Source organism: Symsagittifera roscoffensis, unplaced genomic scaffold (assembly GCF_963678635.1).
Source record: "Symsagittifera roscoffensis unplaced genomic scaffold, txSymRosc1.1 SCAFFOLD_347, whole genome shotgun sequence".
Lineage (NCBI taxonomy): Eukaryota > Metazoa > Xenacoelomorpha > Acoela > Convolutidae > Symsagittifera > Symsagittifera roscoffensis.
This window is the reverse complement of record NW_026970703.1, coordinates 1-60,591: the sequence shown is the minus strand read 5'-3', so window position 1 is coordinate 60,591 and position 60,591 is coordinate 1. Positions and strand designations below refer to the sequence as shown.

At 36.3% G+C, this 60,591-nt stretch overlaps 1 protein-coding gene across 1 annotated transcript; it reads left to right on the top strand.

Moving 5' to 3' along the window:
• Positions 1 to 34,107: 34,107 nt before the first annotated feature.
• LOC134855919 (uncharacterized) lies at positions 34,108 to 42,811 on the top strand. The gene is made up of 4 exons (XM_063872297.1): positions 34,108 to 34,319; positions 35,105 to 35,291; positions 37,866 to 38,116; positions 42,311 to 42,811. Exons 1-4 carry the CDS (start codon positions 34,151 to 34,153, stop codon positions 42,682 to 42,684), a joined length of 981 nt encoding a protein of 326 aa, XP_063728367.1. The 5' UTR covers positions 34,108 to 34,150; the 3' UTR covers positions 42,685 to 42,811.
• The last annotated feature ends 17,780 nt before the right edge of the window (positions 42,812 to 60,591 follow it).

The window sequence follows — 60,591 nt, the reverse complement described above, 5'->3', positions numbered from 1 at the left end:
CTACTCGTTACATTTGAAACTGCGTTCACTCAAAAAATTGGTCCATCTTATTTACCTGATGGTCCTATGCTCGAATTTGAAGTTTTAGGAGATAGAAACAACTTTATCGATCTTAAACAAACTTGCTTGGAGGTTGTAGCACGCGTTGTTCAAAATAATGGTAATGTACTGCGAACTCATGCTACAGAGGCAGCACAACGAGACACCCCATATTTGGTTAATAATCCACTTTCATCTTTATTTTCCGAATGCACAATGTCTTTGAATGGAGAAAAAATTTCAACAACCAATGCCAATTTTGCCCATAAGAGTTTCAATGAGACCGAAATTTCACATGGTAATGATACAAAGAAAACATGGCTTGCTTGTCAAGGTTATTATTATTAAGATAATCCATCAGGTATTGATGGTGCTAATGGGCGAGCTGAAGATGTCGCTGAACGTAAACGAATCGTAGCTGCATCAACCGAATTCCGTTTATTTGGTAAAGTTGCTTGTGATTTTTTATCATGTGACAAACATCTTATCAGCGGTGTTACAATAACACTTTCTCTGAGACGATCTCCTAATGACTTTGTTATCATGTCTGAGCATAGAGATAAACATTGCCGTGTTGAAATCACTGAGGCTAACCTATATGTGCGCAAAATGATAGTAACCGATTTTGCGCTATCGTCGATAGAAAAAACTCTGTTGAAAACATCCGCAAAATACAATTATATTGAAGTTTTACCGAGAACTTTTTTGGCCACAACGGGTGTGCAAAGCTGGCGACAAGAAGAAGTTTTTGCCAAAGAGCCAGTTCGTCGAATGATTTTAACAATGAGCTCGAATACAGCATACCTGGGAACTAACCGAACAAACCCGTTTCATTATCAAAACTTTCAGCTGAATAAAATCATTGTTTACCGAAACGATCTACCCATTGCAGGAACTCCTGTGTCAACGACTGATAACAAAAGAATATACTATAACACATTGGAAGCTCTAGACTTTGTTTTCAACACTAGTCATGGAATCAGTTTGGCTAATTATCACAATCATTATATTATGGCATTTGATCTCACATCTACTCAGGAGGCTTCACATGACTTCATTCATCCTGAATTGACCAATTGCACCATTTCAGTAGAACTGAAGTTTGATGCACCGCTGGGGGAAAATGTAGAGTTACTTTTCATGGGAGAGCGTGCATCAACAATTTACGTGCGTTCCGATAGAAAAATAGCTAAAAACACTCTAATGATGTGACTCGGTGAAAAAAATGGACAATTTACAGATTACTGAGCTTATTCACCGATGCAAGCATTTGAAACATCGATTTTGCGGCATTTTTCCCGCTAACTTAGCATTTAATACAATATTGAAACGTGACAATACTTTCATGATAGTGAACGCATCAAACTCAGACCAGCCAGGAACTCATTGGTTAATGTTTGCTCAAGCTGGTGGTCAAATCTTTTTTGCAGATCCTCTTGGACGAAGCCTACACAACTATCCACATGTTTACAAAAATATGAGACGTTCTATCCATGAGGGAAACCAAATACTGATGAATAAGCCAATCCAATCAGCTAAACTCGGTCTTAAGCGGACTTTATTGTATTTATGTTGCTCATGTTATAATTTGATCTAAATTTCCTATAGGTTTCAAGGTTAACGACCATGACATGATGCGTTTTGCTATAACTTTGTGATACTGATGCATTTCTTTAATGATTTATAATTTATTTTAAAAAAAAAACATGTTTTATGGTTGCTAGAACACTTGCCTCTGTCGTTATCGCAGGCTCTAAAAACCGTTTTCAGAATTTAAATTTCTTTTCCATTATAAATTTAACAAACAAAGTATTTGAATCAATCTCTAAACGACCATACCCACTCAAAATGATATCAATAATTTTAGAAAACTCGGCGGCATTATCACCATTCAAAATATTAATGAAGCGTCCAATTGTTACATTAGTGATTAAATCAGTTTGAGTTTGAATGGATCGAGTTTTTGAAGCAAAGCAAACGTGTGGCAATCTTCTTTGTAGAGAAGCGCCACCAATGTCAGTTGAATTGTTAATAGAATTGTTGTAGTTGACAGCAATTTTTAATTTTTCCATCAGGGGTCCTGATAGGTGAAGTTTACTGCAACCCAATATTAGATGCTTGAAAGATGAGAGTAGACAAGGTACAACGAAAGTGGTTGAGGTCATCTTGTTCACTACGTCGACACAATCCTTGGTTACTTCGATGAGAACATGGACGTGGGGATGGTCATTGTCGAGCAATTGGGCGCAAGACTCGTTCTGAATTGAGTGGGTTGCAAATGCAAAATTTGAGTTTAGAGGGAGCTGTGCGGCGTCGGGTTCGTTGTTCAGAATAAAAAATTTAAAATTCTTCGAAATTTTTTTAAAAATTCAGGCGACTGCTCATACATTGCTTCAACCATTCTGCTGGTTAAATCAAATTATTCAAACGTTTTTTTTTTTCTGTTTCAGGCAACTCTACACTTTTTATTATTCGAGTATTCATCATCCGCATCGTTTTCATCGTCACTTTCAGCACATTCTTTTTCGGGATGGACTGATCGTTTTGACGTGTATCGTCTTTTATGATGTTTATCATTTACAGCTGAGGAGGATGAGGAGGAGGAGGAAGAAGATGAAGTCTTTTCACTAGTTTGTTTTTTAACCAATTTTTTAATCTTTGAATAATTATCTGCCAAACAATCAAATTCTCTTGTCGTTAAGGTCACTGCTTGATAACATTTAAATACACCATCTTCATTCTTTTTATATAACTTAACTGTGATATATGTACCCGTTTTGTCGAAAGTTTTCGTTCCAACCCGTACAATGCGTTCTTCTCCCGAAGATATATCTTGAAAATCATCGTAAAAGTCTGTATCATTTTCTAGCGACGAGTACATAGTGGTGGTGGTAACGGTAGTGACTTATTGGTTCAACTGTTTTATGATAGAGTGAAATGAATAATGAATTGGATAGAAGATAAACAAATATCTGTGGATTTACTTTTATGGCGCCCCTTCAGCCTATAGCGGGAGAACTTAATTAGTTTTTGCAATTGGATTTGTATAAGATAAAAGTGTGTTTATTGCATCTGTCATTTCTGTCCGGAAAGCACTTGAATGGGTCATAAATCTCAGTTAATGTTACATGTCGGCATGTACTCACTTTGAAGTGGAGACCTTTAAAGCCCCTCGTCCGGGGGACATAAAAAAAGGCGTCATGCACTCTATTTGAAGTAGAGATAGCAATAGCTTGCATCTGTCTGGCAAATTCCCGTTTTAGCTCATAAATCTCAACGTTTTTACCCTGGCGGCATGCATGTTATCTCTTCGAAGTGTAAAATTTATGTCATTTTGTGCTTAGGGTATCATAAAAAGGCGCCAGGCTGTTTCTTTGAAGTATAGATTTTCAAAGCGTTCACATTTCTACTTTAATTGCAAAAGCCCTGAAAACATATTAAAATTTCACAAAACCAGATTTATGGTAACTGTCTAAATCTTAAACCACCAGCAATAAAAAACTAAAAGTGGTAGGTCAAACTAAATCTACTCACTATTTTTATTCAATCTCTCAAAATCAGTCAATACAAAATTTTCAACGATGGCAACTCCACTGCAAATCATTTCAATTAATTCTCTTGAAAGAGCTATATTATACCAAACTTATACCAGAGATTCTATCGTAGTGGTTCAACAGGAATGGAAAATGCGTCATAGAAAAGCCATCCTTTCAACGATCTTGATTCAGGAAGCAGAGAATTCGATGAATGGGTCACTAAAAACCATATGATGTTACCCAATTATTTGCTACATCAAATTGGTATCCTCATACAAAGCATAAAACAGGTCTACGAGAGTTGTTGTGTGACTGAATCGTATCCTGCGCTGAAGCGCAAGGATATTCAAGACCCTACTTAATTGTTCACCGAGAAAAATACTGTTTAACTACGATTGCCAATCGATCCCCTTTTACGAAAATCAGGAAGGATCCATTAGAGATTTAGCAGAGCCAGAAAGCTACTGGAACCTTGAGTCGATTGAATCACCAGATTCAACAGAGAAAAAAGATGAGGACCAGCAGACACCCAAAACCCCAATAAAACCGGATATTTTTTCAATCACTCAACAATAGCAGCAGCATACTTCTTCTACGTCTTCTTCCGGCAGTCAAAGTCCCGCTGCACCAAACTTATTAGCTGAGACGCCGCCTATCAATGCTTGCTTTGCGCCGAAAAAACGTAAACTGCAATTTAGAGATCTCTGAAAACTCAAAAAAACTTTGTTTCTACCGAGAGTGCACCACTTTGGGTGTTTATTATTTAGTTTGATAAGTTTTTTTTTATTATTGTGGCTGACTTTTTGTTTACGTTTTGTTTATGATTTTTTCTAATTTAAAGTTTGCTTTGTGATTTTCAATCAATAGAAAGGAAATAAAAACAAAAGAAAAAATTAATAGAAAAAAAATCGAAATAACTTTAAAAAGTCGGCATAAAAGTCTAAAAGTATAAATTTTGATAAATTTCTCGTCAAATCCAACTTAATTATATCAGTTTGTTTTAATGGTCATTTCGAAAAATCATAAAAAATAAACTGAATACTCTTCCTAAGATTTTATCTAATGATAATGAAACAAAAAACATAAAAATGTTTTTGTTATGTTTTTTCATAATAGTTTTCAAAATATAAATATTAACACAGAAAAAGATAAAGAGAGAGAGAGAGAGAGAGAGAGAGAGAGAAAGAGAGAACTGACGATCCATAAACCCCATTATTATCCCTTTTGGGATATAGCTTTTTCAAAAGAAAGCTTTTCATGGATGGGTCCAGCAATTCTGCCGGTTAATCAACCATAGTTACTTTTGGCTCTTTACACTCTCTATTTTTTTCTCTCTCTCTCTCTAATATGTCTACAGCCTGGTGGGGTTAGCCAGGATTCTTAGGAGTAGACTTTAGAGAGTGTATGAGCCAGTAAAAAGCATTATATATAATAAAATTACATCTCTATAACAGATTTCACGTTTAATAATACTCATTTTTAGGTTAAAATGGTTAAAAAGTTCAAAATATGTTTTTTTTCTCGATTTTTCAACATGGGTTACAACCCTGTTCAATATATCACGATAAATTGATTGGACCAGGTTTAATTGGATTTGGAGACAAAAAGTTTTTTTGTAATTTTTTGTTTTTTTTTTCATTACAAGAATATGTACTAAAAATGAAACATCTCAAATTTTGACCCGTCATTACAGTGGGGCAAGCGTTTCAGAGGTTCCTAATGAATAGCAATGCCGGGTAGTTATTGCCTACTGCACCAAACGGCCCTGCATCAATCTTTTGATGAACTATATGTGAAATTTGTCATAGAATATTAATTTATTTGAGAAATGAACAAAATTCTCAACTACCCTTTATCATTTTTGTCAGGTATATTTTACTTGACTTGATTGGTGGGTCTTCCTTGCTTGACTTGATTGGTGGGTTACCATTTTGGTTGAAACAAAAAAAACTTGGCAAAAAAATTCAAATATATTTTCAATATTTAGTCAAGTTGACTAAACAGGGAAGTTGATAATAGCAGTGGGTGTTAACATTCACACACTTTAGGTAAAAGAAATAACATTCCCGGATTGATCCCTTCATGAAATTGTCAGCTACTGTAACCACAAGTATTTATACTGTTTAATACAGTTGAGTCATTTACCCAAAATCGAATTGACAGTCATTTCATAAAACCATATAAAGCCCCAAAACTACAACCACTTCAAAGCCACTGTTGATTTTATGCTTCACCCACGTAATTGAGTTTAATTAATTGAGTCTTGATCCAAATTTTGTTTTTGATCAGCTTTGGTAAAACTTGAAAAATTTCTTGAAATGAATTCTTCTTTCCTGAACACTCAATCTTGAACCAACAATGCCTAACTCAAGTGGAAAACAGACACCAGTCATTTGTTCGACCTGCTCGAAAGTCTTTAGTTCACCAAGGAACTTGAGACGACATGAACAAATTATCCATAAGATATTCGCAGCCCCACCGCCACCAACTAAATGTGACGAATGTCGAGAATCCTTCAGCTCGCTGGCGGAAGCTAGGGAGCATGTAAAGCTAGCTCACAACGTCTCAACTGATAGTCTTTGTATCTACTGTCATACAATCTTCCTCTCGGTTGAGAAGTTCCGGCAACATATGTCGAAAAACCATCAACTACCCATTTGGCTTCCCGGAAATGAGGTGGGAACATCAACTGCTCTAACTGAATCTGCGTTTAGGGGAAAGTTAAGACAATACGAGTTGAGCGTTAGGGAGGATGAATTGGATCTGATGAATGTAATCATGCGAAACAAAGAAGAAAATGATGCGTTGATAGACGAAAGAGTGCAGGAAGGACCCTGTAAATTTCAACTGCATGTGGACGTGAGTATGATAAAGTTCTCGAGCGATACAAACGAAACTGGTGACGGGGAGTTACGCCACGAGAAGACAATGTTATATCTTAATTCTAAGATGATCAATGTTTTCTTCAATGGAATCGAGAAAGAGACATATTTGGAATTGATTGAGCATATGGTCAATGCCCTCAACACGTTCGCTTCTCACGGTAGCGGTTGGATTGTGGAGCGCATTGAAAAGCTGGCTGTAAGTTTTGCAGCATTTTCTCCTATCCGTGCTGGCTCATACAATGACCTTCCCGATTCATTGAAACCGGTGAAACAGAGTTTCACCAACATTAAAACGAGAAACAATCAGAAGTGCTTTCTATACTGCTTTGTGGCCGCGTACCATGATCGATATTCAGAGACCACAACTGCTCTTTATCCTTCTGCCCAAAGCTACCAACATCGAAACAAACTGAAAAATTACAAGCTCTCCAAGAACATGTTGTGAAAATTGAAGGCTGGTACGAGATGCCAATGGGACTATATGATATTGACCGATTTGAACAACTTAACAACTGTCAAGTCAATGTATTCCGGTGAGCATTGATTTTTTTTTGACAAAACATTTGTTTAATCATTTTTAACACATTACGTTCATCCAGAAACCCGAGAACTCAATTGTTTGTTTTCATTAGGTACAAAGAAGGTGAATTGCTACCTTTGAGAGTGTCCAGCAAAAACTCAAGTGATCTATGTGTTGACCTACTACTACTCAGCAACGGACAAACTCATCACTATGTGCTGATTACTGATTTGATGACGGTTGTGGAATATGTGCGTGGAAAACTACACCGAGACCGAAACCAAATTTGCCGCAAATGCTTCCATACATGTTCATGCATCGATACACTACAAAGGCACCAGGAAATGTGCTACCAAGACGAGGGAGTGGTAATCACTCTGCCAAAACCGGGAAAGGACACTCAGCGTTTCAAAAATTTAACTGCCCGCTGGTATGCACCGAGAGTTATTTACTTTGACCTCGAATTGCTACTACTACCCGTATACGGACCGCAACCCGACCCCGAAAAAACTAGCACCCAAACACTAGAGATTCATCAACCATGCGGTTACGCTCTGGCCGTTGTTGAATTTGGGAAGCGCGAAGTTTTAAAGTTTGAACTGAAGAGAGGAGAAAATTTTATGAAGGAATTGATCGCCTCGCTCAAATCTTTGGCGAAAAAAATATACCTCGAAAAACGAAAGTATTACACGTTCACTGGCACACCAAGTTGCACGCGTGAAGAAGCGCACGTTTGTTGGATATGTGAAACAGAAATTGCTGACAATGACCAAGTTGTACTTGATCACTGTCACTATACCAACAAGTTCTTGGGATGGGCGCATAACGAATGCAATATCAATCGAAAAACGGCGAACTATATACCCGTAATAGCGCATAACTTGTCAAACTATGATCTGCATTTCATTATAAAAGCGCTCTCAAACAGTAACCCTGAAAACACTTACTCAGTGATCCCTTCCACTGAGGAGAAGTATATATCACTCACTATGTCGGTCTATATCAAATCATACACCGATAAAAACGGAAAACTCAAAAAAGTGTATGAAAATCTACGTTTCATAGACTCCTAAAAATTCATGCTGTCCCCCTTTGAAAACTCGTCGAATACTTGCCGGCAGAAAAATTTTTCCTTCTGGAAAATTACTTTGAAGAACTTGGTTACTCAGCAGAACAGTTAGCATTGCTAAAACAAAAAGGTTTCTACCCGTATTCATACTTTAGTAGTTTTGAAAAATTTCGAGAAACCCGACTGCCACCTAGAAAAATGTGGAGCAACACTTTACAGGGAGGGGAAATAAGTGTTTCGAAAAATCAGTTCAAGCATGCCATTAAAGTTTTCGCCGAAATGAAATGCTCATCACTAGGCGAGTACCATGATGTATACCTAGCAACGGACGTACTACTACTCGCTTCAGTATTCGAAGCCTTTCGTGAAGTTTGTTACGAAACGTACGGATTAGATTGTGCATACTACTTCACGGCTAGTAACCTCTCGGGCGATGCATTCATAAAAGTCTGCAATGCAGACCTCAAGTTACTTACTGAAAAAGAACATTTGAACATGGTTCAAAAAATGATACGGGGAGGGATGTCATCGATATATGCACGCCGTTTTTTTAAAGCCAACAACAAATACCTCGAAGACTACAATCATGAAGAGCCCTCTAGCTATCTATTGAATATAGACGCTTACAATTTATACGGGGGTGTTATGAAACACTGTCCCCTTCCCATCAAAGATTTCTCAATAGTTGAGGAAAGTCTCGAATATATTTTGCAAACCGACGATAAATCTGAGTGGGGATACATTTTGGAAGTGGATCTCAGTATACCTGAAGAACTTCAAGATTACTTTGCAGACTACCCGGTAGCCCCCTCACGTGAAGTTATCGGCACGGATAAACTAAGTAACGAGCAAACACAGATGTTAGGGGAGATGGGGTCACGTCGCTACCAAAGGTACCAAAACTGGTTTAAACATTAGATCCAAAGGAAGGCTACGTTCTGCACTACCTTACATTAAAACTCTACATAGAACTAGGCTTAAGAGTTACCAAATTGATTAAGGTCTTAAAATTTTGTCAAGTTAGATGGATGGAGCCCTTTGTCGATTTAAACACTCAATTGAGAATGTCAGCGCGCAACAAATTTGAAGAGAACTTTTACAAGCTCATTGTAAATTAAGCATTCGGTAAAACTATGGAATCAAAACTAGGACGCAAAAAACTAGAAATTATTAGAAACGAAAGAGAATTGCTTCAAAAAACAGCTTTGAGCACAATGAAAAGCTTCCAGATAATCGACGAGAAAGTTGCTACTGTTTGTTTTGCTGTAACGAGTATTTTGTGGGACAAACCCATGATAATTGGTGCAAGTATTTTGGATTTGTCGAAAAGATTCATGTTTTACTTTCATTATCGGCAAATGAAAGCAAGCAAGCATGAACCTTAAACTGCTATACAGTGACACAGATTCGTTTATTTATGCGATAAAAACCGAAGACGTATACGCAGATCTGCAAAAACTGACCGATAGTTTCAATTTTTCCAACTACCCAAGCGATCACTTTTTATTCAGCAATGTGAATAAGAAGGTTGTATCGAAATTTAAGGACGAGGCGGCGGGAAAAATCATTGCAGAATTCATCGCGATGAAACCAAAGCTCTACTCGTTGAAATATGCAGGTTAGTATTGAAAAAAAAGCAACTCTCCAAGTCCCCTCCATTTCTTTACATTAAGGGTTCCCTCCATTGGGGTTTTGGATCTTGTTGGGACCAAATTAATAATTTTTGTTGATCCCTGTCAATTTAATTAGACATAACTAGCCCTGAAAGGCTCTGATTCTTCATTTAAAAACTTAAAACGAAGGACCATTCATCATTTAAAATGTTTTCAGCAAATACTCACCACAAACGCACTTTTGTAAGTTTTGACGTGAACAAATTTAAAATTTTGACATGGAATGATTTTTTGATAATGACACGATTTGGAATTTTTATGATTTGGAATGAATTAAGATATTTAAACTTTTTGGATTTGAAAAAATTGGAATGTTATTAGATATTGAGTCTTCAAAATATTCAGATTTGGGAACCGTTTTTGTTATTAATACTAGAACTGGGCTTGCGAATTTTTATGGGCTTACAAAGCTAAAATATGTTTATGGGCTAATCTTTGTTCTTCATTTAGATTCAACTAGCAAGAGGAGTGCAAAAGGAGTAGTGCAACACTCCCAGCAGCAACTTACACACCAGAGGTTCAGGGAAACATTACTGAGTGGAAAAACCCTTCGTAAATACAACTACTCAATAAAATCGAAAGCCCATACCAACATAACCATAGCGCAGAACCGAATTGCCCTTTCACCCTTCGATAGTAAGCGGTTCTTACTATTCGACGGGATAGCTACATTGCCCTTTGGACACAGGTCTACAGAAGAAAATGTGTTCTTCGAGGCCATTGCGGAAGAAAGCGAGTGTGCAAACTCACAGTTGACAAATACCCCGACTTATAGCAGCGAAAACAGCGAAAGCTGGCAATCGCCGGAATTCCGGGTCCCAGATTGGGGCTTTCTTCAAGAAAGCTATACGTAGGAAGAGCTTCAAGAAGAAAGCGCAGCTAGCAGTTCAAGAGACCCTCAGCCTATCAATAATCCATTTATTCTAACAGAAGCGTCTGTTCGTTCTAGTCAGAAAAAAGTAGAAAACTTGATAAAATTGATCAATAAAATTTTTCACTTGAAAATGTCGGCTAAATTGCCTTGTTACTTGGAACTACGGCTGTGCATTTGTAAATATAAAACATTCAACAAACATTGTTTTAAGTTAAATAGACCGGCGCAAAAGAGACTGGTAATTGCAACTTACCCTTGAAGCAGGAGCGAAGGATTGCGTTTTTAGTTTCCCAAAGTAAGCTAATAGTAAGGCTAAAAGAATCAAAAAGGTGCAAATCGAAAATAAGGGAGACTTGGAAATAAGTTTGAAAAAAATAATAAGAAAGAGAAACGAACAACAATTACCAAAAAATTATAAAAGGAAATATGAATGGTACTTTATGTAAACTCATATTTATATGAACGAAAAGGATTAGCTTTTAGATAAAAATAGGCGAAAAAACCGCAGCCGGATATACCCATACTTATTTAGTGGTGGCAAAGTTTGGAAGGGATTAAATTTAACCACCGCGCGAAAATAAATACCAAAGTATTTTGTCTGTCGGGTGTCCTAAGAGAGGGGTCTTTTTTATTTCGGGCAGGGTACTTTGGGGCTTTAAAAAAGATGGGTCCTTTTGGACCCTACTTTTGGTAGGACCCCAAAGACCCCTACCGTCGAAAAGACCCCCCCCCCTAAGGACACACGGCGGATTACAATACTACTAGTGTGGTAAGTACCAGTCAGTAAAAACCGGCACTGAATACCTTGACTGTGGATGTCTAGCATATGAAAGTATTTTGTAACTCAAGTAGAAATCGGCCCGCACTGACAGAAAAATGGTTTCTGATCGTATTATACTGATTTTAAGTTGTGTTTGATTTGATGCAGATCAATTAAACAAAGTGCGTTTTAGCAAGTGAAATGGATTGTTAAGCAATTTAAATCGATCTTTCTTGAAATCTGTAAGGGTCGAAAAAATAGATTGATCTGGATGGGTTTTCCGATTCGATATAATCCATCCGAGTCTCACTTAAAACCCCCTCAATCTTACTAAAATTCATTTAAATACATTTTAAAAGACTAAAGAGCAGAACGCTTTAAGTGTCTAAGAAATCTACTTCAAATAAATATATGAAGATTTTTTTTGTTAACACGTAGAACAAAAAACATGCAATTTTAAATAAATGATGGAAAAATTTTATTCTCGAATTTTGAACTAAAAATAAACATGCTAGATGTTATAGAATTTGAAAAATTCAATCTGAAAAGTCAGATTTTGAACTGAAATTTTCGCACTGAAACAATCGAAAATTATCGTTGTTATTTAGATACTGGGCAAAAACCCATATAACAAATCAAGAAAAAAGTCGATATAAATCAACCGTTACTTTGGCTCAATGGCAACAAAGTTATAGAAAATCATTATTGTTAATTTTATTTTGTTAAAAATTGAAGTAGGACATCGAGAAAATAGTCACATTGTTCAAAATTTGGGCTCAAAATTTTGCAGTAAAATCATCAAACAATTTTAAATCAAATATTGGGCATAAAACATTCAATTAATTAGAAACAAGGTCAATAAAGGTTAAAAGTTGAGCTGAACGTATGCAAGGAAATCCTAAATCATGAAAAAATGCAAAATAACACTGACGCCTTATATGCGTTTTAATCCCCCTAATAACAAAAAAAAGAGAGTTGAGATTAAAATTAGCTGAGATTTAAGATAAATTTAAGTCAATTTAAAATTGATCTAAATCAGTTAACCTCTTGTTTTTAATCTTCGTGCTTTTTTATACAAAATCAATCTCAGTTAAATCTACATAATTTTTTCGATATCAAAATTGGTGCGAGTTCATTTTTCTCAGTTCGATGGGCTTTAAAATGTCTGTTATAATTCAAGTGGATATCGCTAAGTGGGTAATTAAAGGGCTTTATAAATGAAAGATCAAACAATCAGCTCATCGAGGAACCAAATTTTTTTTGAAAATCTTTGAATGGCTGAGTAATTGATCAAAAAAGAGAGTGCAGATTTCCCTTTGCATGGCCCAATTTCTTGTTGGGGCGTCGTGAGGAAAAAAATTCCATGTATAAAAATATCAGCCTTCTAAGACGACGGGAAGATTATAGTCTTTTTTTGATTAAAACTTGTTTTTTTCCGATGAGTAAAACTTGTTTTTCAAAAGTATGTAATTTTCACAAATAAGACAAGAGAGCAGGGGCGGATTTAGGGGGCAGCGGGGGGATTGGCGGACGCCCCCCCCCCCCCCTCTCAGGGATTCGACCCCCTGCCGACCCAAAGGGTCCCCCCTTTGATAGTTTTTCAGAAATCCATTTTTGGCCGACCGACCCTAAAATTTTTCTAAAGGCGCCTTTGGCGCCAATATATACTAACTTTGAGGGGGAGCGCGCGCCAAAAAAAAACGCGAGTAGTATGCATATAGTGCACTAGGATCGGGGGGGGTTGTCATACATGGATGACCATTAGGTATAAATCATAATGGTCACCATGTATTAAATGATCAGCAATGGTCACCATGTAATAATCCTAATTGTCACCATGTATAATTTTATACCTAATTGTCACTATGTAATAATCCTAATTGTCACCATGTATAATTTTATACCTAATAGTCCTCATGTAAAACTTCGGTATATTATTGAGTATTCCCACTGAACGTTGTGGAAACGGGAATGGAATTAGGTTTTGGTCGGTGCATGTTTTCCCTTCTAAAGTTTGGGGGTATTGGTTTGTTTACATGTAAAATGACGTTATATACCTATTAGATGTGACCAAACTATATGGTATATAGGAAAGCACAAGATTTTGGCAGCGTAGCTTAACTGTTGGCTGCGGTGACCGATTTCCTTCAAAAATGCATGTTTTATTGCTGAGTCTCGAAGAAAGGAAAATTCGTCAAGTGCGGCGGCCGCCACCTCTATTTAGGCAAAATTCAATTTGACCAAAATAAGAATGAAAAATTACTTTAAGCCAAATGAAGCTAAAAAATAAGGAAAAATTACGAAACACTGAAAACTCTAAAATAATGAAATTGGCTTGAAAATTTCGACATTTCCATTTTCCGTGTCTACAGGAGACTAAAAAAAACGTCCGAAATCTATGACAAAAGCTTTGATTTTATAGAAAGATTGAAAGAGCTAAAAGGTTGAAGTGTCTAAAGATCTTGAAAAACGAGAACACTGATGAAAGCCAAAAGTGCCCATTAATTTTGCTGCAATCATTTCTAAGACTTGTACCTAACTTGTTACTATAAAATTGAAGTGGAACAAAATTTCTTGGGGTCCGAGTAGAGGAAAACGCATGGCGCTTGACTCTCAGCCGAAAGGCGGCGTTTCGAAACCCGTCCGGAAATTGTACTGAAAGGAGGCAACAGTTGCTGGTATGGTGATATCCCCCCATAGATCGATTTTGCACTTTTTTTCTCACTTTGATAAAAAGCTTAACTTCTCGAATTACTGCTATTCAGTTAAAAATTGGGTAAAATTTCAATTACTAAAAGATTGTATTGTTCAAAATTAAATTGTAAAATGTATATATCAACAATATTAAATGGTTAGTTAATGGGTAAGCATGTGAGTTAGGAAACGTTTCAAAACATGATCAGTTATGTAAACAGTATCAGAAGCATCACCATTAAAGTTTTTATCAAAAATCAAATGTGCAATATAAATACAAAAAGAACCGCACATGGTAGAGTTTGAGTCTTGCATGGGAAAGTTTGTCATCAATTCAGTCACTTGATGAAAATTCTCGTTCAATCGTTTATACAGATTGGTGTACTGCCAGAGAGGAAGACCGAGAGGATCAGCGAAGTATAAAACATTTCTTCTGTTGCATATCACAATCCAATGTGTCCCCGGAGAATCTGATTTTGAAGTGTTCACAATCATAAAGATGTTGTTTGGGATGTGAGGTGGAAAATTGTCGGCTGCAAATACTCCAAAAAACTTATATTTCAGATGTTTACAATTCTGAATGAGGTCCTGCAACTGGATTTCATCCATTTTCAGACTGTCGAAATGGGAAGGACGTTCTTTGTAACTTTGCGGTCGGAGGTAATAAATACATTGGATGAGCGTATACCCCAAACAAAAATTTCCAGGTTTGCTGTCAAAGCGTTTGAGAATTGAAGATCGAGTGAAACTGAGCAGTTAGTAAGTTCTGGATGCAAGAAGTCATGAGCTGCCTGCTGTGTGCTAGTGAGATCAAAACACATAATAAAGTGCTGTTGGTAGTTATCCAGAGTGATTCCCAGCCCGCAGTGCAACAAACCCAGCGCTGATAGTGTGTTGAAGAAGAGACGTTTATGATCTTGTGTACTGATTGGTGTACTTGCTATTGGTAAACCATTTCGTCTCAAAGTAACTTGCTCCAATCCAAATTTTTGATAATGAAAAGGATTCGTTCGGTTTGTTCCTAGAAATGCATTATTTGTGTTCAATGCTATGATAATTTGTCTCACCGGTTCACGAGCAAAAATATCTTCCTGTTGCCAGCTGCGCTGACCAGCTGTTGCAAGAAATGTTTTTGTAATTTCTTCTTGATATGGGTAGTTCGCAGGAGTTTTGAGCAAAGTTGATTCAATGGCAGAGAGCACATGGTCAGTCACAGTCATTTTTCTAACATATAGGTTCGCTTCGAGTATTTGCAGCTTGTAATGCTTGGCAGCATCTTCCGATATAATGAGAAAGTCTTCATGAGAACGTCTGTAGGAAAGTCTGAGGGTAACACCGCTCAACAAATGCTTGTCACATGTGAAAAAATCAACTCCAGCGGGTCCATAGAACCAAATTTCCCTCGATTCACGGACCAGTTCTCGTTGAGATGTGAAATCAGCTGCATCGATTGCAGCGGGATTGTTTTCAAAACGATATCCCTGACACTTAAGCCATGAGTCCTTGGCTCCTTTGCTGTTAGAAAATTCTGTTCCAATAAAGCTTTTATGCGCAAAATTACTATTGGCATTTGAGATTTTGAGTCCATTAGCAGAGAGGGTACAGTCAGAGAAAAGGGAATACAGGGAGTTGTTTACGAGGAACGGTGAATCAGACACAGTAGCATCAGTGTTGTCGTATCGCAGATCAGCTCCATTTGATTGCGTTACTTTGCATCGTATTTCCAAATAATCTTTTTGCAGGTCAACAAAATTATTACGGTCACCGGTGATTTCAAATTCAAGCATTGGTCCATTGGGTGAATAGACAGGTCCAATTTTTTGATCAAAAGCGTTTTCAAAAGTAATCAAAAGAGGTTGTTTTTCAAACAAATCCAGAGAGCTATGGGTAGCTTCATTGGGTAACAAATTAGCGATCATTTTTTATGTTTGAGAAAAAATCTGCTCGACTTCTCACTGGTCTGGTTTTTCTTCGAATGGTTATTTTTCTTTTTCGAGCCCCTACTGACCTTCTTCTTCGTAATCCATTCATTGGTGTCTTTCGACGACGTCGTCTACCACCACCGAGTTGTTTTCTTGCAGTTTTTGTGACAGTGTTTTTCAATGCTTGTTTAGGAGACTTCTTTTTCATAGCGACATCAATTAGTTCTGGCGCTGCACTCATCAAAAGTTCTCTGCCCAGTTTTTTCGCAGCCGGTAGAATAACCCGTCGTGCAAACGGTATAGCAACACGACCAATACCAGCAGTCAAAGCGCCAAATCCACTGCCGCGTTGTCGGTAGTGTCCAGAGAAATGAGGAAGTGAAGCTTGCTTTGCATAATATTGTTCCATTGGTTTTCAATCAAAGCGCTTGAATTTTAGAGTCAACACAACTTTACCAGTTCCTGCAAAAGGCACTAGTCTTCCAGTTTCTGTGCGCAACTGTACCGATATTGATTGTACAGATGAAGTGAATAATTTTTTGTAGTCTAAATTAGTGAAGTTTTTTCGATGATTAGGTTCAATGCTGCAGGCACTACCGTTTTTGATGCGTCTATTTGAATCAATGACGCGTAACAATAGAGCCTTTGCATCACCAACAGTTTGGTATTGAATAATGTCAATATAGACAAAAATTAGACTTGTCCCACTTGATAAGTCATATGGGAAATGAGATTCGTACAGTTCGTTTCCCTCATAAGATGCATCGAAGGAGGGTATCATTTTGTAACCAATGGGATATTCACCGTTCTCATCAAGTTTTGCATTGTAGCCTAACAGACTGGGTATTTGGGGACTTGGGAATGAGATTCCTTCATTTGCGTTCATCCAAATGCTCATGCTATTCTGATTTCTTGAGGACTCGCATCAAAATGAATTTTGTCTTTGAGTTTTGTTTTTATCTCATTAATCAAATGTTCTATAAAAGTGTACTCTCCTGATTTGATAAAAAATTTTTCGCCATAGTAGGGTCTGGAAATTGTATTCCGATTGCCAGCGTTGGATTTACTGGCTACTACTTCGGATGCTCTGAAGTACGTAAATTCCTCATCAGTAACATTGTTTAATTTTGTGGGGAAAATTATTTCTGAGAGAGCAACTCTCCAATCTCCGTCTAAAGCTATTTCTTCTTTACAAAAATTTCTAAAACTGGCCAAAGTGTTGTCTGGGAAATAATCCATTGATGCTGTTGAAATCAAATGTACAGTAAACTCATCACTGCCCATTTTCGTTATAATCAGCTTTGTTTCCAATTAAACTAAGTTCTTTTTCATAAAATTTTCCGCTGATTTCTTCCTTTTCCGCATCAATGAGACTGTATGTTGGAGGGTTTACAGTAGGAATGGCAACTATTTCAAAAACTTCGTCTGTAAAAATCTGCTTGTAACCTTTTCTAAAAGGCAAGTCAGTCTTCGCTATTCGCACATAGTCACCAACATAAAATTTTGGTTTCTGTACCAACTTCGATGAACTGTTTGCAATTAATGAAACTAAAGCAGGTACATGTTTTCTTGTGACCTTGTTTGGAGCCAATTTTGTTACTCTATTAACGCGTGAGTTAATCGTTTGAACAAAACTTTGTAATTTTTCAATATAACTGTAAGCCCATTCAAACTCCAAGTATTTGTAGATAATACTTTTCAGCGATCGAATGTTTCTTTCGGCAAACGCTGATTTTTTTTCACTGTGAGTATTGTATTTGATGATTTCTCGTTTAGTACATAACTTTTCGAACTCTCCTTTAAACTCGGTGCCTTTGTCAACCCAAACTTTTTTTGGTTGTTTTGTTTTGATCATTTTTTTGAAAGCTTCGGTTGTTTCCTTAGCATATTTGGTCTTCAGGGGTTCCACTCGTAAGTAGCGAGAGAGACAATTGACAGCAACTAACAAATATCGTACCCCTCGGTTATATTTAGCCAATTTATCAACATAAGCCAAGTCAAGAGACCAAATTTTGTTGATATCGTTAACAATCACTTTTAGCCGAGGATATGTTTTACGAAACAATCCATACTTTGTATGTGATGATTGAGATCTCAGAAATTTTTAAACTTTTTTTGGTGAGAGTTGACTAGCATTTGTTAAATTTTTAACGCTACCAAATGCAGCTGGACCTTTCGTGTAGAGTAATTTGAGTTTCTTTTCTTCACTGATAGTAGGATTTCCATTCTTTTGTTGACGTCGTCGCAAACGATTCTTTACTGCTTTCATAGTTTTTATCATCGTCGTCATCGTCGTCGTTGGTGATGGGGAAAAATTCTTTTTTCTGGGTTTTTCTTTTGTCGGATTGCTTGGTTTTGGGTTTGAGAGTTGTCGATCGAGTCTTCGAAGAGGAGGGTTTAGATCTCTTCGAGTACTCAGTTGTCGGGTTGTCGTCGGAGACGAAGGAGGAAGAAGTTGAGAAGGGCTTGGCTGCTTCGCTCTTAAGCGAGCGGAGAATCTGTTTGGCATAAGTGTTGGACACTAAGCTAGGACCAAGATTCAGTTCTTTCAAAATTTGTGGATAAAAAACACCCTCAAGTTTTTTTGTGTTTTGCTGTGTATCGTACAAAAAAGATTCAATTTTAACGAGTGTTGGTTTTCCTTGAATTAAAACATATCCGTCAACGTCTAAAGTCAAGGATTCAACTTTGAACAACTGCTTTAGCACGATGTTTGCCCTTTCCAATTTATTAGCTTCCAATAGCTCTTGAATGGATTCCATAACCTTTCGAAACACTTCAGCGGTTTTTCCATTACTTTTTTCATCGTTTTTTTCTGTTCTCTTTGAGCTTGTCTGCTGCAGTGAATTGTATGATTCAAAATTTTTTTCTGCTTCATCATCACCATCACTAGTGAAATTAGTAAGTGCAGATAAATTTCTTTTTCGAAGATTTGGTACTACATTATTAGGGGTTAAAGGAATAGGAGATGTTGGGTTTAATGATGGTGGAGAGTCACGGCTGATATTTCGTTCTCGAAATCGTTGTATGTAATTGAGTTGAGATGATTTGTCGTTAATTAACGGATTATGAAGGATTTGAGATTGTGGTGCAGTTTTTTCATCTGGAGCATATGTTTTTCGAGGAATGAGGATGAATTCTTCAGCATACATGCCTGAGGTTCTAGTTTTTCAGGTAAATGTAACACGATTCTCCGATTGATTTAACCAGTGAATTATTGTTTGCCAAAACTTTTCGTTTTTCTCGGATACTAAACTTAGGGTCAACAATTTTTCCAAATGGTATTTTCTTACTCTCGATGAAACTTTTGTTAGCTGGAACATGTCCCAGAAAAACATTCACAAAACAATCGCAAAGAAATCTAATAAAATTTGAATCAGCTCCTGTCAAAATTGATCTACAATGGCGACTATTGAGCATTTGCTTCAATATACATAATTCTTTCTCTTTCATTTTCAAGAGATGTGATAACTGCTTTTGAGGATGGTAAATAGAAAATGGTTGGTGATGGTGGAACTATGTTTGACGAATAACGAAGACATTCTGAAGTTTTGGGATCCAAGTCTATCAACAGATGACCGAAATCTTCTTTCGTTGCCAACTGATACGCATGACGGAGGAATTTTGCATTATTCAACTGTCTGCCTAAATAATCAATTTGTTGAATGTCTCGAGGTGATTTGAACAAAATTAAGTGAGTTGTATTCAAATCTATTGTACGTGATTGCTTACTTTGCTGAAATAAATTGTGCTTGACATAAATAACATGAACATTTTTATGTCGGCCTGCTGTAGCTAATTTAACAAAATCTTTTTCATTAAAAATTTCTTCACATGTATCATCAAAGACAATCATACAATCCCGTAAGTTATTAACAATTTCAAAGCTGGACAATTTTATAAATTCAATATCAAATTTGTTGTGAGAAACAAAGGAACGGTATTTGGGTTGATCGTGAAGATAAAAATAAAATATCTTGTTATATGATGGATAGAATGTACCTTTGAGAAACATTTGAAAAATTAAATCAGTTTTGCCAGATCCCGAGGGACCTGAAACGGACATAAACAGACGATCTTTTGTTGAAATGATCTTATTCATTATTATAACTTGGGATTGGGTAACATGTAACCAACTGTACTGGATAGTATTGAAAGCCAAATGGCAGTCTCGTCACAACTAAGATTGTAAAAAGACAATTTTGAAATAGATAAAGAGAGCAAAATGAAAATGAAACAGACTTGCGTGAAAAAGACAACTTCTGCAGACGGAAGAGAAACAGAATTACAAAATTTCCAAGAACTGTTTTCGTGAGATAAAGACTTTTCGGCAACACCAATGTCAACAAAGTCGCAATCATTGTTCTCGACAGTGGTGGTTTCTTCAATTTCCATGTTTACTGGAAGACCTTTTTTGCTTATTTGTATCAAGGTTGATAGTTACAACTGCATACCAATCGCCTTTTTTTCTCTCTGATCTATTGCCGTTTGGTTTGTATTTTATTATATATCTTGCTATGTTTTTGTCTGTCAGAAGTATCCGAACAATTTTTTCTACGTTTCCGGTACTGATTTCGTCTAATAACTCTTTTGGTAAATTCTCACCTGTTAAACTCACATTTTGTGTGTTTTCTTTTGGCAAAAATATTTTTTTGAAATTTTGAATTTTCAAACACGACATGTTAGCAACTAGTAATCACACAAGATCAAAAGAAAATGAAGACAATCAATAAATATATTTATTATGATTCACAAAACTTGGTATATGTATGTGATTCGTCATTTCGGTTCAACAGGCAAATCAACTCCTCGTTCAATGAAGAAAAACTCATATTTTGTGAATTTGTCATGGTTACAATTAGATTTGAACTTTACAACAAAATGAGCAGCAACTCTGATAGTGGCTTGAACTAAATGTATTTCCTCAACGTTATCAGTTTTGACTAATTCTTTCAGTTCAGCTGGAAGCTGATGGTCATGCAAATGGATTTGTCTTCTCTCTCCCAGCTGAGGTTGCAGCCCTTCCAGGTTGAGATTGAACAACGGAATTGACTGGCGAAATTCCTGGAGTCTGGACATTGTACAGGTGAAAGTAGTCAAGAACTGTAAAAAATTTCCGTAAATTGTCGATTTCGATATCGTTCAGTGTAATTTGTTCGAGTTTTTGCAGGAGAGGTTTTCCTCGACAATCTAATATGCCTGTCCGCGTAAGAGTAACTTTAATTCTTGGTGTTGAATTGTTTTCAGGACTCTGATTAGTCATTGAAGCGTAAACCAACAAATTTGGAGATAAGGTTGTTTGCATCATTGGACAGTTCATTTTGTAACCAATCGAAAAAAAACTTTGGATTGTCTACGGGTACAATGATTTAATAATTGATGTGAGGGAAGTAAATGAGAATGTCGTTTGCAAATATGTTTTTCTTGACCCAATAACTGTTCAATCTTTGGGCAGCCAAAATCTTCCAAATTTGTCACGGGTAATTTCAAGTATTCAGCTAGTAAAACAGATTTTTGTGTACCTTTAGCAAAAAAATGGGAATTTGGGTTCCTCAAACGAATGCTGTCAAAAATTTGATCCAAGTATGAGTAAGGGTGTTCACCTTCGTCCCAACGAAGCCCGTGTAGAAATTTAGATACCCAATTGTACGCTTTTTTCTCTTCTTTTGATAAATTGTTGAATTGGACTGGTGGCAGAAAATGAATTGTATCAATTGTATTAGCAGAGCAAACGGAAAGTTCCTTTATGATCAAAGGTTTCTTGCCACATTTAAATCCCTCAATATCTAAAATAATGAGATGATTGAAAAACAATTTTTTAGTTTTCTTTCTTTGGGTTAACATGACTTTCACTCAACATTCCAACAAACGAAATAACTTTGGTTTGAATGCTTTAAGAAATAAGCAAAACGCAATACCTGTCACGTGACCCAGGTAACAGTTTTTTATTGGACAAGGCAAAACATATGTGTACCCAGGACCTGCATGATTTTTTTCTTGCAAATATCCCGCTGCGTCATGCAATATAGCATGTATTCTAAGAAATTTGAAATGTTTCAAGTGTTTGTCGAGCGACGAATTGTCTATTCCAATTAAACCACCATATGGTCTGTTTTTCAAAACAAAATCCAAATTAATATCAGCATCCAAATACAAACAAGTGGCTAAAAAATACTGAAATCTGACTGATTTGTCTGGATATTGTGATTTTAAGTCTATAAAAATTTCATGAATGAGTTTTAAATCGAAAGTCGAAATCATGTTTACTGAACTCAATATAATAAAAAGGGAATAATGAAAAGTATCAATTAAAACTTAACTTTCTCTTCAACAATAAATTTCACAAATAGCACATCAGTATCTACATCAAGTTTTCCATATCCACTTGTCAAAATATCCATTATTTTGCAAAAAGCGGCAGAATGGGGTCCATTAATTAAACTTTCAAATCTTTTCAAAGTTTCTGTATTCATCTCATCTGTTTGAACATGTCTGCTTTCTGTATGTTTCTTTGAAAACTGAAGTCGAAATTCTTACGGATTTGTTTGACGTCGACGATGCAGCAGGCGTAACTGTATTATCAATTCGTTTCTGTCCCCCAACGGCCGGAGATTTCTTGCAAACGTTTTGATTTGGTGAAGTTTGTTTGTTAGATGATGTTGCAGAAAGCAATAAATTGGGTAAACGTTTTTTGATTGCAGTGAAATCTAACAATTCGAGATTGGCTGCAACAGAGTGTGCTGAATAAGTGAGAGCTAGTTTAAGCTTGTCAAATAACTCACCGTTTCCTTTGACATCTTTAGCAGGAGAAATTAAGTATTTGAAGCAAGTGAAAATACAAGGAACACTGAAACATTTTTGGGAAGGAAAAAATTGGTTTTATTGTTCCTCTGAATCTACTTGAATCAATATATGGTAATGAATTTTTTTTTCATTCTCGACTGAAAAAGGGCAATATTCAGATTTGAAGTGGCTTCCAAAAGCATAATTTTTAAAAGTAGATAAATTAGGAATTTTTTCAGTGATAACAAATTTGAAATTTGGTTGAAATTTTTTGAAATAATCAGGTAACACAACTTCGAACATAGCTTCTGCCATTTTGTAAAGGAAAATTAATTTGAGTCGTGCTTGAAATCGTTTGTGTTTGAGGAAAGTTGAGATTTCCTGGCTCGTTTACAGTTAGATTGTGGTTTGTCTTTGTTTTCAACAGTATCAGAAATTTCACTTGTTTGCGCTCGGATTGATTTTCCCGACTTTAGTAATTTTGATAATTCTTCGCTGCTTAAGGAAAGTCTTTGTACACATTCAAATTCAGCGCCTTCAGTTGCATTTTTTGAAAACTTTCAGGAATACATAAGTTCCAGTTTGGTCATATGTTTTCAATGTAGCACGCACTAGTCTTTTACTGTTTTCCGAAATATCGAAATAGCAATCGCCAAAATCTTTATCTGCATTTGCTGTGGTGCTTGTTTTGTTTTTATTCATTGTAACGAGTAAATTTTCAAAGTAACTTGATTCAAAACTGAATAGAAAGAAATGAATGGTTCCGATTGATTGTATATGTCTGCAAAAGAAAGCGTTGTATCTATTTTAATTTATATACACATGTACTTTATATCGCAAAGATATTGGATTGCAATTTAATTCAAATGGATAAGTATTTTGTGCATGTACAACTGATAAGAATTTTTAATGGGTGTTAAAGGTCACAATGTTTAAACGTTATTTTTGATACAAGCTATTTGTTTGAATGCAATTTAGATAAACATAGAATACCACGCAAGGTAACATAAATATTTTACACGCCCTCCCTTATTAAACTGATTAAGAACTACATAGGAGGTCTTGAAATTTCTAATTTTAGAAGAACCAATCCCTATTTTAATCTCTTGAGGCGTTTTCACAATTCATTTCAGTTTCATTTCTCTCCGCGTTACGTTTGTCATTTTCTTCCAAATTTTCTTCAAAAATGCCTTGTTATATTATTGCCGGATATTCCAATCACGAAAGAACCATTTTTTATGAAACCGTTCACGGTAATTTTGTAGCAATAATTAACGAAGAAAAAAGTTTCAATTCTGATGAGTGGACTTGTACTCATCACGTTATGATTCCCAAAAATTTTTTACATTTATTCAGTAAACTTTCCTTAAAAATTTCAAAGAAAGACGAAGAACTGAATATAAAGTATTTGAGTTACCTTACAAATTCTGGTAAATATACGGATCCTGACGAGCCTCTTGCTCTTCAGGTTGATATTTCAACTTTATCAAAACCAGTAAAAAATTTTTTTGTATAAATACGATTGTGATGTTACTCCGATGTGTGAAAACCAGTTAGAATACTTTGAAGAAATTGAATTTTTTGATCGTTTATGGGGAATGGAACAGATTGAATCACCATCAGTAGTTACCCCGAAAGCTGATCCTTCCCCTGTAGTATCACCATGGCTTGACGAACCGGGTTGCTCAACTCCAAAGCGTACCCCTGAGGCTACTGTGAGCAACCACATGGAAAACTTAACCCCTTCTCTCTGTCTAGCGCCAAAGAAAAAAAGGAAGTTAACAACACTAGAGAAAGCGCAGGAGTATTTGGACCTTATATAACTTTGAAACTGAGGTTGAGTTTTATTGATTTTTGTTTGTATTTATTGTGTATAATAATTTAACTTTAAAATTGAGTTTGAGTTTGTATCTTGTATTTGTTCATTAATTATCACACGATTGGGTTCTGATTAAAAATTTATTTCAAAAGCCTTTAAAAATTGAAGTTTAAAAAATCATTTATTTTTAATAAATTGACTATTTTTTTTTTCAATTAAAAACAAAAAAAAAATCCGTAAAATTTTCATTTTTTCCACAATTAGGATTTAAAATATTAACATTGAAGTTCTTATTTACATTAGTGATCTTGAGAAAAAACTGAAAAGCATCCATATATATGCTAATTTTTAGAAAACAAGATTAAAAAAATCAATTTCGTCTTTTGAAAAAAGATAATTAACGTCAAAAAAAAACTGGAAAAAAATAATTTTGGATGAAAACTTATGTTGTCATATGTTTATTCAAATAGTTATCATACAAATTAAACATAATGAAAAATAGTATAAAAGATGTTTTAAACCAACTTTTTGATAAAAATACTTATTTTTTTAATGTTTTTTAGTTAAAAATTTGATTTTTTAATTACAAAAAGGGAAAAAAAGCATTAATTTTTTTCTTTTTCTACAAATTGGAGTTACCATTTGATCATTGATACTGTTGTCTCCAAAAATGATCATATTGAAAAAAATACAAGTATTCATCATCATGCTAAATATTTGAGAAAAATAATAAAAATCAAACTTTTTAATTGATGACTCATCGTTTTTTCATTTTTCCGAAAAAATGCGACTTTCAACCAGAAGACGCAATTTTTTATTATGAGCAAGTGGTGTTATTATGAAAGTGCATTGAGGGGCACGACTAATGAGATTGTGGGAGTAGATGTTTTTTCAATAGTCTTCGAGAAAAACGCTAATCCCCTTAATCCCCCCTAAAACAACAAACTCATTTCTCTTTACAGAAAAGTATTTTTTCGGACTTTTTTTTCAAATCGAAAGACAATTGAGACAAATTCATGATGACATGGACCGTGCAACCACTCCGTGATTGACATCATTGATAGCAATGCGCCTGGAAAGTTAAAAACCTGTCATTTTTCAGTTTTTGCTTTACTTATTCATCATTTCAACTGTTTTTGATACTAATTTTGACATTTTTATAGGATATTCTGTCCCCATGACAACTGGGATATTTAGGATCTATCATGTGTTGTGACATGCTCAACTTTTATTCGCAATTTCGAAATTTTCATCAATTTTTATTTTGAATTGATAAAATATAAAATTAAAACTTTTCTCTCTTGGCTCTAAAATCATTTTGGATTAAAATTTAGCCCAAACTTGGTTGGCTTAGATTAATTTCTATCGTTTGTAATAATTATTAACGTTTCAAACAACAATTTATCTGTTTCGTCCAATCGAATTTCAGTTTGCCAGTTATGGCGGGAAATTCAAATCTAATTCAAATTTTGGCGGGAACTTTAATTCAAATTCAAAATTACGCGCGCAAAACACAAACCGTTTTCTCTGCAATTGGTAGACGAACAGTTATGCTTCCCATTTACTGTTGTTTCTGAATGTAATTTGAGATCACTTGATTCTTTTTCTTTCTTAAAATCAATAGCTTAACTTATTTCAAAAAATGTTCAAATGCAATTTTTGTCCACTGAAATATGCAAATAAGAGCAATAAAAGTCGCCATGAGCGTGACAAACATTTTGTTGAAAAAGGACTTATTGTTTATCGATGCAATGAGTGTTCATTCACGGCTCAAATGCTTTCAAATTTACAAAAACATATTCTTCACACTCATGGTCAACTTGGAGGTGTTTGTGATTATTGTCATTTGGGTTTTCATTCGCCCAAAAACTTATCAGCTCATTTACTAGCAACCCATGGTCTTCCTGTTATGAGAGCTGCCTCTGCTGATTTAGCCAATACAAGTGCCGCTGCTAATGCTGCTCTCGGTGATGTGCATGCTGCCGATGAAGACGAAATCAACGGCACCAATCTTCAAAAAAGTGAGTCTGCTTTTTTCGGTGTTCTTGAAACGTATGTGATCGGCGGAAACCAACCCATGGATGAAAATCAGCCGATTGACCTTTTGCAATTTATGCAAGAGAAAAAAGATGAAATTCAAAATCTCATAATCGATCGAGTTGCAGAAGGACCTAGAAAAGTTCAGTTCAGCGCTAATTTAGGTTTGGTAAAACCTAAAGTAATAAATGATTCTAGTAAAACTGAGCACGACGAGCGGATTGACATTTATGCAAACTCTGATATGAAACCTGTGATGAGCTTAGGATTAGAAGATGATGAGTTTTTTGAAATGGTCGAAAAAATGCAAGCAGTTTTGGAGACTTTTGCATCTTATGGAAGCGGTTGGGTTTTGCAACACGTAATTCAAGTTTTTGTTAAACTTGCAAAGTTTTCACCAATCCGTGGGTCATCTTATATTGACTTGCCTTTTCGAATTCGAATGTCCCAGAATTTGATAAACATTAGAAATCACGAAAATAATAATTGCTTCGAACTTTGCTTTACCGCTGCTTATAGTCTGAAGCATGGTGTTGACCTACTTCTAACTGATCAACAAAAAGCGAACCCAGCAGCTGCGCGGACACAGCCTGATACATACACTGCAGAAAGTGCACACAAAGCCCAAGGTAATTTTGATTCACCCATGAGTTTCGCTTCAATTGGAAAATTTGAACAACTTAACGACGTGCGGGTAAATGTGTTCCAGTACCACAAGGGAGATTTGTTGCCTATGTATATATCAAAACGACCAAACCAAGATAACAGCACCCAAACTGAAATATTTGACATGGACCTGCTTCTCTTGTATGAGCCTGCAAAGCATCACTATGTACTTATAATCGATTTGTTAAAGTTCATCTGCGAAATCAAAGGGTGTAAGTATCGCACAATTGCACGTTTATGTAGAAACTGCTTTCACATTAGTTGGAGTGATGAAACTCACGAGCAACACATCCAGTGTTGTAAGGATCATGAACCTGCTCTAGTAGTCATGCCTTCAGCAGAAAAAGGTACCAACAGATACGAGTTCAAAAACCTCCAGGCCTTGTGGTTTGTACCACTTGTGATTTATTTTGATTTTGAATCATTTCTGAAACCTGTAGATTCTTGTCCTGATAATCCATCGCGATCATCTACCCGAGTTGTACAAAAACACGAAGCTTGTGGGTATTCATTGGCTGTAATTGAACACGGAAATTCACAGCCCTACTTCTTTGACTATGACAGCTCTGATCAATGCATGAAAAAGTTTCTCAATCAGTTGCATCAATTAGCGAGAGAGATATATGATCAAAAGCGACAGTTTCCTCAATTTCTAGAAAGCCAAGAATCGTTGAACAAAGAAAACACATCAACATGTTGGATTGGCTGTATACATTTTACCAATGAGCACGAAAAATGTCTTGACCATTGCCATTTTTCTGGAAAATTTTTGGGATGGACACATGAAAAATGCAACCTCGCAAGACGAACTGTAAATTTCACCCCAGTCATTGGACATAACATCCAGAACTATGACCTTCACCACATTTGTCTCGCATTGCATGAATGCGAGCCAACAAGTACATTGAGTGTTATACCTAGCACCGACGAAAAATATATATCGTTAAGCATTGGAGTCCTAATTAAAACTATAAAAAGGAAAAACGGATCTGAGCAAAAAGTTTTTGAATACCTCAGATTTATTGACTCATGCAAGTTTTTGAATTCTTCCCTGCAAAAATTGGTTGATAATCTACCAGCGGAAAAAATGTCAATTTTGAACAAGTATTTTGCAAACGAGACGGAGGAGCAACGGTGTCTGATACGACAAAAAGGTTTCTACCCTTATTCGTACATGACCGGAAGAGAAAAATTTGCAGAAAAAGAATTGCCTCCTTTGCAAAATTGGTCCGATGTTTTGAATGGAGGAAAAGTTGCAGTTTCACAAGCGGATCTGGAACATGCAAAGAAAGTTTTTAGAGTGTTCAAATGTCAAAACTTGGAGGATTATCACAACTTGTATCTCAAGTGTGATACACTCCTTCTTGCTTGCGTCTTTGAAGAATTTCGACAAATTAGTCACCAAACTTATGGTCTGGACTGCGCGCACCATTTTAGTGCTTCAAACTTAGCTGGAGACGCCTTCAAACGTATCTGCAAAGACTCGAATGTTCAGCTTTTATCAGACCGCAGGCATCTCGAAATGGTCGAGAATATGATGCGAGGTGGTACTGCATCCGTGTTCCATAGTCGGTTTTTCAAAGCCAACAACAAAGAATGCCCCGACTTCAACCCAGATCAACCTAGCACATACGGGTTTATGATCGATGCAAATAACCTCTATGGCGGCGTCATGCAAACGGAGAAATTACCGGTGCGTAACTTTGAGCTAATAGAGCATATAGAAGACGAGGTGATTGTGAACCAAATCCTCAACATGACTGAAGACTCTTTGATTGGATTTATATTGGAAGTTGATCTCGAGTATCCAGAAGAACTGCATGAGGATCATCAAGATTACCCTTTAGCTCCTACTAAAGAAAGTGTACCCCAGGATTGGTTGAGTCCCTACCAAACAAATTTACTCGAATAGATGAAAAATCAAGACATTGCAAGACGTTCAATTGGAAAGACCAAAAAGTTACTGCAGACGCTGCATGACAAGTCAAATTATACAATTCATTACAAACTATTGCAATTGTTTGTTAGGTTGGGACTTAAAGTTAAAAAAGTGCACCGTGTGCTGAAGTTTGAACAAGAAGCATGGTTAGAACCATACATCACATTGAACACGACTAAACGACAACAAGCTAAAAATAAATTTGAGGAGGATTTGTACAAACTACTGAACAATTGTGCTTATGGGAAAACATGCGAGTCGAAGCGCAAACGGATGCTTGTTCGGATAGTTAGAGATTATCATGCCGCTTTGCGAGAAATTAGTGCATTCGAATTTAAATCCTACAAAATTTTTGGAGAAAACTTGGCAGCGTTCACTTCGAATCCAACAAAAATCTATTGGGATGTCCCAACAATTGTGGGAGCTAGTGTTCTTGAGTTAGCAAAGTTTCACATGTATAAATTTCATTACGATATAATGAAACCAAATTTTGAATGTCAACTATTGTATTCTGATACAGACAGTCTCCTGTACCAAGTCAAAAGTGAAGATTTATACCGAGAAATTTCCGAAAAAAGGAATATTTTGAATGAACTTGTCTTGTCAAATTACCCGAAGAACCACCCTCTCTACGACCCGAAAAACAAAATGGTTGTTTTAAAATTCAAGGATGAGTTTCCAGGAGACATTATAACCGAGTTTATATCCCTCAAACCCAAGCTTTATTCCATTTTGTCCAGAGGTAATTAATTTCTATTTGCCTTATTTGTGAGCACGAATTTCAAAAAATTTTGATTTTTTGTGATTTTTTTTTTCGGAAGGCAATTTTTATTTGTGGCCGAAAAAATGTAATTTTATCAAAAAAAAAAAGAAATTTGGAAAAAACTTTTTAGGCGAAAAAGTATAATTTTTTTTGAAATTTTTTTTTTGTGGGCGGTTTTTTTTTTGTGGGCGAAATTTTTTTCTTTTTTTTGGAAAAAAAAATTTTTTTTGTTCGAAAAAAAATTTCGGGCGAAAAAGTGTTTTTTGTTTTTAAAAAAAATTGGAAAAAACTTTTTAGGCGAAAAAAAATAATTTTTTTGAAAATTTTTGGTTTTTTTTTTTTGTGGGCGAAAAATTTTTTTTAAAAAAATTTTTTTGTCGGCAAAAAATTTTTTTTAAAAAATTTTTTTGTCGGGGATTTTTTTTTGTGTTGGTTGATTGTTGTTTTTTTTTAATGATGACTAATTTTTAAGGTCACACCTGGCCTTCATGTATTTTTTTTTTGTTGCACCTGGCCTTCAAGTTAACATGATGTAGCTCTTAAAAAAACATCGTATTTGGTTATTTTACCACCACACATTAGTGATCATCAAAAAATTGATTAGTAATCATATAAATAAAATTTTAGACTGCAGAAAATTATCGGCGAAAGGTGTATCCAAAGCTGCTCAGAAGATGTTGAGTCATCAGCGATATCGAGACACCTTGACCTCTGGCTCGTTATTCAAAACTGAAAACAGTCGAATCGCATCCGAGTCACACAATCTGCAAACAGTGACTTCGACGAAAACATCGTTATCAGCTTTTGATGACAAACGCTACATCCTCGATGATGGTCAGCAGACTCTTCCCTACGGTCACAAAAACATCGTGGGTCAAACTGTGATTGGCATTGATGATAGTGATGATAACACAGCCGCTGTTAATTCTGACCCAACTGACGATGACGATTTGGAAAAATGGATGCCATTTTTTGAAGATCGTCAACAACCAGTGTCGTGGGTTTGTGACGATTTCCTAGATGGGGTGTCTGAAGAATTCGCTAACACTCAAAACGTTGATTGGGACCATCCGGAAATTGATGATGAATACTCTGAGGATAGTTTTGCTGTTGAGAACACACAACCACATCGCTCGCTTCGACAACTGATGGACCAGGTCAATAGCAGTTGGCAAACTCCAGACCCCGGTCTGATTCGGGCAGCAGAAACCAACGACAGTGATATTGATAGCGGGGATATCGCGGATCTGGAGGCCAATACTTCCGATGAGGTCGAGTCGTCATTCTTCAACGATTCTTTTTTCGATTATGAAGCAGTTGAAGTAGAAGAACCACGGTCAAAAAATCGACGAATAGATTAAAACACAAAAAAACACCACATTAACTTTTGTATAGTAAATAAAATTCAGTTATTTAATATGAGAATTGTCTGTACATAAAATTTGACCTACCGCTATTCCGTGTTTAGTGTGTATTTAAGTGCGAGTTTTTGTTCAGCTTTGGAACTCAATTAATCTGGGATATAAACAATTTCATTTAAGCGATAGTGTCTTTAGCATACTTTTGTATGTATTTGTATGTAATTTGAGTTTGAATCAAAGTTTTAAGAAGAATTGAGCAAACAGTCTATAGCGCAGTTAAACACTCCAGCTGGTTTCAGAACGAAGATTTGGCAAATCCTTTCCCGCACCAAACATGTAACCACAACGTTCAGTGGGAATACTCAATAATATACCGAAGTTTTACATGAGGACTATTAGGTATAAAATTATACATGGTGACAATTAGGATTATTACATGGTGACCATTGCTGATCATTTAATACATGGTGACCATTATGATTTATACCTAATGGTCATCCATGTATGACAACCCCCCCCCCCCCCGATCCTAGTGCACTATATGCATACTACTAACGCGATTTTTTGTCAACATTTTTCAAAAATTGACCAAAAACGGCTTTTTTGACTGTTTTTTCAAAAATTTGCCTGCGGCGCAGAAAATTTTGCCAAAGTAGGGGCAAAACAGGGCTTTGGGAGTGCTCGAAAAATCAATTTGGTCGACCTAAAAATAAAAAAAGGTCGTCAAAATTTTGGAAAAATTTTTGAAAATCCGCCCCCCCCCCCCTCGAGAAAATCCTAGATCCGCCCCTGCAAGAGAGCATAAATAAATTACAGCTATGCTTCTACTGAATCTGCTTACAATGGTTGTGATTATTTCCTGTAGCTCGCAGTTTTTTTACCCACGGTTTTGAGGATTTTTTTCAATGGGCAACAAGAAAGTTCACTTGATGGAAGAACCTACATAACGAAAGAAAGCGGCTTTAAATTTTAATAGCAGTACCAAATTGCCATCCTTTTGCTTTTTTGTTGTTCGGATGATGTCAGAATGTATTTCAAAAGGTTTTGAAGATTTAAAAGGCTTTGAGAAAGGTTTTTGAAGAATTATAGGGTAGCGGTTAATCAATTCTGTCTATTCACTCTTAATATATCTTCTTCGTTAATAGAAAGTGTATCCAAGATTTCTTTTTCTTTCAGATTGTCCGAATCAAAATGGTGTGCTACTTTGAACGGCGTTTTTTGCCACGATGAGTCATAGTGCCATGTACATCTCGTGGTTTCTTTTGGATTCACTAATGTTACGTTTGGTTTCTTGTGTTAAGGAAAGTAGCAACGTTTCAGCTGGCATGCGGAAAATTTGTTGAGTGTTGATTGTTCAATTCGTTGAGGGGTCCGAGAATGCTCTCTGACTGTCGTTTTGCGATGATAGAAGATTATCCCTGAGTGATTGCAGTTGCCTTACATTTGCAAGAGTTCCACTGCGAGAGTTTCCTATTTTCAAGAGTTTTACAAGAGTTTCCTATTTTCATCGCTTTTTTTCTTGTTGTTGCTTAGCGTTCCGAATATTGGGCTTAATAATCTTTCTTTTTTCTTATTTTCAGAATACATTGTTAAATATGCTGTGATACTTTACATTTTATACCATGTAATATCGTCGTTTTGTGTTGTACAGAAGAAGGAGGAAGGAGTGGAATTATTTGGATGAATGGGCAGTTCAAGACTACCACAGGTGCCTTTTTGCCAGCGTAGCAAATAGCGTCATCGAGTTACATTTAATTTGCTGGAATCATTAATGTCTAACCTTATTTTTGGCGTATAAGTTATTTTTTTAGCTCTAATGAAGAAAAGATAATGAACCCTAGCATTTTTTTCTGGAGACAGTTTTTGAACTATCAATCAGAAGATTAATTGCACCACAAACACACTAACTAACCGAAGTTACAACAGTTGTTTATCTTATTCTCTTACAATAAAAAAGGTTTAAGTTAATACAAAATTTTTATTTTACAGCCGTATGTTGAGACCGGGGAGTCTTTTCATAAATCTAGAGTCTATGGGGTACGAGGATAGGTAGGATCTTTTATCAAGTTTCCAGTTGGAGATTTCTGCAACGTCACTCCCAAATCAGCGATTGAGTGCATGTTTGCGTGGAATTAAAAAGTCGAAACTTTAAAAGACATTTTTAGTGTCAAGTATGATGGACGGGACCCCAAAGTATACATGGGTTTCATTAAATTAATGTGCTTTAAATCTTCGGATTCAAGTTGTTTATTTGTTTTTTATTGCGTTTTTTGAGGTTCTAGTGAAAAAAGGAAGCCTATGTTTTTTTTTCGAGAGAGATCAAACTATCACACTAATGCCCACTTTTATTTCACACTCTCTGTTTCATATTTTGTCTTTGGAATTTGGTTTCTGAACTTATAGTTTGAACTCAATATTACTCTAATTTTAATCACAAATGAAAAAGATTATTGGAGTAATTTAGAAAGAGAGATAGAGAGAGAGAGAGAGAGAGAGAAAGAGAGAATGAGAGATAGAGAGAAAAAAAAAAGAGAGAGAGAGAGAGAGAGAGAGAGAGAGAGAGAGAACCTTCGAAAAGTTAATAGCAGTATATTTGAAGCTTTCACGACATTTCGTTTTCTCTAGCAATAAATCTTTTTTTGCGGTATTTAAGATAGTTACCATTTAAATAAGCATTTCAGCAAAAGTTGCCTTACTAATTCAGCATAAAAACTGACCATGATTTGCTAAATAAACAAATAACGTCAAATTTAACCTTTCTTTTATAGATAAACAAACTGAGTTTGGAACAAGTTAAGTCCTAAATTGCAATGAATTGTATTTTAACCGTTGTTGCTGTGTTCTCCTTCCACTTAATCTACTCATCAGGCTTCAACGACACAGTCGTAAATCCGGAAGTTGAAGATGTTCTTTGGACTTCCCAAACTTTTTTAATTCCGACTGGGCTCTCATTTTCTTCTCTGGACACGACAGCACTAGGTACAGCTGGAAGCACTTAAATTTTCTCAAAAAAGTTGACTTTTATGGACCATTTTAAAAAGAACTTAAAGAAAGCAAGGAATGTTTTTGTCTGCTTTGCTCAAACGACATTTTTTCCCTAACCTGATGTCATTTGACAAAAACTTAAGGAAAAATCCTTTGTTGACTGGATTAATTTTGTAATTGAATAAACTTATCATTGTTGCTTACGCGGATCCCCAGTCCTTTTGCAGTCATGCCCTCATAGAAGCTGTATCTGTTGTAACCATCCAGTGAACAGGGATAAAGACTAAATTATGAGTTTTTTGATTTCGCTCGTGGTGGCGAATATTTTAGATTTCAAGGTGCTCTGGTCCGGACAAATTCGAGTCAGATGGCACGAAAAGACAAAAACACCTTAGATAATAAAATATTCGACTATGAAGAATACAAGGGAATTATCAAAATGGCTAACCATTTTTTCTTAAAAGGAGGGATTTTAGAGGCAATTTACGATCATTAAATCCAGCGTGCGTCAGTTTCGAGGCAACCTTTAAACTTGTTGAAGAAAACTGGAAAACTTGGGAAAAATTTGGGGGAAAACCCTGTTCGTAATAATCTTATCAAGCATATTTTCATTTCATTATGACAAGAATAAACTTTTTTTTTTCGAAAAAGAATAAAAAATTTATTTTTGGGGAGGGAGAGGCCCCAAAAATGCGAAATATAAAAATGATATTTGGATATCACTTTTCGCGAAAAGCAATTGGTTATAACATAATAGCTTCCATCTGTACGATGAGTAGAATCAATCGATAATCCTCGTTGGAGGCCTCCTAGAATGCAGGGAAGCAACCGAATGAACTACCAGCTGCGTTCTCAGTGGCGGCATCGCAACGAATCCTACGAGGCTTGTGGGAGGTACAGTCGCTTTTACTGCCTGCACGCGTACGAGACAGATGCAGAAGCTGTAGCGTTCGAATATACAAGCAGGCAAAAAGAGAAACGTTATAAATCAACATGAAGCATATCAACAAAGTCTTTGAAGTTACTAAGTATCTCATTTGCTTTAAGCACAAGCCCCACGGCCATTTGCTAGGATATAAAGATCAAATGGGTTATTCAACTCAACAATATTTTCATGAAGTGACTGCCCTAAGCGAACATGGGACCTTATCATGCAAAATCTTGTAAGTATTTTTGAAAAATCACGCATCCCTTATAAAAATATTTTGCAAGATCTTGCTAGATCTTCTCCAAAAAGTTTATTTCAATTTTTCCATGTAAAAGGCTCTATATTTAGTTTTTAATCAAAAACTCATAGCTGAATCTCTCAGAAGACAAAAATCAAGTTGGGCCAAATAACAACATAAATCGAATGACTTGCTGCCAGCAACTATAAATACTAAAAGCAAGAAGCAGAGAATTCACAGTAGTTTTTTTCAATTAATTGTTCAATTTCGTTTTTTTTAACAGAATTTTTGCGCAATTATAGTTTTTCTGTTGATTTTCCGACTTTTCTGGTATTTCTAGTCATTGCTGAACGGGATGCTTGCTTTCTCTTTGTTTCATTCACGATTGTGGTGGTGACTCATTTTTCAAAAAAGACAATTAGATTTTGATAAAGTTTTTGCGTTGCAAGAACCTAAAAAAACAACCTACAGACGCCGTTTTGGCTTCTTTAGTAGACTTTTAAAAAAGAACTCTTTAGCACTGAGCACGGACCATGGTGGGCCACTAACATCCGAGTTTCCGATTGAGAAGCGGATACGTAACAGTTCCTGCACGGTCAATAAACACATTTTCAACGAAATGTGTTGCTGACGGATTTTTTTTTTGTTTTTTTTTTGACGTGGAGAATAACGTGGAGGTTTTTTTCTTGCTTTTTGTTTACACATATAAAACTTCGGAAAAAAGAGCAGTTTTTTTACCAGATGAACACTTGCCATTTTTTTTTTCATTTTTTGTTGCTCTTAATTTTCTACTTTCCTGTTAGCTTCCATTTCATGTACTATCCTCTGTATCGATTTCGATAGAGTATCATCCGCGTTTATTGCATTATTTGCTGAATGGTACTCATTTTTCCATCAAATGTGAAAAAAGAAGTAAATAGCAACCATCACTGCCTCAAAGTCTTAGGAAAACAAACTTTGGATGGGACCTAAATGGTTTGGATTTTCTGTCTCATTAGTTTCTGTTTTTTTGAAATTATTTTTCTTTTTAGGCTTAGGGTCTCATTTTGAATGATTTTTTTGACATTGTTCATTACCGTTTTGCGAAGTGCAGCTTTGAATTTGTACAACTCTCTTATAAATTGTTGATTGGAATTGGTCAATACAGAGTTTAGCAGTAATCGTAATTTATCTCTTCATATTTGTAGTTCAATTTAAGTTTCAAGCTGTTATTAAAACATTTTTTTTCTTTCATTCTAATTTCTATTTTATCTGTGAGCCTTTGCTCTCAAAAAGCTAGATATTACAACAATAGTTTGTTTTATCCAATCTATTTACCCATGTGTGGAGAATTGTATCTTTTTGAAATTGTTTTCTTCAATTTTCGTTCCGACTATAGAAATTGGGAAGTTTTGGCATTTGGGGTGTTTTTGGCATTCGGGTGTGCTTTAGTTTTTTCTTTTTTTTCCTTTTTTGTTTGTTTTTCAAGCAAAATCAAGTACCACAAACAACCATCGGAATGGTTCGAGTGATATATCATATTAAATCCCCTTTACTTGCGAGTCAAGCATTTTAACAAATATTACAAAAACATCTCCAGTGTCGAGAAAAACCGGTACGAACTTTTTAATTTTTCGAGCGTTCAGGCGAATAAAATTCAAGCGAATAAAGAGACCGATCAGTCCTACAATAGTTAGTTATAAAGTTTTAAAACTAACCATTACTTATTTTTACTCAAGTGAAAATAGTTACCGAAAATTTCTAGCGCCTTCTGGGGAACAATAGTCTGAGAACGAATCCAAAAGAATCTACGAAAAATTTTAAAAAAATCAATTTGGTTATAGTTTCCATCCTTGTGATTAAATTGTACCACTGAAATTAGGGAGGAAAATTGTTTTCGGTTGTTTTTAATTGAAATTTTTGAGAGTTTTTGTTTCAACATTCAAGTCTAATTTCAGGTTTACTATAGGAAGATGAGTTTTTGTTCGTTCAGATCTTATCACGCTCAAAAACACACAGTTTGAAGTATAAACTGTTTTACTTTTCGATCATTTTGGTTCAAAAATTCTGTGCTACTTACATAGACAGCAACCAATTTTTTCTTGTTCTTGATATAATTTTTTTCGGGTCTTTGTTTTTGACTGAGATTTGACCAAGAAGGATAACTTGATCTTTTTCTAAGAACCTGAATGAGTTTTCAAATATCCATGAATGAAATGACTTATATGAAAAAAATTTCAGTTCTTTGTGGACAACTGTTCCATATGCCCATGAATAAAATAAATTGCATATACATTTCTACTTTTCGGCTGGAAAAGGTTGAAAAAGTCAAAAATGGTGAATGACTGGCAAATAAGTCACTACTTTCAGCTTTATAACTTTTCTCATTCTGACGACAACATAATGCAATGGTCATATTACAAGATCCAAGCTTCATGGGATTGGAATTAGAAAATAACCTTGAAGTAAATATAGAAAGCGAGTGTACTGAAGCATTGCGACCTATCTTCAGAAGACATAACTTGTTTTACGGACGCAGAACTTGCTGTGCGGGCCAATGTGAGAGATACCGAGAGCATGGTTTTTCTAGAATGATGATGACACTTCGCGAATACATTTCGAAGCTAACTGACTACTCTGAAACAGGTAAAGAGTTTTTCGAGCCAAGCTCATTATAACTAAAATAGAAATTTTTTGAAATGACAAGCTTGTCAGTGTAAACCTTGCTCTTGTTCTCACCCAAAAAACCTACATAACTTTGCATACGTTATTGAGAAAGAGTTATGATCAGTTTTTTTTAAAAAACAAAGCACTTAAACAAACTATTTTTTGCCTGGGCAATATCAGTGTGTACCTAAAGCTTTCAATGGCAAGACTCCATATGGTTAAAGTATTGGATCAATTGAGCAATCTCCCCCCCCCCCCCCCCGTAATGACCAATTGAGCTATCTCCCCCCAAGCAAAGACAGAAAAACGCTACAAAAAACGTCAACAAACGTTGATGTGTTCGTAGCACGCAATCAATTGACCGACTAAAATTTATTTTATAAGTATCGAGAAAAACTTTGAAAAATAGATAAATCGAAGTTTATTGAAAAAACTGTTTTTTTTCCAAATTTTTTTTGGGCAATTTTTTTTGAGGAAGGCGATTTATTAGGATTGGTGGGTGTTCTAGCCTTGTATCTGAATAGCAAAAACTGTTTTTCGGAGCATCTTAATATTGTACGCAATAGCTTTTTTTACTTTTAGGACAGAAAAAACCGCTTTTTTTGCCTCAATTTTTTAATTCTTTTTCCACTCTGAATGTAATTTGGCGTTCAACTTTCTTTGGAAAATCTGGTTTGTGACTTCGTGTTAATCAAACTGTTTTCAAGTGGTAATAAACATGTCTCAAGTACCTATTGAGCGGGGAGGGTTCTCATGCTTGAAGGACCGAATGCTTAAAAAAATTCAGTTCATCAAAATCGCTAAGCGTTTCTATTGGCTAATGCCTTTCTCACAAAATCGAAGTCAATATTAACCGAAAATGTTTTAAATCAGTCGAAAATAATCAAAAATAAGACAAATTGTGGGTTACAACTCTAGTACTATTCAGATAAACATTAATATTTATGAGTTCAAGTTCATAAGAACTTTTAATTCCTGAAAAATCATCTGCTTAATATCTAATCGGTCAGTATTAACACTATTGGCCTGGATTTATTTTCTTTCTTCGAGGTTTTCACGATTTAGTTTGAGATTTTGAATACTCAATTCTGATTGGCTGAAAGTAAGCTAAAATAAATTTCAAGCATTCGGTCCTTCAAGCATGAGGGACGCCACCCTATTGAGCTATCCCCCCACGCGAGAATGTGGGGCAGATTGCTCAATTGATCCAAAGTACTAGTTCAAAAAGCAGAATTATCAAAAGCGTTTTTCAACATTTTTTTTAAACTTATCTCATTGAAAGCTTGCAAAGGACTTAAATGAATTCAAACATAAAACCTTTTCAGCCATAATTTCTTCTTCAAAAACAAATGAGCTGGATTTTAAATTATTGTTAAATAAATGATACAAAAATTAATAATAATAAAAAAAAGAAAGACCGAAATGCTACTTATAATTTCATAATGTTTTGTTTCTGCCCTTTTTAGCATGTTTTGCACTTAAATTGCTCTCTATTAAAAAACAACAGGTAAAAGAAGAAAAATTCTGAAAAAAAATAAAAATTTGCGATAAATTGTTAAAAAGTTGTGATATAATTGTGATCTTCTGCCGCTTTTGTTACTTCCACGAGAAAACCGATTTCAGTTTTTTTCTTCAGATTTTTAGTTTTATCTGATAAAGAATAACGTTTTTTTTAAATTCTTTGCAAATTTGCATCTCAAAAAGGTGTTTCCTTTTTACGCAAGCTTTGTTTTTTATCATACTGTGCATGTCGAAATTTTTAGCTTGATTCTTGTTCAGTTATCTAAATATGGGAAGAAAAATTAAAAACTGTTAGCGCGTCTCCTTGTCTTAATTAAATATCATAAAAAAGGACAAATCAGAAAAAGCGTTTTGAATGTTTTGTTTCAAAAACGAACTTGAAGTAAGAGAATTTTTTTTTCATTGTAAATACAATTATTCCTTCACTCCTGTAAAACTTGCACACAGTCCACCCCTCGCAAAAATTCCACGCTATTTTATTTGATTTTGAATTCACTTTTTGAATTTCTAATTTCTTTAATTTTGCTAAGAAAACTGTTTTTTGGAATTTTTCTGCCTCTTTTACAGCAATAGATTATACTTGTTCGAACATTTTTAACTTCAAATCAAACAGTAGTACGCCGCTCAGCAACCTGAATGTTTTTTATTTTTTCCTCTATGACTGCAATAACAACTCTGTTTTATGCAACAGCTGCTTTGAACGTATTTGATCAAAATGCATACTGTCTAAGCGTCGAACGGTTAAAAGCTTGAAATCTGACATTGCTTCGGATTTTTTCTTCTTAGATTGAACGAAGGTTTGGTTTGTATTTTCTACAACTAATTTTTTTTACACTGGTAGCAATTTTCAAGGTAGCCTCGGGTGCTGTTGATTAATTCCTCTAGTTTGTAAATTTACTAATCCTGAGTAACCCTTTTCTTTTTTTTTCTTTTTTACTTGGCGTAAAAGATACCGTCTTATGCTTGTCGGTTTAGTAAACTTTTTTAACATCGGTTTGTTGACAAAAAATATTAAAAGGAATAAGTTTGTGTTAATCAAATCACGTTGGCTGTAGTATAGAAGTTAACAAGACTGCTCGTCGAACCAGGCAACAACCTGAATGTTCCGACTTTTCAAAAACCGGTCTCGAATAGTTATCGGTTAATGAATTTTTGATAAACTATGATTTTTAACCTGAATATTAAGTTTCTTTTATGGAATTAATAAGACCATTTAGCCTGCGTCAATTGATTTTGGACGAGTTTGCGGTGCGGGATAATTTCCCACGCGTAAATGATGCGCGTTAAGTTTTCAGCATCAAATTATCACAAGGCTCGTACAGTCACGTTAGTCTATAGTCAGGGGAAATCCTTTTAAAAATTGGTCCGAATCTAAAAAACGCCCCGAGCATATATAATCCTTAGTGTTTTTGGTAGTCTGAATAAAAAAAACGAACAGTTCAATCGCTCATTTTTTTTTATATCAGCTCTTTCTTTTGGCTCTTTTTTGTTTTCGAATCACTAGGCGTGTAACTACGGGTTGTCGGCTTAGTAAACGCTCGGAAAATCTTATAAACCATGTTTTTTTCAAACTTCATTTTTATGTTGTAATTACGAAGACTTCTTCTTTTTGGTACATGAATACTGTTGGACCCTTTAGAGTAAAAAACAACCCGTGTTGTGGTAGTTATGATTACCTTGCCTTAAAACGTGCCCAGGAAAAGTTTTATGTAAAAAAAACACAAAATGGGTGTAGAATTGAAGTGTAAGGACCGCTATAAAGTAATCATTAATATCATAAAAGAAGTTAGAAAATTTATAACTTTCACGTGCATCGACTCGATACATAAGGGGACCGATCATTTAGCAGACCAATCTTTTAGCCTAAAATGCGAAACGTGAGTATTTTAGCAGACCAACGTAAGAAACTGATGCATGATTGCTAGACAGACCTAAAATTACGCTCAGTCTTGGGCCAATTTCCCCATTTAAAACACTTATCTCACGAGTTATTAACAAATTTATTAACTTCAAAAATACAATAGTCTAAATTAGCGGCAAAACAAAATTTACGGGCGCACAACCACGCATTACCACGCACTACCACGCATTTTTGCGTCTTCAGAAGGATCAACCAGGGACCACAATTCATATCGCTCAAAATTTGTAATATAGAAGCAATATTTAAAAAATGTTGCAAATATCAACCAAACATTTATGATTCAAAACCAGTTTTTTCACCCAAGGCTAGAAAAAACAAGAATGAGTGGTCTGTTGTTTTTTCAGCTGACTGTAAATGTTTGCAAAATCTTGGAGCGAATCAAGCATGTATCATATCGCTTGTTCAGCAGTGATTCGGCTTCTTAAGAAATTTCAAAATGTGTGGTTTTCAGTCAATATTTCGTTGGAGGCTGGCCTACAAGTTTGCCTCTGATACAGTTTTAACGTTTACATTATCTATTGATTAGCCTTCAATCGCGTATTTTGTGTCTAATTCAATAATTGTATCTAATTTAATTCATAATAAAACAAAAAAATCTGATTAAAGGAAACTATAAAATGGGTTTTTTAAATCATTTTTTGAGTTATGATTTTGTTTTTCGAAATTTTCCTTCTACTAGTGTGATTGGAGCATTCTGTGTCAGTTATAACCAGCGATCTATCTTTTTTTAGGAAAGCAGTTGAATTACATCCGATCTTTTTTCCAACTTCGATGCCGAGTCAACGTTATCACGAAAATAGGCTTTGGACAAGGCGAACTGCGAAGACACAGTCATCCTTATTTGAGCTCCCTTCCTCTAGCCGGCTTCAATTATGTGCTGGGAATTGAAGATATTGATTTTGATATCGAAATACCATATGACAATCCAGAAGATTTTCTGACGTTCAAGTGGTTCAAGCACAACGTTATATGTCGAGATCAACCCTGGATCTGTGGCTATGAAGAAGCGGAGACCAGTATTAATACGAGTCCAAACAGAGATAGATCTGGTGTTTCCTCGCCAAGAGTTAATCTGGGTGGCATTTTTAGAGAAAGACAACCTTGAGCATCAATGAAAATATGTTCATTATAAGCGTCGTGTTATTGTTTTTGAATAAACTGCTTTTTAAAAGAACATGCTTCAAATATTTTACCATGATCAATTTTTGCAACCAGCTTTTTGCCATTTTTTTCTTAATAGCAAGGTTAAAGATAAAACATTCAAGTGATATTAGCAGAGATGGCTGGTGAACATTTGAGACCTTGCTAACTATTCCCTCCTTGGTACCATGTAACGAATCTCTCCCACCTCACTATAAAGAACGAATTGAACAGTTAAGCATATACGAATTTTGTACCTTGTTAACTATTCTCCCCTATTGCAATATTCGACAGTTATTGGCTCAAAGATGCTTTCTCCTTCTTCTATCTCACATTTGAAATCAAATACCAAAAAATTATCAATACTTATATGGCTTTTGTCTATTTCAGCAAAAACTTTTTTAAGCGTTTGTGGAAAATTTTGGCGTGTGAAAAAATTTTATAAACAAAATCAGTTCAACGTAAAAAAAAACACACTCCTTTTAAAATATTTGATCCACAAGTTTTGATCTACTGGTACTGTAAATAAACTGTTACCATACCAAAAAAATTTTAACTAGTAAAAAATAATTCACAATTTTGCTGTAAAACGACGGATTAAAAAGATTTTAAAAAATGAATGTTTAAAATTTTCAACGGTAGCGCACCTAAAAACTCTCCATCGAGACATACTTCTCCAATTCCCGAGAAAGGCCCCAATCTTTAACAATGAAACATATATACTTAGGTAAAAAAAGTTCCAAAAAATCGAAAGTGCCGAATTTTTTGGAAGGCTTTTACAAACAAAACAATTTTTGGGTGCGCATTCAGCATCTCAGTTCAAACGTAAATAAAAACTGATTTCTTTTTGGACTGATCTTTGTTTTGCTAAGAAATTCGACAGCATTTAATTTGAAAAACTAATACAGTTTTTGGCAAAAATGAACAAAAGAACAAACAAATTGGCGTATTAATTGACATTTACGTAAAATGACAAAATAACAATGAAGAACCTAAAACTTAATATAATAATGAGAACAAAGTTGAATAGAAAACATCAAAAAGAGCATTATGTTGTTTCAGGTTGTTTTTCAATGAAAAGTTTTAAGTTTCGTTTTTAAGGTAGTCTTGATTCTGAAGCATTTTTTTTGTAAAATATCTTTTCGCTTTCTTTTTCCAATTTTTAACTTGCCAAAGAAACAATTAACAAAAATTGGGAAAATTGGGAGCTTGTACCTTGCTGGTTTGAGTGGATATAAAATTTTACATAAATAAGATAGTTATCACTTGGTGGTTTGGTGAAATATCAAGAGTGCCTTTTATGAAAAAATGGTTATCATACAATTTTCATATATGGAAAGTGTATGATAACCATTTTTTTTAGCTTCAAGCTAAATTTTCGTTTTTGATGAGCAAGGTGCTTTAAATTGAGCAAAAGCACTCTTAATTACTTTAAGTTTGATTAACAACAAGTTTTAACAAGTTTCTGAAAAAACTTGCCTTTCATGAAAAAATGGTTATCATACAATTTTCATATATGGAAATCGTATGATAACCATTTTTTTTCCAAAAAAAAAAACAAACGTAGTTATTTTTCATCACCAGTCTGTTTTATTTGGTTGAAATAGCCGGAGAAACTAGATTGAATCTTTTTTCAATGGTTTTTTGAAATTGTATGAAAATTGTATGAGTACCATTTTTCCATACATTTGATGTAGGCAATTGTATGATAAGCATTTTCGGTGTGGGGAAAAGTAAAATAAGCATTTTCGGTTTATGGAGGTCAACCCGGGTGAAATCGCGAACTTTCAAATGATAATAAAAGATAAATATGTTCATTGGTGTTCCGATAGGCCACCATATACGTCACCATAAGCAAACTATTTCATAATCAATTTTCTCGCAAAAACATCAATAAACAAATTGCGGCGATTGAAGCTTGGATAACAGCTTTCAGTTTGTGGTATACCTGGATTTCAAAATGCAAGTATACTGCAAAACTGATAATGACAAACTGTGTAACCCATTGAGTTTTCAACGAATAATTATTGTTGGCAGTGAAAAACTCAAACAGTAGAAAGAATACAATAAATTTGGATTTTATTTTTCCTCGAAGGTTGATAGTTATGAGTATTTTCAGCCACGTAAGTGTCCGGGTCCGCTTGAGAAATTGAGATTTTCAGGCCTTTCATTTCGTGCAGCCCGTGTCATGCTAAAGTGTGTGTGTGTGAACAACTGTTCAAATTTAGAATGTTTCAAAATCAAACTGAAAGATTGTAAGAAAAACACTTTTTTTCAAAATGTGAAGACCCCAGAATTATCAAAATTTTAATCTTTATGCAAAGTCTAAATGGTTCTACAACATTACATTATTCAAAATAACACCAAAACGCTAGGCAATCACGATGTAGCGACGAAAATGTGGCGTCCATTATGCTCTATTAACTACTTCATCTTTATCGTTCTGTAGTACCAGTTATCACATACATTGGCAACTCCTGACCAAATCGCAGCTGCACCAATTCAAAACCTCAGCTGTACATTGCAAGCTTTTTTGATACCAACAAAACATTCTCTTATGTCTTCCAGTCAGAAACCAAAAAATCACTTTTTGAGGAAATTTCGACTCCACAGATTGAAAGCGCAAACTATAAATAGAGGATTAGAATTACTCGAGGACCATGCAAAATTTGAGTCGGAGTAGCCCTTATTAGACCCGTTGTTCTCGACTCTGCGTTAAAATTTTAAGCGTATTTCGGAATCCAAATGATAACTATAATGACTGAAAGTGATTCAATATAAACCTCCAACTTTTGCAATACAGACTTTTTGAGTTGCAAGTTGTTAAATACTCACCGTACGCCATAAACCTTCACTCTCTGTATTAAAGTGGCGAGAGCATTTTTTGTGATACTCTATGATTATGTAAAAATTTGAGAGGGGGAGTAGGGGCGATTCAGTAGAGCTAAACTTATAAACGGAGCTATTTATTAAACTTGCGTTAATTTAAAAAAATCAAATGGGATCTATCTATATCTCATAAAATAGCTTCAGATAAAGCGCAACTTCTGTATGTTATTCTAACTATTTTCGGGTCAATAGGTTCGATCGATGCTCAAGGGTAAAACTGATTTAACTCTTTCTTTTAATTTCCTGAATTGTCACAATAGATCTGCAGGAGTTAACGACAAAAGCGAGATCATGTTGACCCAATATTTTTTCGCATGCTAAAAATGATGGCTTGATCCGTCAAACTGATCGAAGCATAACCCTAATGTGTGCGCTTTAGTGATGAAAACTCAGTAGTAACCCTCATCTAAGAAAAAGGAAAGAAAACGATTTTAATGGGTTTTCGTGGTCTATAATATTGTCAATATAATCGATTCCCAATGTTACGCGCAGACAACAAAACAGGACTAAAAAAGAATTCAGTTTCTTTTTTCCCTGCAAAACATAATGCATTATAATTAATTTGAAATCCGTTATAATGGATGATATAATTAGTAGAAAATCCTATTAAAATTGATTTTTTTTCCATTTTACTTATGTTTCGCGCCGAGCAAAATTTTGCAAAAACTCTTTCATTTATCAAATGAGTAATACAGAAACTTTGCAAAGGAAGTGTACGGTCTACTCCATCTTTCTAAAATTAAACTTTCTCAAAACGCAAACGATTCCGTTAACGTTTGCCCCTTTGCCCCCTTACAGCCCCCTCCCTCCAGCTGACCATGTGAACCATCTCCCCCCCCCCCCCCCCAACTGAACCACCACCAACCGCGCCACCTCAATCACCCCCACCTAAACAACCACCCCCCCCCCCCATCTAAACCACCCGCCCCCGTCCCCTGACCTGAACAACGCCCATCCCCATATGAACCAACCCCCGCACACCTGAACCACCAACTCCTCCACCCTGACCATCTGAAGCACCCCCACTCACCTAAACCACATCCCCATCCCCACCTAAGCCTGAAGCAACCCCACCCACCTAAACCACCACCCAACTCCACCCGACCACGTGAGCCACCACCATATAAACCACCACCCCAACCCACCTGACCCCGTCAACACCACCCACCCCCACTTGATCCCCTCAACACCCCCTCACGTAAACGAACCCCCCCCCTCCCTCCCTCCCTCCCAGCTGAATCACCCGGTGAACAAAATTGAGAAACTGAGTAACATACAAACAATAACAAAAATCAAATCTGCGAAGAAAAGAAAAAAGATAAAATTGAAACCACCACCACTTTTCTAGTCGATCTCAAAAAATTTCAATTTCCACAATTCCTCAAAATTCTCACAATATAAAACTTTATTTTTCAATTTCCTATGAAAATCATTTTTGATCAATTATTTTGCGCCGCCGAGAAGTAGATCAAGTAAAGGTGAGAAGAGAGAAGACTACTGCTACAGATGCCTCGCGCCAATGACACAGCAATAAACAGGATTGTGGAGTGTGTGCTTCAACTGAAACATATGGCCAAGCATGTGAGGAAGACGAAGAGGGGATGGGAGTCTGAGTACTTGGCCGAGGTCAACGAAAAATCAGCTGAGGCATGCAAGATTGGTGATATGAGGGCTGTCATACCTCTAAGCATGAGCGTGTTGATTATTGAATCCCAACGGATTGATAAACGAGATCTCTAGTGTAAGCATGACAAAATAACTATTTTTTTAAAAACCTTGTATTGGCTCTGAGCTACTGCTCGTCTTGATCACTGGCTTAGATCCTAACAAAGTCAAATTACCAAACAGAACATTAATTTACACTGTGAGTTTAAACATAATGTATATATGAGATATATCAAAGTTTATCAATCCGTGCCGGATGAAATTCCCCCTGGAAGAGAAAAATGAAGAATAAATGTTTTTAATCTGAGTTTATAGTCCCTGGGGGACTCTCTCTCTCTCTCTCTCTCTCTCTCTCTCTCTTTCTCTCTTTCTCTCTTCTATTTTTCACTTTTCTGTCTTCACTTTACTTTCCTGGTCTGTTGAGACTTCATGCCTTCCTTGTTGTTATTGTCATCTTCTACTTGTTTCTCGTGTTCTTCATGTGTCGTCTCGTTTTCCTTTTCTTTTTCGATATTCTCCAATTCGTCTTTCCTTTCGACAAATAAATTCTCCGTCTTGTCTTTAACTGCATTGTCCACCGCGGAGGTAAGATCGATGACCTCTGTTGGATTGATTGTCTTCATTTATGATTTTGTTCTTAGGGCTGATTGCGTCGAGGAACTTCAGGCATGCCTGATACTTTGGGGTTTTGTCTGTAAATCCCATTTCTTGAATCAGTGATTTCAAGTTCGGCTTTGTGGGTGATGTTGTCTTGTCTGGTGGTGAATCAATCTTGAATTGGATTATTTTCTTTGGACAAACTTTCATCTCATCGATCGTGTTTATCGGTACGGAATTTCCTAGTGCATTTGCCAAGGTTGATTGTCGGTTGCGTAACATCTTCAGGTCGGTTCGACGGTTATTGCTGGGGTTGTGCGCTTTTGATTCAGCCGTTTTGGCGACGGTGCTGAGTTTTCAGATTTTGCTGAAATCTGTTCTTGGTCGTTTTTCTCGCTGGATAAGTTTTTCTAGGAGGCCTTGCTTTCTGATCTTGTGGTAGTCTTTTCCTCCGTTTGTAGGCGCATTCTGCGTGTGGGTTGCGTTTTGTATGTAGGACGTAATCCCCTAAACGTGACGGTCTGCAGGGCCGTATATTAAAGGATTAGGGACAAATGCAACTCCGTCATTTCTAGTAACCTGGGTTGCTTCCCGAATGTTTGTACCCATGCTGTGTGTGGCGTGAAGGTTAAAATTTTTCCGTGGATAGTTTTATGGTTCCTTACCTTGGTAGCTATTCGAACTTTTTTCTCGCTACTTGCTCTAAACGTTTTTTGGCGTTTTTGTCAATTAGTGTCTTATATTTAGCTTATCCCTAATTATTTCTATGGCTCGTTTAGTTTTTTGCACCTGATGCTTGTTGTGGACGCGATTTATTTGAAACTTGAAGGCTCGTTGGTAGTGGTGGGCGTCGCTTGATTGACACTTCGTCCCCGGACCATTGTTCTAAGACATGCATAATTTCTGCCGGTTGAGCCGGTTTTGTGAGGTTCTTTTGATCTGAACATGAGTGTTTTGTTTTTTCCCAATTTAGATTGTCGGGAGAAATAGTCGTTGCTAAGTTAAAGAGAGGAGTATTTTGTTTTTCGCCCATATGTGCCTCAAAAGGTGAAACTTTTGTTACACCGTGTGGTGTGATACGTAACATTTTTTATTATTTCAGCTATGTCCGAGGCAAGTTTATATGGCGTGTTTGTTTGATCTATTCTCATTACCCCTAATCTACATTTTAGTTTTTGAATCATTCTTTCTACCTCCCTATCGCTCTATGGTCGTCCACTGGTGCAAACAGTAATTTTATGTGATTTGTATTGCAAAACAGTTGAATTGTTTTGGCCCTGAATGTCTGTGCTTGGTCGCACCTTAGTCGTCGCGGTATCCAACTATTTTAAATATACTTTTGCATAAAATTTATGGCGATATCTGCCATTATGTTTGACTCGAATTTTGCTGTGGGGAACTTCGACCACTTGTCTATGGCAACCAAAATGTAGGCGTCCTTATTTAATTCATCAGGGAGGGGCCCGGCAAAATCTAATTGTTCTTCTTCGTTAGGTTCGACTACCGGTTCCGTTTGGAACGAATGTTTCCTCCCTATCATTGGTGTTAAGTTTTTACCTTGTTCTGTACAGTGTTTGCAGGTTTTGGTCATTTGGACTATTGACCGATGTCTGTGGGCAAACCATATGTGTTGGCACAGATCCAACATGGCCGCTGCTCCTGGATGAGTAAGATGCAGGCTGTCCAGAACTATTCTTCGTAGCTGTGTTGGTATGACAATTCGTTCGCCTATCAGTAGACAGTCTTCTCTGGCGTGTAGTCAATTTCGTATATTGTACCAATATTTCCCGTATGACGTCTTTATGAGCTCCCAGTCTCGTTTTCTGACAAAGTTCAATGGCGGTTGTAACTTTTTGTCCTTCTTTGTAGCGGCGACGATGAAATGGACCCCGAGAGCCTTTTTGTAGTTTACGGCGAAATAGTGGTGTGCCCTCCTCTGATTTTGTGTTCGTATTTTGATCAATTGTAGCGATGATCCTTTCTGTGATTATGTTATGGCTGGCATTTTGGGACAAGTTCTTCCTGACTACAGTGGTTGGGGTCCAAGCGGCTCACACAGTATTCGTACGTTTCATGAATTTCCATGGAGAGTTCAGTTTGGGTGGCGGCTACTATTCCGATTTCCTCCGTTTGCGCTGCTTGTCTTGTTGTTATCTTTAGGGTTGCTGATGATTGTTTTTTGATTGATGGTATTTTGGTAGATGTTGTGTCGTCACTGAACACTTTTTTTGGAAAATTCTCTAGCTGTTTTGATTCTGATGACTGCAGCTCCCGCGCATCTTCGACAACTCTAGTTGATGGGGGCGTGGTAGCCGGTCTTTTTTCTTGATGGCCGCTGGTCGTTTGTGCCAACGGGGGGTCGGACATACTTTACTCTCTATCTCATTTGGTTGTTTCTTCCCTTGTCGTGCTTCAAACGTCTGTATGTCCGCTGGAATGAAGCCACCTTTGAATCCTTTTAAGTCCGATTTCCGACTCATTTTCTTGATTTGACTGTTGTTTTGACAGAATTTTTAGAATTTGTTTTCATAGCTGAACAATTGGATGACTGAATCTGAGCTTGAGATGGTTTTGAGCAGAACTGATTTGGTTTAAATGTTTGCAATTGACCGCTTGCGGAATGTGCGGAATGTTGAGATTTTAACTGAGAATTTGAAGTGCTAATTAGTAACCTTTTGTTTTCCGCGCGCTTTTTGATCAGCTGATACGGTGCCTTGTTCTGGTTGGCTAAATTATTAACTATGACATTTTCAATCATCTCGAGGTTGTTTATGATTGCATTGATTGATGATACTACAAATTCTTCATCGCACGCGCTTGGGGGTATTGCTAATCCAACCGGATTTTTTGACATATCGTCTAATAATCCCACTTTACTCCCCGCCAGATGTTTAATGTCAAAGTGAAACGGGATTAGCCGGTCAATCCATTGTGTTAATCTACTCTGGCTAGTTTTTGATCTTTTGCTTGCGTTTAATGCGCTGATCAAAGCTTGGTGGTGTGTGATGACGCTAAAGTGTTGGGCGATGGAAGCTAGCTAGGCTCATGATCGGCAAAAACAGCTTCTAACTCAACAAACACACTCCTATTCACACCCGCACCGCTTCGCTATGTTTGGAGCGACTCGAGGGAAACCGAGTGCAGTAGCAGTGGAAGAAATTTAGTGCCACATTGGACAAAAAGTGAGCCTTTTTCCGAGACGAATTGCCATCAAACAAAGAGATCGATAAAATCATCTGGAGAACCTAGAATAGGGCGACAGGCAAAGTTGCGGTACTCATCGAGTAAAATATGTACTGGGAGAGCTTATCAACGAGCTCACAAAGTCACTAGTCAAACACATGTGGCAGACCTAGGCAGCAGACTAAGCGAAGTCACTATGCAGGAATGACCACTATCTTGGACAGCATCTTGCTCGCCGAAAACATCGCCATGGTTGGCACCAGAAGCGAGCAGGAGTCAGGAGGTGGGATGGACGTTGTTTCAGATGCGCTGAGAGGTTTCGAACAGACTGAGAATATCTCGAAGCGAGAATCGATCAAAATGAAGACGAAGAACAAAAAAGGGCGTTGTTGGAACGTGGCTAGATCTCGGAGAAGTCATGAAAAAGTAAAAAAGAGGGTCTGTTTCGCGCCTGGTCTAAGATGAGAAATATCTCAAGAAATCCGAAATCTCAAGCCCAAATAGTCCGAGCCGCTTTTATGAACACCATGCTCTACACTTACAAATAGTGACCGATGAGGTAGTATGAGCATGAGAAGCTGCAAATCGTCCTCCACGGGTGCTGCCGATGTATCATGAAGACGGACCTTAACATGATCACAGATCTGCTCCGGAACATGTTTGACCGAAAACATGGGGTGAAAAATAATGAGAGAAGCTGTCACTAGGGTGAAGTGGTGACGCGCACCGGATGAAAAACGATAATCTGGGGAAAAACGACGAAGTTTTGGCTCAAAAGAAAAGACAGTCAGCGCGGAAAAATCGGATGCAAACTTTTGTTCTGCAATGTTAATAAATGCAAATTTGTAATATAGCTCGAACATAGATAATTATGAGGAGTTCTTTATTTATAGATTCGAAGGCGATTTGACTTTCCAGTACTGGATCAGTGATCAATTTTTCAGCGTATTAGTGGAGAAACTTTGATACCCTTAGAGAGATCTAATAAAATCAATCGCCAACTTGCCATGGTAAACTAGTTCAAAAACACTAAGCTTGACTGCCGCGCGATATGAGGAGTGTTTGTAATCCGGACAGTGTCTAACGGTGTTCAATTAGTGTTTTCACTAATTTCTCTCGGTTCAAAGAATGAACAAATACTTAAACAGCACGCGGGGGATCATCAAGAATGCAGAACTGCATTATTTGTTTCTGATGTCACCTCTAATCAGAGTTAAAGTGACACTGACACATTACTGAAACTTTTTTGAAACACTGCTGAAACAGTACTGATTTACACTGAGGGAGAAGTCCACGCGAGGCGTCTGTCAACAATTTGTTGTTCCGACCATTTAAAAAGGGGATGAATAATGTATTCCGGTGTGTTTCATTTTTTCTGTTTTTGTTCTGAACAATGAAAACTCTCTTTTTGGGTATCTTTTAGTTTTTTCATTTTTTTGCTTTCCACGAAAAATCAGTTACCACAAATAAGCATCGAAATGAGTTGATTGATATCATATTGAAGCTCTTTCAGCTCTTTCAATTCGAACGAAGCTCCCAATTTTTGATTTTTTCTATAATTTCGAGCTAGTTGTTATACCCACGGAATTAATGAGCTGTGTTAACTGGATTAAGATTCTGAGTGGCATATGAAATAAAAAGAGTTTGAGCCAACCTAAATTCAATCGACGTTAACGATAGTCTGTTCATCTAGAATCTGACCTCGAAAGCATGTGAGTGTCAGAAGCTCATAATAACTATTACATAACAAGTTAGGTTTAAATAATTACGTATTATAACAGACTTCTATAATTTATATATTTAATACCAACGGGTTAAATAGCGCCTAGAGATTAAGTATATATCGTATTGTTTCGTATTTCTGTTTAAGTAGACATAATATTTTCTCCTTCCTATAGGTGTGTTCTTCTTCTATCCACTGGATAACACTCCTTCTTTTTTGAATAGAAAAGTACTCTTTTTTCGGTTTTTTCGGTCTCTGTCTTTTTGAGGTTTTCTGGAGCGTATTGTTAGCTCACGTTCTCGCTGGAAGATCATCGAATTTTTAATTGGTGTGATTTCCTTTAGGATACTCATCGCCGAATCGAAGTTTTTCAGAAATTCAGGGTCCGGAGTTACTGTTTGAGCTGGTCTATCCAGTACATACCGAGAACTTATTGTTCTTCCTGTCTGTTCTGGTTGTGGTGGCGATGCTGTATGAAGGCTATTTTGGTTTGGCGTTAGTGGCATTGCGTCTTTTTGTTGGCTTGATGCCCTTACTTCTTCTGGTGTTTGCGCTTCCGTTCGGATTTCAGTGCATTCTATCGATGATGAAATCGAGATTTGCACCTGGCACACGAAATTTTTACTACTTCCTTGGTCTTCTATGTTGATGATCGGGATTGCATTGCCAATTTTTCCGGTTAAGGTACCGATCCTTGTTCTTGTCGAGCGGCTACACTCTCGTCCAAATTCCTCCGGCGTTCGTTTTGTGTCAAATTTCTTTGCTGTCGGTTTTATTGGTGACGGTGTTTTTCTGTTGGGCTCTGAGTCTGATGATAGCGAGATCGATGTGTCACACTCGAATTTGTATGTCCGCTAGTTTACTCTTCTTTGTTGTACTTCGGGAATTAATTTGTTTTGTTTGGGGAGTACTGGTTTGATCCTTTTTTTTTTGACCTAAGATCGGCGTTGCTGAACAGTTTTTCATGTTTTAAGACCATGTGGTGTGAGGTTTGAGTGAGGATTTGTTCCAGATTTTTAGGCGGTGGTTTTTTCGGGCTTGTTTTCTTTTTGCCTTTTCCGGGCACCGTTATTGTTTTCCGTTTAGTGCCGTTCGGGTTGACGTTCGTTGTTTGCGCTTTGCTGCTGGTTTGCTCTGGGTTTTTCGGGCCTGCTACATCGATTGGCTTGTTCATTGTCACTGAAACACGAGGTTTTGCTCTGGGTAAATATTTATAGGCGACAAAATCTTTAAGAGCTTCTGGTCGACATTTCGCGTATACGCGGGGATCCAATACGAAAGCAAGACCATTATGTCGTATTACCCGTGGTTGTTTACCGTCCTCCCAAACCCACGATGTGTGGGGCGAATAGTTAACAATTGAACCATTCTGCAATATTTTAAATTGTGCACCGAAAACCCCTGGTTTTTCGATTTTTTTGTGCAATTGTAAGTGTTTTACGAGCTACTTGTTCAAGTTTATGTCCAAGTTGCGTGTTGATTGCGGTCTGCGGACCTTTAAAACGGTCCTTTAGGATTATGAGAGGTGCTCTTTCACTATTTTGTTTTTCTTGTTTTGTTCAAGTGCGGATAGGTTTTCTCGTCCTTAACCTCGCAATACCGTTTTTAGCGTTTTCTTTTAGGAACTTGCGTTTTTCATGTATCAAATTTTAAAGAATGTTAGATAAAGGTAAATGCGCACCTATTGGGAATATTTCCATGAGTTGACGGTCAAACTCGTCGTCGCTAGTGTCACATTCATTAACACCAAATGGCTGTTTGGAACATGTGGCCGAAGGTGTTTTCTTTTCCGTTCCAGCCATAGTTTCGGTTTCCCCCGTCACACTTGTGGGGACTACTTGTCGTGAAGATGTGGCTACAATTTCGATGGTTTCTGGCGGGTTTTGTTGTCGGTAGGTTATGTCCAGCTTGTCGTCGCTATTGATGTCTCGTTTCCACATGGCTTCCGCTGTAAGCGCCGGTTTCGTTAGTAGTTTCTGGTCTAAACAAGCAATCTTCGTGTTTTCCCAAGAGTAATTAGATGATTTTGGGGATGTGCCCATGTTGCTTAATGGTGTGTTTGGTTTTCGACCAAATTGCGCTTCGAACGGCGTTACTTTTATAGTGGCTTTTGGTGTAATTCTGAAAGTTTCAAGGCAGATGCTATATCTACTTATGTTTGGGAACTGAGGGTCAAATAAGATTGACTCAATACTATCCGGATCTCAGAATTCAAGAAATTTCAACCAGAGACTTCTGGAACAGACTAAGACGACTCTTCGTAAAGGAAAGAAACAAGACATTTGACCGATACGAAGCTTTTACTAGAAAACAAGGGATGAGAGGATACCTAGAGCAGTACCACTGCCTACTAAGGGAACTAGTTGTGAAAGGAAATTTCAAATTCCTCAACTGCAATGATGGACGACTAGAAACAAAGATCATCCGGGACTTGTTTACCGCAAACATGTCGAACGATGAGGTACAAAAAGACCTCTTGGCGGAAACGAAAACACCGGAACAGGCGCTAGATTATACGATCAGGAGGGAGATAGGTTTGGAGAACCAATTGGTTATCCAAAAACAAGGATCTCCAACGTCTACCCAAGTATCCAACATGAAAATCGAACCAGTTGGTTTCATTCAAAAAAGAGGTAACAACCATAATCGCTATCCAACAAGGGGGACGCGGACAACAAAGAGGGAACGACAAACAACAGACCAAAAGACAAAATGCTTTAAGTGTGGTAAACTTTTGGTATGGGGCACCTCCAAAAATGCCCGGCTAGGGACATAATCTGTAATAAATGTAACGAACGTGGACACTACGCGCGATTATGCAAATCATCTGACGTAAACGCAATTCACGATGAACAAACAGTAGAATCGTTCTCTGAGGACACGGATGTAGCAGCATACGTTAATTACATGCAAGCCGGCGATCTCATTCCCGGCTTGGAGCTAAACCATCCGGACGATTCGACAACGGATGCAATTTGATTCGAAAACAAGACAGCTGAACAATTAGAAGAAACAGATCTGAAGGGATAATTAGTGTGGGTTAGATGTGGAGAAAACAATCTGGTGTTCATCGCGGACACAGGGTCACCCATGTCGTTTATTTACCAAAAGACTGCAAATCAGGTAATGATGACAATTAAATCAGCCAAACGGATAAAACCCAACGAAAATGACGAGGCAAACAGAATGGTTTGCTACAATGGATATAAAATCCCATCGTTTGGTAGAGTCATCGCACCCATTGAATCAGGTGGATGGACAATCAGAAGAACCTCCCTAATCGTAGTAGACGACAGACGCAAAAATATATTGGGAAGAAACCTTGTACCTTTGATTGGAGTTCATTTACAACAGCAACCAGCTGGTAAGTCAGTTAATACTATATCAGATGACATAAATTGTTCAGATGCAAAAATAACCAACTGGTTAAAATCCACATATCCGGGGTTATGTACACGAATTGGTATAGCACGGAACCACATGGTTCATACAACATTTCTCCAGGAATTCAAAGCGTACTACTTGATAACGTGGCTCAATCAGCTCAGGAAGGTCACAACAAACCGGGCACTTCACTGTTCTCAACAATTGACCTTATGGTACGCGTACTGTCACCTAAAACTCAATGAGAATACTCGAAGACAATGTAATTTTAGCATCATTTGTGTGGCAGTCGACTGGCACGTATCAGTTCCAGACAGGTTCTTATGGCCTTACTGATATGCCTGCCGAATTCCAGAAAGCAATTGGCTTTACACTTAACAACGAAAAAGATACATTTGCTTTCCTGGAAGACATATTGATTAAATCTCACGGTAAAAAAGAAGGTCATATGAATAAACTAAAAAGAATATAGACAAACTGGATGCTGAGAAATTAGCAATATTGCTCGACAAGAGTAAATTCGTTTACAAACAGGTCGAACGATTGGGTTATGTCATAAATGAATATGGAACAATTCTAATGCAAAAGAAAACAGAAGCTATATTACAACTAGGTCACCTGAAATCTTTCAAACAGCTCCAAAGTTTTATATGTCGATACACCACTTAAATAATTTTATTCCCAACCTAGCACAATTGTGCACACCGCTCCGTCCACTACTATCAGTCGAAAACAAATTCCATTTCACATGGGACGACATGCACGAAAAAGCATTTGAAAACATTTTTGAATCCATGACGCAACATAACAGAAAATCGCCACTTCGTAAGTGGCCGGGAAACACGCGTGGTCTGCGACGCCAGCCGAGACGGTATCGGATGTGTGTTAGAAAAAGAAATTCCGGACGGATGGGCTACCATTGCTTATGCCTCACACTTTATTAACTCATGCGAAAGTAACTATTTGGTCAACGAATTAGAACTGCTTGCAGCAATCTGGGCAATAGAGCATTTTAAATACCACCTGTATGGTAGAAGATTCACACTAATTGCCGACCATCAAGCCCTAATCAGCGCGCTACAAGGCAATAAAATCATAAAATATATCAAAGTAGATTAACCAGGTAGATAGACAGGCTATAACCATTTGATTGTGATATTTACTTTCGCATGATTTACTTTCGCATGAAAAGCGAGCGAGCAGGCTTACAATAGCTTATTTCTGCCTAATTTAGGCCGTAAAAAATTTACCCTGATGAAATTAGCTTTTGGCGTTTGTTTGCGCCATTTTGGCAATCAGAATTTTTCGAAAAAAAAATTCAAAACTAAAAAAACTCCTATTTTTGTGTTTTTTTTTCTTTTTTTTCTTTTTATTTATTCATTTGTCTTCAAAATCTGTTTTCCAATTTGCCTATTTATTTATGAATGACAATTATGCCTAAACCAAGAAAAAGCTTTTTTGTATTATATAAGAATATGGGCGGAAACTTCTGTGCTACCCGCTCCGAGCGCTATGGAGTCTAATTGATTATATTGGATTTTTGAGACAAAATAATCCATTTTAATCGATTATTTTTGAAATGACAATCCATAATAGTCCATGTTATCCAATTATAATCCATTTTGCTCATGGGGGTAATAAGGGGGGGGGGGGGTAAATGGGGGTGAGTAAATTGGGATGAATTGAAAAAGTAGAGACAAAAAAAGTTTAGGGTATAATGTAACATTTTATGAAATGTAATACGTAGCAACTGCACAAAACAGAAAATAAGATAATTTGAATAAAATTAAATTTCTTGATTAATCTCTCGAAAAAATTCATTATATTTGGTTACAATCGATATTAATGGATTATATTGGCATAAAAATATTAGAGTTATAATGCATATTTAATGGATTATAATCGATTATAATTCATTATTTTAACATACAAAATAATAGGATTATAATCCGTTTTTAATGGTTTATAATCGATCATTTTGTAATTTCATAGATTCTGACCATCTTATGACAATATAATCGAGTATTATCCATGGGCGCTCTGTACGGGTAGTAATAATTTAAAAAATTTTAATAGTCCTTTCTGAAATCAAACGAATAATGGCATAACTTTTTCGGGTCTTAGAAAAATTGATTGGTATGAGGAGCTTTTTTTCAAAAATTTGTGATTCAAAGAGTGTTATCGTTGCTGTTACTTTTTTTTTCAGACTTTTTCAACTGGATTTACACGAAGCCTTAAATTATAGCTTTTAGCTCTTCAAATTCGTCTTTTTATTGAAGCTGTATATATAATTTGCCGTCTAAATTGTCATACAAAAATTGTATACATTGAAATTTCCCTGCAAAGTCCTAAAATTTCAAAAATTTTGTCTTGGTAATTCTCAACTGAATTGTAAATTGTGCCAAAATCTGTTAGTTAAGTTTATCTTTGCAAAAGTGTATTTTTTGGCCTCGCCCAAGCGTCGAAAGTATTGCAGCCGGCCCTTTGTTCTTGATTTTATAATAACGACAAGAAAAAGTTAGGTTTGCAAAATTTTTAAATGACAATTTAATTCTTTTCGTTTCGCTGAGCATTTTAAGCATTTTTTGGAGATAAATGTAATTTCTAACAGAGATAGGATATTTCTTGATTATTCATTTTTAAATCTTGAACTTTTTTCTTTAGAAAGCTATGGGGCGTAAAACTTGCTGTCTTCCACTTAGAAAGACAGATTACACATGGAGTTGCGGTTTTATTGCATGCAGTTTTTTGAATTTTCGGGGGAACAGCACATTGAATTATTACAAAATGTTCCATTTTTTTTCAATTCAATTTTTTCTAAAAACTTTTTTCGAAGTCAACAACTATATCTGGGTTGTTGTTTTCATTCCAGCTTCACTCGCTTGTTATTCGATATCATTTTACTCCGTATTGTTCAGACTTTGAAAGAAAGTGAGGAATATATATGCCCGGCATGTTTTTGTTCAGACCAATTATATAAAAATTGACTGCGTACGAGCAGCGATCCGGAATAGTTCGGATTGCCTAGCGAGATGCTTGCACTAGACTAAAGTTCGGCTTTGTAGGTAGAATAACATTTTGCTGATATGTTTATCAACCTGCAATTTATCTGCACTCGTGATTGTTCCAAATTGAATCGAGAGAAGCTATTATTGGTCTTAATAATTCCATAAACGATTCAAATTTTAACACATTGATATTGTCAGCCTAACCCTGCAGTTTGTTAATAATTCATTCATCAAAAACTGTTCGTGAACAATTAATGGGCAGTCGGAACATTCAGGACTGTGCTCTGAGACGAGCAGAGCAGTCCTGTTGTTTTTATATTCTAATTTTGTGCTTCCAGCAATCAACGAAATAGGCACTAACTTTCAGGTTTTCAAAGGCACTCAATTTTTAAAATAATTTTTGGCTACACATCATCTGTAAATAGGTTAATGACTGCGCTTTTCTCATTTGATAAGCAGATGTAAAATCTAATAAACACTCTAGAATTAGACATCAGCTGTTTTTCAACCTCTGATTTTTTGGGGGCGTAGCAAAAGGCATACGTGCGCTTCGCTCGAGCAATTAAGAAATGTTACTCAGTTTGATGCGGCAGCCCAATTTGATTTTTAGTGTCAAATTTGAGAAGCAAGCTTGATTATAATTGCATTAAAAGCCGCATAATAAGCAGCACGCATGCAGTTTGGTCGGATTCCGGTATTTTTATTGGAAACAGCGCCAATGATTTTTCGTTTTATGCTTTTATTTGTTTATGGTTTGCTGTGTTTTGCTTTTTAAATTGCTATCTCAACGTTTTTTTTTGAAAAACGTTCTTGGTTCGATCTTTAAACACGCTTTTATTCGATATGAGGCTATCTGGTATTAACTTTCTGATGACTGGTTGCTGATGAAATAACTTAGATTTTTCAGCCGAGAAAAACTTTAAAATTCATTTTTTAATCACTTTGTTTCGAAAAAACGTCAAAAAACTGCAGCAAAAAATCCTTGTTTGAAATTTAAATTGACCTCTTAAAAAGGGCATCCTCTTTGCATCTCTGAAGCGCTCAGCGCAAACATAATAAGCTAACGCAAATTCTAAATCCAAGATCAAATTAAACAAACAATACCAATATTCTGGACAATTATAACATCCTGGCTACAATTCGGCTTTCCGTTTTCGAATGAAGTTTAACTCTAAGTTGATTGTTTTGGTCGGTCAGTTAATACATATACTGGCAACTCGTGATCAAATCGTAACTGTTCCAACTCAAAACGTAAACTGGACGTCTCAAACGTTTTTGATACCAACCAAAGTTTCTCTTTTGCCTCTATTCACTGGTGCAAACCGGAGGAATTTTCTGTTACGGAACCAATGGCAGCACCGAAATGAAACCGCCGACTCTTGTCGACATTTCAGTCAGTTCTACTGTTTGCGTGCATTCGAGG

Coding starts and splice junctions, on each gene's coding strand:
- LOC134855919 (XM_063872297.1), top strand. CDS start 34,151: ATGAATTGTATTTTAACCGTTGTTGCTGTGTTCTCCTTCCACTTAATC. Junction 34,320..35,104: donor TCTGGACACGACAGCACTAG/GTACAGCTGGAA, acceptor TACGATGAGTAG/AATCAATCGATAATCCTCGT. Junction 38,117..42,310: donor AACTGACTACTCTGAAACAG/GTAAAGAGTTTT, acceptor ATCTTTTTTTAG/GAAAGCAGTTGAATTACATC.